Source organism: Peromyscus eremicus, chromosome 1 (genome assembly GCF_949786415.1).
Source record: "Peromyscus eremicus chromosome 1, PerEre_H2_v1, whole genome shotgun sequence".
Lineage (NCBI taxonomy): Eukaryota > Metazoa > Chordata > Mammalia > Rodentia > Cricetidae > Peromyscus > Peromyscus eremicus.
In genome coordinates, this window is record NC_081416.1 from 74,131,905 (window position 1) to 74,203,567 (window position 71,663).

At 47.5% G+C, this 71,663-nt stretch overlaps 1 protein-coding gene and 1 long non-coding RNA gene across 3 annotated transcripts; one reads left to right on the plus strand and one right to left on the minus strand.

Annotated features, from left to right (window-relative positions):
• The first annotated feature begins 297 nt into the window (after window positions 1-297).
• LOC131899273 (uncharacterized) lies at window positions 298-4,110 on the plus strand. Its single transcript, XR_009376075.1, has 2 exons — window positions 298-365; window positions 4,014-4,110. It is a non-coding gene; the product is annotated as an uncharacterized LOC131899273 (long non-coding RNA).
• A 3,504-nt stretch (window positions 4,111-7,614) lies between these two features.
• Bag3 (BAG cochaperone 3) lies at window positions 7,615-31,715 on the minus strand. Of its 2 annotated transcripts, none has more exons than XM_059265993.1 (4): window positions 30,838-31,715; window positions 13,843-14,172; window positions 12,021-12,422; window positions 7,615-8,935 (listed from the first exon to the last, which is right to left on the minus strand). In XM_059265993.1, the coding sequence occupies exons 1-4, from the start codon at window positions 31,021-31,023 to the stop codon at window positions 8,126-8,128; spliced, it is 1,728 nt and encodes a 575-aa protein (XP_059121976.1). In that variant the 5' UTR covers window positions 31,024-31,715; the 3' UTR covers window positions 7,615-8,125. The 2 variants fall into 2 exon arrangements, with proteins under 2 accessions (XP_059121976.1, XP_059121967.1); XM_059265984.1 differs by having other exon boundaries at window positions 7,615-8,938.
• Between the last annotated feature and the right edge of the window lie 39,948 nt (window positions 31,716-71,663).

Consider the following 71,663-nt stretch of genomic DNA (forward strand, 5'->3'; position numbering starts at 1 on the left):
CTGAGATCAAACCCAGCGCTTCTTGCGCTTTGGGCAACCCTTTTAGGCACCGAGCTATATCCTAAGGCCCTGTCTTACCACGTTAGGCACAGCGGCACCCAGCGCTTGATTGAATATGGGCTCCACGGCCTAGCCAAGCAGACACGAAACTCATCCTCACCTGTGGTGGCAGGAAGGGCCCTAGGCAGACGGGGAGGTTAGCAGGGCAGGGAGGGGGGTGAGTCAGAGTCCAGTGGGGCGGAGAGCTAGAGAAGATCTGTGATGACCGCATAGACGCGCCCACGAGGAGAGGTTTCGATGGCGTGGGAGGGGAGAATGAGTGGATTGCAGAGGACCGTGCAGGCCCCGGGAGTCCAGCTGGCCACGTAGGTGGCTCTTTTAAGATATTAGCTAATGAAGGGCAGTAAGCTGAGCATTGAGGAGGATTATTTCTTTGGGGGTTGCACTTCCTGTCAACTAAGGAGAGAGAGAAGGCTGTTGAGAGACAAGGCAAGTGGGGAGAGTGAGAGAAGGATTCGGGGTAGAATTGCTCCTGAGGCTAGAAAAGGAGGTCTTCCTTAGCAATGGGTCTCTAAGGAAAATGCAGCCTCCACGAGGACTGCCAGCTCACCAGGGCAAAACTCTGGTTGAACAGTCAAGGAAATGTTCTAGAAACTTCCAAGGGACACTTTTGCTTTTGCTTGTCTTTTTTGTTTTTGTTTTAAGGTAAGTTCTTCAGTCTGTGACCCTGTCTGCCTTCAAACTCCTGCTTCAGCTGGGATAATAGGCATGAGCTACTGTGACTGGTTTAGACGGTGCTTTCCCAGCCTCTGCACTGCCCTCAGGCCGGCTTCCATTTGCACCTGGAACTCTAGCCCACTGGTTCCAAGCTGCCAGGTCCCAGCACCTGTGGCTGCCTTACCTCCTACTGGGTACAGAGTGGGCACCATGGAGTCCATCTGTCACTCTGTCCCAGGATCCTGTCCTCCTCCCTCTGTTCACCATTCCCCCTGGGGCTGAAACAGCTTTTCTCAGTTGCTGCTGGTTCCTACTGTGCACATGGGCCTTGGAAGTCCCCGAAAATGGGGGCATGCCCAATCACACATATGCACACCTGGAGGAAGTTTTTAGTTTTGTTAAAGTCAACAAAGTTTAACCAGGGAAGCTGTGATCTTCTTTATACTTCCATTGCTATTACTGTTATGTTTATTTTGAATTGTGTATGGAGGGAGGCCCATTTTTTTTCCATGCTCCGGGCTTCCCAGAGCTCAGTGCAACCCGGCTCTCCCACTCTGAATCAGAGCAACTTCAGAGCCAGGAAGATGTGGCAGGAGGCACAGACCCAGCCACAGGCAGAGCAGTGCAGAAAAGGCAAGCCGCTAGGGAGTGTGTACCTGCCCGAGCTTTTGCTATGCTCTCAGAAAGCTCAAAACGTGCTGGAACTCGGGAAGAAAGGTATTTTGCCGTAGTGACTAAGACATGTTCGAGCATTTTCTCACAGGCTCCTTCACATCCCAAAATAAACTGCCGGCCTGGATCTTGGGCGCTGGCATGTGATTACATGTGTATAGTGTTACAGAGTAGCAAGCAAGCAGGTGGGTTACACTCACAGGGGGTGGTAGGGAATGCTCCACCCACAGTGGAGTTCCTGACTAAGCTTCTAGGCTGGGCAAAAGAACAAATGCCATAGGCAAATGCCACAGCAGTAACAAGTGTACCCAATAGGCCAAGGAAAATACTTAAAAAATTATTTGTGTGTGTGTGTGTGTGTGTGTGTGTGTGTGTGTGTGTGCAAGTGCTTGGGACTCAGCTTTCTCCTTACACCGTGTAGGTTCAGGGAATTGAACTCACTCAGATCATCGGGCTTGGTAGAATGCGCCCTTGCTTACTGAACCATCTTGCTGGTCCCAGGTTCCCACCTTTCACAGATAGTAGTGAAAGGTCCAGAGAGAGGAGACACTGGGGATTACAAGAACAAGCTGATAAACCAAATGTGGTAGCCCAAGCCTGTAGACCTAGTTCTTGGAAGGCTACGTCAGAAGGATCACCTTGAGTTTGAGGCCAGCCTGTACTATATAGTGAGACTGAAGGAAGGGGATGAGTGGTCAGATACCTCAGTGGGCATAGATGCTCCAAACCAAGCCTGATGACCCGAGTTCCACCCCTGAAGTCACTAGGTAGAAGGAGAGAATGGACTCCTTCAAGTTGTCCTCTGACCTCTACCTGTGCAGATGTGAATGCACAGGCGCGCACACGCGCACACATGCACACACACACACACACACACACACACACACACACTTTTTTAAAAAAACCACAAACACAAAGAAACACACAAAAGGAAGAGGACAGGATTCACTTCTGAAGAAATATCCACTTTACCTTAGAACCATAAGATCTAAGTAAAAGGGTGTGTGTGTGTGTGTGTGTGTGTGTGTATGTGTGTGTGTGTGTGTGTGTGTGTGTGTGTTATTAGAACTGCCCCTAGGGCCTTGCACATGCTAAGCAGGTGCTCAGGGCCCTGTGGCCATTATGTGCATCTGTGAACTCAGGCTGGAACAACACTTGGAACAAGGACGTGTCGAGATGAACCTGCCTCCCTTTAGGGATTTAGTCCTACAAAGGATATTAGCGAAGATGTCTAAAGAGCTAGAAAACCATCAGGGAATAGCAATTAGGCCAAAGGCCAGGAGAAAGCAGGGGAAAGAACATAAGGTCCGCATGAGGAGGGATTTATAATGACCTGGGCCTCAGGAGGGACAAAAAAGAATATGGGGTACAGGGTAGGCATGGCTGAAGGAGAGGGTGGGAGCCAAGAGGTGGAAAGGAGACAGCAAGGCTTGGGACCGCACTCAGGAGTGCAGGGAGCTCATGTTCAGGCTGCCTGTGGCTTTCAGTGTCCATGCCATCGCTAAAAGATGCTCAAATTAGTACCAGTTACATCCCAGGAAACCCATTATATGTATGTCATAAACGGAAGATGCAGGGGCTGCAGGATGGCTCAGTGGTTAAGGTCACCACATCTGGCAGCTCACAACTGTGTGTGTATGTGGTGAGATGGGTGTGGAGGGCTAAGATTCTTTTGTTGTGGTGGTTTAAATTTTTATTTTATGTATATGGATGTTTGCCTCTCTCTCTCTCTCTCTCTCTCTCTCTCTCTCTCTCTCTCTCTCTGTGTGTGTGTGTGTGTGTGTGTGTGTGTGTGTGTGTGTGTGTGTGTGTAAAACACTTGTGTGCCTGGTGCCCTCAAAGGCCCAAAGAGGGAATTGGATTCCCTGGAACGGAAGTGAGTCATGATGAACGCAGGTACTGTGAATCAAAGCTGGGTTCTCTTGAAGAGCAGCCAGTGCTCTTAATCTCTAAGCCATTTCTCTAGCCCCCAGATAAATATTTAAAAAGAAAATATGTTTACTTCATCTAACCTTCTGAACATCCTGGCCTAACAATGCTATAGAACCTTGCGGGGCTGGCCATTTTCTCCTTGCGATGGTGTGGCTGACAAGCTGTGGCTCACTGCAGCTGCTGAGCATTGCTTCACTGCCACCACCACACACCGATCACTAAGCCAGGAAAGGATCCAAATTCAATATTTGAAGCATAGCTTCTACCCAGTGGGTCCTGCGTTCCTACACTGACTCAGGCCGTGGTGAGCCAGAGACTATCTGCGGTCCGGGTTACTTGCCGCATACAGGAGATAGGGAAAAAAAATCCCATTGGATTTTGAAGGGATATATTGAAAAATCAAACATTCTGAGTTTGGAACAGGTAAGAGATGCTCAAGATTCTGTGGCCCTTTGGTAGTCCTTTGCTACTTGATCACGGAGATGATTAATTTTGTCAACTTCACGGGTTCAGAATCACCATGGAAACATGCCTCTGAGCACCGTGAGAGCTCCTAGAGTATTTGAAGTGGGAAGACCTACTCTGAATCTGGAGGGCAGCATTCCCTGGAATGGGTTCTGGAACTGAAAACACAAACTCAAACTGAGTATTGTCAATTTTTTTTTTTCTGCTTCCTGATTGCGGACACAAAGTGGTCGGCCAGCCACCTCAAGATCCTGCTACCAAGTCTTCTCCACAAAGGACTGTACCCTGCATGTGTGAGCTAAAATAAATCCTTCCTTCATTTGCTGTATCAGGGACCTGGTCAGAGCAGTGAGAAAAGTGACTAATCCGGCCACCGTAGCCCACTGGCCACTAGACCATCAGAGGCGATGGTGTGGATCTCTATATAAAGCCTGCCTGTGCCTGCCTGCGCCTGCCTGCATGGCCGACATTTGTTCCATCAATTGATTGAGGACGTTAATTACAATTAACCTCGTCATCTGCCAGGCACCACTTTAAGTCCTTTGCACGTCTGAATTCATTTCATCATTTCCCTATTTTGTAAATGCGGAACCTGGGGAGGGAAAGGCTCTGTGACTGGTCAGTCACTGTCTCAAGACTTTGTGCTTACAGTAAAGCTCTGATTTGGGCTTGGAGGCACTCAAGCCCGGGTGCTCTTAACTACAACGCTCTCTAACTGGTACCGAGGTCTAGGTTAGATGAGTCAAAGACCCCTGATACCGGATACTCAGCAGTGCTACCTGCCCGCCACCTCCTAAGGGGCAAGACAGCTGTGTTTCCTTGCAGCCAGGAGTATGTTTGGTCTCCTTGCAAGATCCAGGACTAGGTAAACCCTCATCTGGCTTGGATGGGCCAAAGTAGTCTGTCTTAGAGATTGAGACTGACTCACAATGATTCACGGAGATAGATATATATATTAAATCCAAGTCAGTAAAAACTCAAGGGACCTTAATGTCTGGGTGATGTCCTTCTCTGTCCTTAGTTCATTTACAAACATGGGCAGACTAGGAGGACCATGTATGAGACTCCTGGTTTGCTCTCCAGTCCTGGGAAGGGGGAGGGAGGCACCCGGCAGGCTTCTTTCTCTGTTTACATTTGAGTTTCTAGAGTCGCTGGCTGGTACGTTGGCTCGTCCTCCCCAAGTGAGTTCACTCAGGAATGATGTTGGCAGAATCCCATCTGAATGACTTCAGCCTTTCTCAGCAAGCTAAGAGTGGCAAGTACAGCAGTGTGTATTTTTGTGTGGCATCGTCAGGCACCAATATTAAACTCAGGATAGTCATGAGGAGCTCAGCTTGGGGCTCCTAAGTCAGCATACTTGCATGTGTCTCAGGTCCTTCTCCTCCTTTTCATCCTCGTTTGGAAGTGGGGGTGGAGTGGGTGAAGAAAGGAGGCAGGAAATTGAGCACATATCTACACAGAGGTGAGGGTGGAGGTGGCTATGGTCTTTCCCAAACTTTGATTTTACTTTTTTTTTCTTTTGTGATTATAATTACACACATAATTTCTCCCTTCCTTTCCCTACCTCTAAACCTTCCTGCATACCCATTTGCTCTTTCAAATTCATGACCTCTTTTTTCATTGTTATGGCATGCATACATGTATATGCATATACATCTATATTTCTAAATATAACCTGCATAGTCGGTTTAATGTTACGAGATAACCAATCTGTGTGCTCTTCCCTGGGGAGACTATTTCTCCCACTCTCAGCATTCCTTAGCTGTCTGTGTTCTTCGTGTAGGGTGGAGGCCTCAAGGGCTTTTCCCATCCACTTTGTCATGCCTATTAGTGTTGTCCTTGTTCAGCTCATGTTTAGGTAGTCGTGTTGGTGGGACTTTATGGGTTCTGACATTACTAGTGGTATGGTTTGAAAGAAAATGGCCCCCAAACAGAGTAGCACTATTAGGAGGTATGGCCTTGTTGGAGTAGATATCATGGTCTTATTGGAGGAAGTGTGTCACTGTGGAGGCAGGTTTTGAGGTCTCATATATGCTCAAGCCACACCCAGTGAGGCAGACCACTTCCTGTTGCCTGAATAAGATGTAGAACTCTCAGCTACCTCTCCAGCATCATGTCTGCCTGCACACCGCCACGTCCCACCATGATAATGGACTGAACCTCTGAAACTGTAGGCTGTCACCCCAATTAAATGTTTTCCTTATATGAGTTGCCATGGTCATGGTGTCTCTGCACAGCAATAGAAGCCCTAACTAAGACACTGAAACACAATCTCACAGAAAATTCCCTCATCCTCTAGCTCACAACCTTTTTTGTCCCCTTTTATGCATGGTTTTCCTCTTGTTGAACAGGTCTTAAATCCAATTAGAGAGCCATTGGTTACCACCAAGACCTGTGCGCTACTACAGCACCCTTAGGGTTATTGTGCCATGCTGATCACTGATGGGGTTCACAGGCTCCAGAGCCCAGTAGGACGGCTGGTTGCCTCTCCTTTGGAAGCTTGCATGGTACCTTCTGTTTCCATGAAAGCTAGTCCCCTGGGAGGAGCATTCAGCTCAGTCCCAGCTTAGGGGCCCCTGGGCCCTGTTTCTCAAGTGTGTGATGTCTCCTGCAATAAGAACTTACCTTCTACCTCTGGGGGTGGGAGCCAACCAAGAGGAATAGCAACAGGCTATATGTTTTGGGAGTCTCTTGGGTAGCTGAATTCATTTTGAGACAAGGTCTCTCTAGCCTTGGTAGTTAGAACTTGTTATGTAGATCAGAATGGCCCCAAAGTCACAAAGATCCATCTATTTCTGCCTCCTGAATGCTGGGATAGGTATGCACCATCATGCCCACCTAATTTTATTACATTGTGTGTGCATACATGTGTGTCATGGCCTGTGTCCTCTGACCTCAGAGGACAACTTGTAGGAGTCAGTTTTCTCATTTAACATTGGTCCCAGGGATGGAACTCAGGGTGTTAAGACTTGATGGCAGGTGCCTTTATGCACTGAGCCATCTCTATGGCCCCTCCAGAACTTTAAATTCACTGGCACAGAAATAATCTACTCAGTGTCTTCTGAGTACACCTGACCCAGAACCCTAAAGGCATCTAGGAACTCAGTCTGACAGGAGAAACCTAGTCCTATCCAGTTTGATGATTCAGAAGTGTCAAATCAAGATACCTCCATGACTCTCAAGCACATTTCCAATCCCCAGTGACCGGTACTCCACACAACACTTTGTTGACAGTGAGAACTGGCTTTCTTGTGCGCTTGTAAATTATCTCAACCGCATGGTGATGCCTGAGGCCAGGGGAGTTAAACACTGCTGATGTAGCATGTTGACAGCATGATCTGAAGAGGTCTAGCAAGCATATTCCACTACCTAAGCCGACAGCCCTGAGCTCTCCCATGTTTCAGCTAAACCCAAGACTCACTCTCTCAGGAGTCAGGCAAATCCCAGAACTGCCTCAGAAATTCATCTATCATTCGACTAAAGTCAGGAACAATCTTTTTCTGTGTGTTTTCATGTGTGTGTACACACCCCTGTGAAGAGGCCAAAGTCAACATGGGGTGTTGCCCTCAACTGTTCTTACCTCATTAATGAGACAGGGTCTCTCTCTGAGCCTGGAGCTCACTGGTTCAGCAAGGCTGGCTGACTAGTGAGGCCTAGGCATCCTCTTCTCCACCTCCCTAGCACCGGGATGATAGGCCTGTGAGGCTATCTGTGCCCAACTTTTTATATACGGATCCTCGCTTCGCCCACTGAGCTACATGCCCAGTCCTGGAACAATCTCGATGCTATCTGCCACTCTTCAAACTTTTAGAAACCACAAAAACCATCTTGAGAGTTATAGAATCACTTTATTTCCACCCCTCCCCCGAAATGTAACATTAAAGCCATTCTAGCATACAGATAGTCCTAAGGCTCCTTGCACATCTCATTTTAGCTAAAGTTAGATATTTCAGTAATGAGATGAAGATTATCCCATCAAAATGGCAACACGTCTCAAAACCGGGTTTCATATTCCTGTAACTCTCTGCCTATCTCCCCAAACCCCTTTAGTCCAGAGCTACAGAAAGACAGCTCACAGCCATGGCTAACTCACCGTACCCATGCACAGAAAGGCCTCTCACACAAGCAGCGGGGTTAGACTTCGGAAACAGGCAATTTTTTTTTTATTTATACGGATAATACAGAAGAAATCCCCCTTTGTTAGTGCTCTACCTCCACCCCAAGTTACGGCATACCAAGCAGCTATGGATAATAAGAACCAACTGACGGCAAGTCCCGCAGTGCATGCAACTTAAAAGTCTCTACGGCACACTGTCGGTCGCAAGGCTCCACGTAGACACTAGGGTGCCACTGGATTATTGCCAGCCGAGTCTGCTGTGCCGCTGGGATTTGGAGGCGGGGCTGCTTTGGCTTCTAGCTGTTGGCTTTCAGTTTGTGGATCTTCAGGGTTTTTCTTATCCTGGTCAGCTGCCCCGGCACCCATGCCTATGATTTCCTGCAGTGGCTGCTCCGACGCCAAGTTGCTGGGCTGGAGTTCATAGACTTGTACTTGACCTGGGACGTCGATTGCCTTCTGCTCGAGTTTTTCCAAGATGGTCTGAACCTTCCTGACACCATCTCTCCTGGCCTGGCGAACATCAGCTCGCCCTTCAGGGTCTACAGAGTCCAGGGCCAGCAGCTCTTTGGTGAGATACTCTTCGATCATCAGGTACTTTTTATCCGTCTTCTTGCCTTCAAAGTTGTCTACGGCCTGCTCCAGCCCTTGCACCTTCTCCAGGATGGCTTCCACCTTCAGCACACCTGGGTGTTTAGCAGGGGCTTCCGCCGCTTCTCCTGGTTTGGGGGCTGCCGCTTCTGCAGGGGCGGGGCTTGGGGCCGCCTTCTGTTCTGCAGCCACATTCTTGGGGGAGGAAGGGACAGCTGAAGGGGCAGGGCTGGGAGAAGGACAAGGAATTGGGGCCGAGGAGACCTTTACTTCCACCTTCTCAGCAGGAGGTGGCTTCTGGGACACAGGCTTAGAGTCTGCCTCCTTGAGGATGACTTGAATGGGGATGTGTCCAGGCGGGAGATCTGGTCCAGCTGGGCCTGGCTTACTTTCTGTTTTGTTTTCTGGTTGGGTGGCAGGTGGAGGTTCTCGATGGGTCATGGGCTGCTGAGAAAAGAGGGCACAAACTTTTAATAGCTGTCTGAAGCAATAATTGATAGCTAATACCAAACAGTAAGAGAACCGGAGATAACTTTTTTTATTGAGCGTGTGTATGCAGGCTCTTGTGCCATGGTGTGCATGTGGGTGATAGAGGACAACTTGCAGAGTTCTATCCTCCCACCATTCCGTGAGTTCCGGGAACTGAGCTCAGACTGCCCGGCTTGCACAGCATGCTCCTCTCTATCCACTGAGCTTAGAAAATGACTTTCATAAGAAAGATTCTTAAAAATTTTTATTTATGTATATGTGATCTGTATGTATGTCATGTGCCCTTTTTTAAGGTCAGCCAAAAGCCAAATTACAAACTGGGTATTAATCATGTATGTGGCCAAATTATTTGCTAAGCCTCAGTGATCAGCTTATTTCCTAGTTATTTCCTGTAGATGATCTTCTGTAATTCTCAAAAATGAAACAGCATGCCGGCTGCTCATGGGGTTTGCTCAGAAGTACTTTCTGAGTGACTTCAACTCAGGCCGCGGCCAGGGGCACTACCTCAGGTCCAGCCTCTCCTGGCTGTAGCCTCATGAAGTGACCTTTCAAACACCTGTTCCAGACTTATAACAGCCTAGTGGTTTCTGCTCAGACCAGTTGTTTGTTTGTTTATTTGTTTTTGAGAATAAGCAAGATGCTTACAATAGTTAGCCCTGGAGGAATTTGGCCACCCAACACTGATGATACAATACCTATCCTTGTGCCTGGCTGCACAGTTCTTCCAGGGACTGGAGGTCAAGGTCATATTTTTAAAAATGAACTGTGCTCCAACTGGGAACTGAGTAGGGCTCTTCTAGCATCTAAATGAATAGCTGGATTCTAAAATCCTCACATGCTCCAGTTTCATCAACTGGGAAGAAATGCTGCACTATTCTCATTCCAAGTAAAAAAATATGAATTCTACTTTAATGTACAGATAAGTCAAATCCTTGGATGCTCTAAAAATGGTTCGTTGAACAAGCTACAAAAGAGAGGCCACCAAGATCAAGGTCAATAGAGGTCAAACTGGGGTTAAGTGCTCCCTCACCGACTCCGGGAAACATGGGGCAGGCTGGAGGGGAATTCTCACTACACATGGGCCCTCTTTCCTAGGATTGCTAAATCCAGGTATGGATCCTGAGTGGCAGGGCTATCTCATTGGCAAGTTATTTTTCCACCAAATGCCTTTTGCTCAACATCAGCCCTCACCACTTATCAATGCCTCCACACAGCCACCCCGACTCTGGGCTTTAAAAGCAGTGGAAGGCTGTGTAAGGAGAAACACTTAGCAAAGGGAGTCCCGTGCTCTTCAGAAATGTCAAGGTCATGAAAGCATCGAGAGGCTGGGAAACCGTTCCAGAGACTGAAGGGAAGTGACGTCCAAAGGCCGTGTTTTCAATCCTGGATCAGATCCCCAAATGGGAAAGAGCTGGGAAGGAGATTTGAAAAGCAGACAGTACACTGGATAATGCCGCTCAAGAATATTACATTTCTGGAATCTGGCCAATCTACTACGGTTGTGCTTCCTAGGAAAAATGTTTGCTGAAGTATTCAGGAGTCAAGGGGCACGTTATTTGCAAGTACTTCTCGTGCAGTTAAACAGTAGATGATACAGAGAAAGAAGGGACAGAAAATCAGAGCAGCCAGCATTGACAGGGTGTGTGTGTGGGGGGTGGTCCTGGGAGTGAAACTCAGTTGCCAGTGTTTGACTGATATGCAAAAGGCCCTGGGTTTGATACCAGCACCACATGAACCCAACACAGTGGTACACCCTGTAACCCCAGCACTAGAGGAATAGAAAGAGGAGGACCAGAGTTTGGATCCCCAGGGGCCACTGTAACCGCTTAGATGGGTGTGGTGGGCCATCCGTAATCCCAGCACTCAGGAGGCAGAGAAAAGGTATCCCCAAAAGCAAGAGAAGATGGCTAGCTAGATTAGTTGTACTGGCAAGCTCTGCACTGAGTGAGGGATCCTGCCTCAGTATAAAAGGTGGAGAGTGGAAGAGACCCCGTGGCAACCATGGGCCTCCACAAGGGCATGCCTGTACATACACAAATCATGTATCCTGTCCATGCATGCGTGCACACCACACACATGCAGAAACTGCAAAAAGATGATGAGGGGTTTCTGTTTCAGGGACTTAGATAATATTATCACTGTTTGTAGGAGATTGATTTCCTTTTAGAAACTGATAATAATTCAGCTGCTCATGTTGCAGCCGGAGGAGGTCAAGGACACTGAGTGTCCTGCCTCTAAGCCGCAGGCTGTTCAGTTTCAATAACATCTCGCCCCAGCTTCCTGGGAGGATGCGCAGGATTGCACCCATGATCTCCACCGGACCGGGATGGCTTTCCCCTACTGCCTGCCAGTGCATCAGCCAAGGACCACAGCACCCTCCTGTAGAGGGCGGAGAATGTGTCAGACATGGGCCCCTGTTGTCAGGCTCAGAGCTAAGAGGGCCATGTGGTGTGCACAGAATAATCAGGTGCTGGACCCTGAGCGACTCACACAAGACACGGGGAGAAAGGAGTTGGCTTGGGGAACAGACTAGCTAGGCCAACCCCTTGGAGGGAAGGGAGGAGAGGGTCTGCACTGGTGCTTTATGGAACAGATCCAGCCTGAGCAAACTCCCAGAAGGATCAAGAGAATGGCTTGTAGAACAGAGAAAGGGAAACAGCATATCTCTTAAATTGGAGACCACACTGTGGTTGGAGTGTGAGTGGGAGCATGGGGAGCCCAGGAAAGGTGTGGTGAGCGTTAAGGAACATGATCCTAGGAGTCGAGAGTGACAACCTTGAGTGAGAGCATTACCCCTCTGCCCCTAGAGTTGCTGCAATGAGAAGCAATCAGCTGAGCAAAAGCTGTGGAAAGTACCAAAGATTCAACAGTCTCTGTCCTGTGTTTTTTTCCATCAAGGATCGGCAACTTCTAGAATTCTGCTTTTCTCTAGCCATGCCAAGGCCCACTAGGCAGCACCTTGAGGAAGCCCAGGGCACCTGCAGAACCCCTCTGCCTGCTACAGCCATCTGAATTTCTGTCAACCACTGACGCTCTGTACCTGAGGCCTGTCAACCACTGTGTGCACACGGATGGGTGATGGGGAGTGAACTGGTGTGCCGCTTCTGGCTGGAGAGCCTTCCCGGCTGGATGCACCACGGACCTGTGACCTGAATGGGGATGCTGCCCGGAGCGGCCGGGGCTCCCAGTCATCCCCCTGGATCTTGTGGTACACAGGCTGGTGGGTCTGGTATTCACCCTGCTGAGCTGGGTAGTGGGTCTTCTGGGCTTGGTGGAAGGAGGGCTGGGCTGCTGGCCGGGTGATGTTCTGCTCATGTATCACAGGGATGGGTATGTAGCCCCGGGGGAGCTGGTGGCTACCCAGACTGCTCCTGCCGGAGGAGGGCAGGCTGGCCGAGGAGGATGAGGAGGAGCAGTCAGAGGCAGCTGGAGACTGAGACCGCTGCAAGAGAAAAAGGGTGCCATTAATGACCCTGCTGCCCTGGCACTCCCAATACCCATCAGGTATCACAGAACACATTTCCCAAAGCCTTCCTGTGTGAGGATAAGGGCTGTGTGCGTCCCTTTGTGAGGGAGCAAGTGCTCAGTGTGTTTGAGGCCCTGGTTTCCATCTCCAGTAGTACCACCCCACTTAACACATACGGCACTGAGACCAAGAGGGCTGGGAATGCAGCTCCCTGGGAGAGCACTTGCCTAGCACGCACAAGGCTCTCAGGAGCTCTGAAATGAAAAGGCCCGGGTTCAAACGCTTAGAAGCTCAGTTCTCTGAGCCTCACCTGAAATGTGGGAAAAGAATGGCCTGCCTGTGCACCTCACAGGGTTGTTTTCCGGATTAACCGAATGCATCTGTGCACAAGCCTTGGCAGGCAGCAGTGTGCACAGGAAGGGCGTGCTCCACTGTGCTTGCTTGTCGCGTCTCCTCACTGCCTCTCAGCTCTTGTTGGAGAATGCAGTGGAGCACCTGGGAGCTGCCTGTGTCTGCGTGCAGGCCAGATCCCTCTCTCTCCTAATCTACCTTCTAGAAAGTGAAGAAGAAAGCTCTTCAGGTGGCTCACGACTCAAAGCCTTCATTAGCTTAAATCTTCTAAGCCCTCTGACCAATGTGCTGTTTTGACTGACATACAGCTAAAACTTTACAAACGTAGGAACCACATCTCCTAGGAAGGGGAGAGACCTCCAGGATCCCACCTCAACTATGACTTTCCACCCCAGGATGGTGAAGTTGAACAGACGTAGGAGTCGAGGGGCAATCGGGACGGCCGATACAATCAGGAAATGGGGGGCTCATACTCAAGATGAGCTGAAGACAGGAGGACGAAGAGGCCCTAACCGCTTAGGAACCCTACCAGATCTGCGGGCCACAACCCTCAGCTCAGAACCGGATGGGTTGCAGTCTTTCACTATTAACGAACCCCGCCGTGCTGAGCTTCAGGGCTGGAGCCCAAGTCTAAAGCTGTGGCCCTTCTGACTTCAGCTGTGTTTCCTTTAGCGGCACACTCTGAAGACAGAGATGCCGTTCTGATTTCATCCCCAGCAGAGGGCCAAATGGCTGCTGTGTATCTGGAAGGGCTGAACAGAATAACTGAGGGCTCTCTCTGAAACAGAGAGCCCAGTGTGAATAACGAGCGCTGACCTAGGAGGCCAGGCAGCTGCAGCAGCTGGACTACCTCTACCTCGACGCCGTTTGGATCATGCAGTTGCCATCCGGGTGTCAATTCTTTTACTACAAAAATAAGCCTGGCCACCTGAGAAACACAGGTGTAAGATACAGGGAACAAGGAGCCTGCCAGACTGTCTCTGCCGCGGAGAAACACTGATGTGGCGGGCCGGGCCCTGAGCCCAGCGTGAGCCAGGTCTCTTACCTCAGGTCCATGGGCAGCCGGGGGCTGGGCTGCTGCAGCTGTGGGCACCTGTCCACACTGTTTATCTGGCTGGGTGGCTTCTGTCACGCCGCCACGCAAAGGGGACTGGGACCTCTGAGGAGCAGCCGCTGCTGCCTCAGTTCGAAATCGCTGCACCCCGGGCTGGGAGTAGGCATGGGCGAGGTGTGGCTGCCGATTTTCAGAGCCTTCGTGGAGGACAGGAATGGGAATGTAGCCTGGCCGGAGCTGGGGGTATATGGGGTGGCCTTCTCTGGTGGGCAGCAGCCTGGAGCCTTCACGGGAAGGGCCATTGGCAGAGGATGAAGTTTCCTAAAATGAAGGAGAAACAAAGACGGGTTAGAAACAGGGCAGAGACCTGAGAAGGAAAGGTTGTGCAGAACGCTTGTGTGGAGTGACGTGGGCTTCAGAGGCCAGACAGGCTGACTGAGCACAGGGCACAGAGAGCCCACTGGCTCTGCTTTTTCCAGACTCTCAGAGACTGCTTTGGGATCCAACAGTTTAAGATTCAGGGGTGCTGGGAATGGTGGTGCACGCCTTTAATCCCAGGACCTGGGAGGTAGAAGGGCGCAGATCTCTGACTTTGAGGCCATCCTGGTCTACACAGTATGTTCCAGGCTAGCCCAGGTTATATAATAAAACCTGTCGCGGGAGGGAAAAAAGAAAGATGAGGTGCATCTGGAGTTCAAAGTATCACTTTGAAGCACAAGAGGAGTCTCACTCTCCCACAGTGGTGAGACGGGTGTTTTTCTGGGTGACAGTCAGGCAGCAGGGTAGGACAACAGACAGCACTAACTGCCCTTGCAGATCTCCAGAGACTGAAGCCGGGAGGTGATCCCAGGAAGACTCAGCTCCAGTTACCAAACTGCACCAGACTTCTCAGCTTCCAATAGAGCTCTCGCCCACAGTTTGTATTTGATCCAAGCACAGAACATAACTTGAAAATCTTTCTGGAGAAGCATATGTGTGTGTGTGTGTGTGTGTGTGTGTGTGTGTGTGTGTGTGTGTGTGTGTATGTATGTATGTATGTGTGTACACGCACGTGTGTCAGGGGCTAGCTCCTTGGAAACATTTTTTTTTTTTTTTTTTTTTTTTTGGTTTTTCGAGACAAGGTTTTTCTGTGTAGCTTTGCGCCTTTCCTGGAACTCACTTGGTAGCCCAGGCTGGCCTCGAACTCACAGAGATCCGCCTGGCTCTGCCTCCCGAGTGCTGGGATTAAAGGCGTGCGCCACCACCGCCCGGCGGAAACATTTTTAGAACAAGCTGCAAGAGAGGGATACACAGGAACGCAGAAGTGGTACAAGAAGAATACAAAACCAGGGATCAATGTGCCGGTCTCTCAAGGCCAGCTCACCAGAGTCTCGGCCTGGCCAGACTTCAGAGCAAGGCTACTGAACTTTCTCCTCAGCTCAGCTGTGCACCTCCTTATAAAAACCAGTTACTGCAAAAGAACAGCTGAGCCAGGTCAACCAGAGTCCCCTCCCTCCTAGCCCACCCCTGTGGCCGTCTGTCTGATCAGGTTCCCGGCCCTGCCCCTGCCCTCTGTCCTCCCAGGAGATGTCGGGTCGCCCTTGGCTTGTAAGAATCCCGCTAGGTGAGTTTGGTCAGAAGCCCCTTGGCCTGTGAGCAGCTTTCTCCTTGGAGTCATTTTCTAGCCACACGTCCCACCCTGTGCCTTGTCTGTGCTCGGCAGGGCGCTGCGCTCATCTCTCCCCACAGCAGCAGCCTTGGTCCTATCTCAGTGGTCCGTCCCCATGACCTCTTCCTTGCCATGCCTCTAACAAGTTCCACAGAACATTTCCCCCGTCAACACAGTAAACCCTGCTTGGGCCAGGAGCAGTTGGGGGTCCTTCTCATGTCCTCTCACAAAGTTGTCCCTTTAGAGGCCTGGCTATTTTGGGACCCTTGAGAAGGCCAAGTTCCAGATGTACCTCTGGGGAAGATCTTATTTCAGACACCGAGGCCAGCCAGCCACTCGCTGGGCAATGACATCTCTCTCCAATCAGTGGCGGTGCAATTTGGCCTCCGACCGTCTCCTGAGCAGAAGAGTCCTTCCTCAGGAGAGGAGCTGTGCTGTGCCTCCTGCACATATCCAAGTAGGTCGGTATTTAGGAGAGTAAGCCTTCCTCGGCAAAGCAGTGCTCTGAATGGCCAACCCATGCCTAAAGCCGGGAATCTGTGAGCTCAGCGTGGAATTTCTACAGCTGCAGAACTGGGCAAAGGCTAAGCACAGCCCCTCACGATTGATTTGCGTTGTGAGTGAAAAGGCCATTAATTCTGCCATGTTTTGTATTTACATACAGGTCTGGACACCAGGTGGCTGGCCCTGGAATGCGGCCCTTTCAGGGTCATCCACTGCCTCTCTCCTGCTGAGACCTTGCCCCTGGAGGGCCTCCAAAATACAGAAAAGGCAAGGGTGTCACTGTGTCCTTGGGGAGAGGGGCAGACAGGCACTTGGTACTCTCAGATTAGAATACCCACGTGCTCAGGACATCAGCATTATTTTAGCCTGCTTAACTCTCGGGTCACTCAGGAGTTGGGAGTAGATCCAGGCCTCAGAGAACCCAGTTCTGGCCACGAGGCATGCACCATCGGGAGCTGGCAGGAGACGCCAAAGAAGCCTGCTCTAACATGTCTTCCAGGCAATGTGTTCGTTCACTCACTGGGACAGGCACCCTTCTTTGCAGCTGGAATCAGGTTTTGCATCGTCCTGTCACATGTTTGGGGGGACCGCCTGCAACGTATTGTTTCCTCTGGCATGAACAGAGCCTCGGCCACTACCTACTCCTCACAGCCAGGCAGCAGCTAGCCCGAGCTAGCCTCCTCTAAACCTATCAATGAGCATCAAGCCACCATTCAGATGGGCCCCAGGGGTCATCACACCAACAAGATATGACCCTTGCAAATAAGGGGTTTGTAAGACAAGTTAAGGGGCTGGGGATGTAGCACACTTGGTAGAGCGCTGGCCTGGCGTGCAGGAAATCCCAAGGATCATATGAACCAGGTACAGTGGTGCACACCTATAATCCCAGCACTTGAAAGTAGAAGCAGAAGGATCACAAGTTCAAGGTCATCTCCAGCTACATACTGAGTTTGAAGTCAGCCTGGATTCATGTAGACAGGTTAATGCATGAAACAAACAGGAACCACGTTTACCTGAAAAGCGGGGGTGGCTGAGGTATAAATGACATTCCCCACAGTGGAGGCTAGCCTAGCTAGGATCCAAGCTCATTGCCACCATTAGTCAACAGTTCAGTAAGCATGGATAATTCCCTTACCCCTCTAAGCCTTCAATGCTGTTTCTTTAAAACAAAGCAAGTGGCCGGGTGGCGGTGGTGCACACCTTTAATCCCAGCACTCGGAGGCAGAGCCAGGGGGGTCTCTGTGAGTTCGAGGCCAGCCTGGTCTACAGAGCGAGATCCAGGACAGGCATCAAAACTACACAGAGAAACCCTGTCTCGGAAAACCAAAAAAAAAAAAAAAAAAAAAAAAAAACAACAAAAGCAAGCAACAAGCACCTTGCAGAACTACAATGAGACTGTTTGTGACAGGGCCTTACACGTAGCCCAGGCTGGCCTCAAATGTCTGCTTTTGCTTGCGCTACCAGGGCACAGAGATTGCAGGTGTGTTCCAGGCCTCGATTTCTGATTTATTTTTTCAATCTTAAAATCTGTTTTAGTGTTTTCCTTGCATGAATGTGTACCCTGTGTGCACAATACCCTCAGAGGCTGAAGTTACAAACAGCTGTGGACTGCCATGTGGATGCCGGGAATCAATCTCCAGTCCTCTGGAAAAGCATCCAGTGCTCTTGACTGCTGAAACATCTCTCCAGGCCTGATTTGGCTTTTTTGTGTTGTGTTGTGTTGTTTTTAAGGCTGAAAATCACTACATGTCCCAGGTTGGCCTTAAACTCAGATCCGATTGCCTTTGCTGGGACTAAAGGTGTGTACCACCACCACACCTGGCCTTTGAAAAATGTTGACTATGTGGGAGACCAGAAGACAGCATCAGATCCCCTGGAGCTGTAGTTACAGGCGGTTGTAAGCTGGGAACCGAATGTGGGTCCTCTGCAAAAGCAGTAGGTAATCATCTCTGCAGCCCCTTGGGTGAAGTTTTCTAAGCCACACTTAAGAAGGACGTGCAGAAGGCCCAGAAGAAATCAGAGTCCCCCACCTAAAGAGACACAAGAGACTCCAAAACCGAGGGGCCCAAAGTGAAGGACAAGGCCAACTGCTGGTGACAGAAACGACACCTATGAAAGTGGCTTGGAAGGTTCTGGAAGGAATCTTGAGTTAATGAAAACATCTGGGTGGTGTCTATGTATACATACACCCCACCAAAGGCTATAGTTTTCTGCAGCCCCTTACTGATCACCCCTGTCACAGCTCACCCACCCCAACAGCCCTATGCCCCTCCGACAGGCCTGATTGTGGGGCTTCTCCTAGGGCAGCCCTATATCACGGGCACTGAAGACCTTGCCTCTACACAGCTCACCCATGTTTTGAACCTCAACTGGAAAAGCCAAGGGAGAGGAGAAGCCCCATCCAGCTCACACAGGGACCTTGACAGGAGAGGCAACATCTAACCTGTGTCTCTGCAGAAGTGTTAGGTCTGGGCCCAGGGAGGAAGAAACGTGGTAACCATGAACAGATGCTGAACTACGGAAGACGAGATGAGGTAGAGGGTTATCAACAGACGCCGCAACAAGACAGGAGGAGCCAAGAGGAGAGACGAAGGTGTACGGAAAGGAGAAACCGAGGCACCAGACTTACAGGAAGAGGTGAATGAGGAGGGGGCGCAGGGCAGGGATGGGAGGGAGGCGTAGTGGGGAAGAGAAGTGAGCAGGAGGCAGAAGCCCTCCGTAGCCAGAAGGACATGAGGAAAAGCGGGACCCTCCACCAAGACTCTGGTCTTGAGCTTGAGGTCAACTGGAGATGACGCTGCTGGCTGGCACCGGCTGGACGGCAGGTTGGGCAGCCGGGCGGGCCTGGCCCGAGGCTGCTTTTCCTTACAGTCCTGAGTCTCTTGGGTCTGTGTGAATCAGTCGCCCACACATGCCATTGGATAGAACCCCATCATCACTGAGAGCACTGCACCCTAAAGAAGTTTCAGGCTCCCCTCTATTCCTCTGTTGGGTTTTGTTTGGAAAAAAGTATTTTGAAAAACCAGCTGACTTCACAGAATAGGTCAAAACAACAACTACTTCATTGATAATTTCGGCCATAGCAAGGTCCGCACTGGAGTGCCTTGGCCTTGCTGGTGCTCTGGCTCTTCCACTAGAGTCTCAATAGCAAAAGCCTGTTTTCGTTAAGAAAAAAAGCACTGCCTGGAAGGGATGTAGGGTCCATTCTAACCTGTGATGGTCTCGTGACAGCGTGTGTGTGTGTGTGTGCGCGCTTGCGAAAAGAAAATGTGTCATATTTGTGATTCCTCTTGAAGACCGTTTAAACTGTACCTCTTCAGTTCACTCAGAGCTATTCTCAAGTTCAAGCTCACGTCCACAGGTGACTCTGGGTCATACCAGCATCTTTCAGGTAAGACTCCTGAACCTAACCATCCTGACTGCCGTGGGGACCTCAGGAATCCTCTCCATCCTGTATCATCACACATGGGGCTGGTCACAAGCACAGCTACCAAGCAGATGCCTGTGAGTCTTCACCTCTTCCCGGCGGCCTCCCTGCAGCCCAGCTTGTTACCTTTATCTTTGGCGAAAACATCAGGGAGACATACAAACTCTAATTAGGAGATGAGAGCCTCGGGGCTGACTTTCACTTATCTTACTACATTAATTCATAAATGAATGCGCTCATTTTACTCTGCTGTTTGTATATTGCAAACATTATTGCAAATATTAAAATCCTGAGGCTACCTTAGGAGGGCACCAAACGACTCCATGAGATGGCCAGGAAAAAAAAAAAATCAGGAAAAATATTAAATGAGCCTAAACGTGCCCTTTTAGGCAGAAGACATTAATAGAGGAAGCCTGAAGACAGGCTTTGAGCTGGGTGAGTGACGGGCTTGTCCTCAGGTCTGCAAACACTACAGGGACAGATCACTGACAAAAGAGTGCCCCACCATGTGTCACATGAGCAGCCTGCACCCCCTCCTTAGACCCCAATTTTCCTTAGCTATATAAAACTCAGGGGAGGCCCAGAAATATTCTACAAAGTATTGGTTCTCAGACTATAGGGGGCAATGGAGCACCCAGGGAAAAATAAAAATAAAAACAATGGAAGATCTTTGTCCATCTCAAGCAAATCTTATTCAACTTGGATGAGAGGGCCTAGGGGACTGGCGTGAAGAGGGATCTGAGGTACGCACCAGAAATTGCTGGAACTCATCTATGGCCATATCACCACAAGCATGCCTTAATTTGTCAGAAGTCGCTGGAACTCAAAGGACCCCCAAGTTTTATATCGAAAACTAAGACAAGGCTGAACCCCACCCCCACCCTCATATTAGAAGCAGGGTTGGAGCCGGGCGGTGGTGGCGCACGCCTTTAATCCCAGCACTAGGGAGGCAGAGCCAGGCGGATCTCTGTGAGTTCGAGGCCAGCCTGGGCTACCAAGTGAGTTCCAGGAGAGGCACAAAGCTACACAGAGAAACCCTGTCTCGAAAAACCAAAAAAAAAAAAAAAAGAAGCAGGGTTGGGAGAAGCTGTGGGGCACCTTTTAGGTAGGTGCTCCGCACACCATGAGCTGGCGCACCCCGTTCCACAGGACGGAATGGAAAACAGGCCTCGACCCAAGCATAGCTGGTTCCCTACACACTGAGGAGGTGGCGCTCTGAACCCTGGAAACAGCCCCCAATCCTGGCTCTTAATGAAGTGGGCCTGACACCTAAAACCACCGTTCCTTGTTACTATGGCGACGGTAGCAAAGGCAGAGCGATCAGCACTTCCAACTCCAGCCCTGGAAGTTTTAAGTAGAACACCAATTCCATGAACTGGGTTTTTAGGCCAGAAGAGCTTTCACCCAGGTCAGTTGTTGAGTTTTACTAACAACACTTCAAAACTTCTAACACCAGTGAAAAAGACAGAGGTTTGAAGGACGTGGAACTCTTGGTGGAGCCAGGATTTGGGCAGAAATGAAGCGGCTTGGCTCATCTCTATCAGGCGGTTACAGATGACAAAACTTTCACCTCGACAGACACCTGGCCTTCAGTGACCCATCACAGCCTTTTGTCTGGTCCAACAGGCCACATCAACGACTTATTATCGATGTGATACCTAAGCAGCCAGGCATTCCGGAAGCCAAGCTCAAAATTCTCTTACTCCCCTGAGTTGTGACACTGAGTCTCCCTCCACTGCTTCTGGAGGGCTTCTGAGGAGACAAGTTTTGTTCCGGGACTCCTGGTAAGACAAGAGGTCATGGGGCTGAAGAGATGGCAGAGGGATCAGGATTAGGTTCCCAGCACCCATGGCTAGTGACTCACAACAGCCTGTAATTCCAGCTCTAAGGGATCCAAGGGCCTCTCGTGGCCTCCGAAAGTGACTGCACACTCGTGTGCACAAACCTGCACTCACAACACATACACAATTATGAATAAGTCTTTTTTTAAAAAAAAAAAAAAAAAAGATATTAGGTCTGTGTTGACCACAAAACTGCGAGTCACAGGTCATGTATGCGTCACAAGTCAAAGGCTTGCTCTGATAGGCCAGTTATTCAAACAGAAACACTTTTATCAGCCAGGCGTTGCTGGCACACACCTTTAATCCCAGCACTCGGGAGGCAGAGGCAGGGGGATCTCTGTGAGTTGGAGGCCAGCCTGGTCTACAGAGTAGGTTCCAGGACAGCCAGGGCTGTTACGTAGAGAAACCCTGTGAAACAAACAAAAGGAACACTTTATCCCAGGATTAATAGAAGGGACGTCCCTATGTGTTTAGGAGATGAAACCTGGACTGCCAGTCTTTGCCACTGTGCCCAAATGAGCAAGTATGAGTGGGCATGAGCCCTGGCCCATCAGCTGCCACCCTGGACGCCAACCTTTCCCTGCAGCTCATTAGCCTTGGACAGAATCTGCTACAACAGGCCCAGTGTCCCAGCCACTAAAATTCCCTTACTTTCCAGGGGGCTCTAAAGAAGCCCTTTTATCTCCGTCTTAAGAGACTGGTTTGCAAGAAGGCCAAAGTCTACACTGAGAACCAACCCGAAAGTAAACAGGGCCAACTAGTACCCTAAAAACCTAAGCCCTGAACGCTCTTCTCTCAAAGTCAGCTGCTTGGGGGAGGGGCTTACACACAGGAAACCTTACTGCTGGGAAATGGCATGTAAACGCATGAAATGGAGCGACATGCATGGAATGGAGCTGGGCACCCATCCAGAGACTGAGGGGAGGAGAGCCAGGCCAGGGCAGGGTACACAAAGGTTGGCCTGGGAGCAGGGCATCTGCTGCCCTCTCCTCAGCATTCTGACTGCACCCCTCAGAGGAGTCCACACATGGTCTGGGGGCAAGTGCCACCATCCTCAGCTGCTGGTTATTTCCCCTGAGGGAGTGCTGGGACCCACAGTCAGCCTCCAGCCTCCCCACTTTCCCAAGCCCTGGAACCTTCCTCTGGTTTTCCACCTGGCAGATGAAGGAATGGGATGGATCCCAAGTCCCAGGGGAAGCTGGTGTACAGACAGCTACGCGGGAGAAGCCACTCAGGACACACTCAGCTCCTCAGGGAAAAACCAAGTACTTACTTCCTCTCAGGGAAGAAACAAAGGCCACTTGCTGTCATCAATGCAGATGGAAAATTACCCGAATCTCCACTTGGGAAGCAAACTGAATTTTAAAAGATCAGGAGGGGCCCCTCCTGTACCTGGAGCATTTCCACAGCCTTCCTAGGTCTCATTCCAGACTAAAGGTAAACACAATGGTCCTGTCGCAAGGCCTTTCGCCTGACATTACGGCTCTCAGCCACTCATTCCCCGCCATGAACCGGGCTCCTGGTTCCTGTCTGGCACTGTTCTTAGGACTGCAGAGACAACTGAGGGGCAACTTCTTCTCAAGGAATCAGGGCCTATCCCTGGTATAAATCCACAAGCCTTGATGGAGACCCCAGAAGGTCGGAACGCCTTCATCTGACCCCCTACTGTGTTCCAAGTTCCTGTGTACACAACCCTCACAGGGGCACAGGAAGCCCAGGTCAGGGTTCTGAGGGCTGTCTGGACACCAGCCAAGGGAGAATCAGCTAGATCTGGGACAAGCTTAGGACAGACAAGACTTCAGGCCTGTCTGTTGTGTGAAAGACCCATGTGTGGCCAGGCCCGCTAAATGGGGGGGTCAGTTGGACGCCTATCTACAAAGACCTTCCCACTTCGTGGTAAACATCCCTAGGAACAACACATAGGCTTCAGTTCAAGCTTTGAATGAAGGCCCCTCCATGCACTGTCTCCTCTGATTCTCTGAACCCCGTTAAGAGTGGTCCACTTACAGAAGGAACAGGCTAATGGAGGACATGCAGTTTGCTTGAGACCTCCAGAATCCAGATTTGTCTGGCAGTAAGGCTGGGCACATAACTTTTCCCTGCCACTCCTGGATGCTGTGTGTTGACGCTTGTGTGTGATCTCTCCAAGCCCTTCTGTTCCACTCCTCCCGGACTGAGGCTCAGACCCGAAACATTCCGTCCGGGTGCTCTCCAAGTCAGGGAGCACCCGCTCTGTGCTGAGTCATTGGCCCAGTCAAGGCAGGACCAGAAAGCAAAGACTTTTGGCTCCATTCTGAGTCACCCTGACTCTGAGACTTCCCCATCACCAGGCACAGGGGTACTTCGGAGGGAGACAACCCAGCTGCGCCTCACAGATGAGGGGGCTTTGCTTGTGTGCAAACAGCCTGATGAGCTAACCCTGAAGGATGGACCATCCACACCACGCCTTTTCTACACACTCAGCTGCCTTCCAAGTCTCCCACCATCAGGCTTTCCAAAACTATCCATCCCTTATTTATTCATTCAGTGTCCAAGAAAGACATTTCTAAACAACTGAGGAAAAAGGTCTCCACACTTCTACTTTGGAGAATACTGCAGAAGTTCCTCTGAAATAGGAAGAATCGCTTTCCAAGAAAACGCTAAGACATTTTCAGTAGGAAGCCTCAGTTCAAAGGACACAGCCCTGTGCTGGGAACTGGGGAAAACTGATGGGTTTACAGGCTCCCCACCCCCATGCCCATCCCCCACTCGGATGGCAGCCATCGGCGATTCTAGGTGGTTCTGGATGGAGAGTAAAGAACTTGGTATGTACGGTGTCTGCTCTTACTGCCAGCCACAAGAAAAAATAATTAGATTCCTCTGCCAGAACCGCCACCACATCACCACCGCTGTCTGCTCCGGATCTGCAGTGTCTGGCTGCTGTCGGCTCCCGGCCCCTCCCTACAGACCTGAGGAAGATGCTGTGTCACTGGTGGGAACAAAACAGCTCCTCCAGACCTCAGAGGATGGGCTCAGGGAGTCAGCACTGAGCTCTGCACAGAAAAGGCCACCCAGAAAGTGACTAAAGGGACAGGCCTCTGGGGGACATCTGGGAGGCTAAGGACATCACGGTTGTGCTGGGGGGGGGCGGTGCTGAAGGCTTCTTAAGACACACTTTGTGTTTGTACTTCTATGGAGGCGTTGCCCTGTGCCCACAGATTCTGCTAGGCAAGGAGAGGCTGAGATGAAACAGACTGCCTGGAACACTCACCAGGGTTGTGAGCCAAAATGGCAAAGCAAGAGAGCCCACCACTCAGAGATTCAAATCAGAGCAGTGTGGAGTCTATCTAGAGCGGGGCAGCCTGCTCTGGCCTGAGAGAGGTGAGGCAAGTAAATAAATATGCCTGACACTTCTACAGGACCAGGAGCAGGAATGACTAGACAGCCTTTCTATGGAGCCACAGGCTAGGCACATCCCTCTGCGTCATGGAATAGTTTCTACCTCAGCGTCTAGAGCATTTAAAGAGACAAGGTTTTTAAAAGCACACATCCATATCCTACACACATACACACTCTCTGGCTTCCTCCAAAGCTACCAAGGCCACAAAGATATTTTTCATAGAAACAAGTGAGAACTTTGTAACACCGGCTATCACCAAAAAAAAAAAAAAAAAAAAAAAAGTCACATGTGCCCATGGTGAACCAAGTTCAGCTTCTGTATGTGTGTGAACTGAGGCGATCTGGTGCCGGCTAGCAGTCCCTAAGGTCTGAGGCAGCAGTAGATTTATGTGGTGATGCCTCACAGTGCAAAGCAGGGGGAAAGGGACTGGAGAACAGTACAGTGGGGGAGGGGACGAGGATTCTCATCAGTGCCGGTCCCTGGAGAGTCTCCAAGGCTCTTGAGAAGCAAGAGCCTTCCTCGGCTCTCAGCTTTTCTTCATAAGGCCTCTCATATATTTAATATCGAATTAAAACATGAAGGAAAAAAGAACAGGTTTAGATTATGTATGGCTTCCTATTTTGGATGGAAGATACCAGAACAAAAATTTGAATGTCGATAAACAGTAATAAACATGTAGAGTGGTTTATATAAGGAAACCATGTGCCATTCCAGAAGCAGGGGCAGAGCTAATCAAGCCTCACGGGTGGTATGAAGTTTTCTGACTCACCACCAGCCCCGACAGCATCCAACATTTTAAGCTTTCTCAGCCCTGGCTAACGTCAAAGGCTGCCAAAGTTCCCCTGTGTACGCACTCGAACCCTATAAAGGACAAATCTGCTTCACAAAGTGGGGGACGAACTGTGTCCTGGGAGGTGCAGTCAGTTCTTGTGCAAGCCAAAGACACAGGCTGTTCTTCAGAGGGAAAGTGAAGGTCTTGGACGCACACCCTCCTGAGGCACGTGGCCGTGCTCCCGATCCACTCCCACCAAACCACTTTCCAGCCCAGACTGCAGCTCGCTGGAAAGGCGAGGGGGAGAAGAGCCACTCACTTCCTGACTGTGCTAAGAGGTGCAGTGGCCTAGGATCGATGTAGAAAGACAGAATGACCTCATCTTCAGAGAACAGGAGGATCTGCTGAGCCTAAGGCAGCATAAATGGGTCTTTCCACTTCAATCATAAACTCAAAAAACAGGTCCAATTTTCTGTGAAAGAACATTTCTCCCTCTCACAGAACTCAGCACAATCTGCCAAAGTGGAAGTGAGATGCGGGGAGACAGAAAGGAGGCAAAACACTCCAGGCCTGGGGTGGCGGGAAGACGCTCACCCTGCCGCTGTGCACAGGGTACCTAGGCTCCCAAGGCATGCCACCTCCAGAGGTCAGACACCAGGAGATGTTGGCAGGCCAAATGTGAAGCAGGAGGCTCTCCCTGTTCCAAAGGGGGCCAGGGGCCACTGTGGCTCTTAAGACCCTGGTGGCAGACTCAGAATCACCAGAAAGCCCTCTGAACTTACTTCTGGGTGCCATTCTGGGCAATTCAGATTCAACATGGAGTTGGAGGAGAAATGGTCAAGTTATTGCAATGTGCATTCTTTCTAAAGATTTGTTTTTTTTTTTTTTTTAATCTGATTTGTGTCTACATATATGTCTGTGCATCAGATTCCCTGGAACTGGAGTGAGCCACGTGATGTGGGTGCTGGGAAATGAGCCCAGGTCCCTTGCAAGAGCAGCAAGTGCAGTTAACTACTGGACCATCTCTCTAGGCCCTTAGTGTACAGTCGTCCGTCCCCCCCACCTCCCCTCCCCCGGAGCTGAGGAGGGAACCCAGGGCCTTGCGCTTGCAAGCGCTCTACCACTGAGCTAAATCCCCAACCCGAGTGTACAGTCTTAAAATGCTCCCTAGAGGGCATCAAGATGGCTTGGCAGGTAAAGACACCTACCACCAAGCCTGAGGGCCTGAGTTCCATCTCAAGAATCCACATGGTGGACACTTCCACTAAGCTGTCCTCTCAGCTCTACATAGAGGCCACACAGTGTGCACCACACAAGCACAAAATTAAACCGAATTAAAAAACAAAACTCTGGGAGGCAGAGCCAGGTGGATCTCTGTGAGTTCGAGGCCAGCCTGGTCTACAGAGCAAGATCCAGGACAGGCACCAAAACTACACAGAGAAACCCTGTCTTGAAAAACCAATAAAAAATAAAAAAATAAAAAACCCAAAACAAAACAAACAAACAAACAAAAAACAACATAAACTCTAGAGATTGCCAGATTGCTGAGTCCACAGAACCACAGAGGTGAACAGCCCTGCTCCATGAAGGACAGTCTGCCAGGTAAGGGACCAGTACTCTAGAGTACCTGGCCTCAGAGATGCTGAGGAGGGGCTACAAGGGCCCATGTATCTCCAGACCCCAAAGTGAACACCAACCTTTCTACAGAAAAAGGTGTCTTGGCTGGTGCGTGGGCCTCCCTGATGAGTGGAAAACTGCAGAAAAGTAAGATGGAGGAAGTGTAGTTGCTTGGAAAGGAGTTGGCAAGCAGACACATTGCCTCCAGCTGAAAGAGGCCAAGGGGCTTGTTTACTATAAAAACAGGGTGGAAGATTTGCTATAACCACTTCAGAGAAAACAAAAGTCAACCCTGAGAAGACAACATTTAAGACTGAATATAACACAAAGGACTAGCGCTTTTCTTCTTTCCATGAAGGACTCATTTTTACCAGCTTTGACTGTAAACATCCAGATGTTCTTGGTTTCCCAACTTAGGGAAGGGATCTTTATTGACTGATAAGCATCTCCCCCAAGGCGAATATGCTGTGAGGGTCTCTTAGCTCTTTCCCCTTATGCTTCAAGAAACCTATTTCAGGGGCTGGAGAGATGGCTCAGTAGTCAGGAGTGCTTCCTGTTCTCCCAGAGGACCTGGGGTCCATTCCCAACATTCACAAGTTGGCTGACAACCACCCATAACTACAGCTCCAGGGAATCCAACATCCTTTGGGGCTCCGAGGACACGTGTACACACAAGCATACACATATGTAAAAAGAGAAACAAATTTCTAATATAAAATATTAAAGGTTTTCCTGGTTTGTAGCCTGCAGTAAGGTACAACTTGTAAGTCAAACTGCCCCAGTCACATACATCTTCTGGGACCATCTGGGAAGCCCAGACTCAAAGCAAGCACAGCTTGAGGGACTTGGCTCTCAGATAGAAATGCTCATTTCCTCCTTATGCTTTGGTCCCATGCTGGCGAGTCTATCTCAATTAATAAATTTGGTAAGGGAAACCCTTCTCCTGAGTTAATCACAATCCACCATCAAAATCCTGGCTAGCACAGCAGAGTCAGTATGATCCAGGTTCATAAAAGTTCAAGCCACGGGCTGGAGAGGTGGCTCAGTGGTTAAGAGCATGGCGGCTCTTCCTGAAGTCCTGAGTTCAATTCCCAGCAACCACATGACAGCTGTCTGTAACTGTCTGTAACTACAGTTCCAGGGATCCAACACCCTCACACAAACATACATGCAGACAAAACACCAATGCACATTAAATAATTTTTTTAAAAAATTGCTTTAAAAAAAAAAGTTCGCCGGGCGGTGGTGGCGCACGCCTTTAATCCCAGCACTCGGGAGGCAGAGGCAGGCGGATCTCTGTGAGTTCGAGGCCAGCCTGGTCTCCAAAGCGAGTTCCAGGAAAGGCGCAAAGCTACACAGAGAAACCCTGTCTTGAAAAACCAAAAAAAATAAAATAAAATAAAATAAAAAAAAAAGTTCAAGCCACTTCTGATTTCTTACTGGTCAGTCCACTTGGGCCCTCTCTTTGCCATTGGGTGCTAGGTGGGTGACCTTCAGAAACACTGGAATTCTCTGCATTACCTTATACAGTAGGAAGTGGGTCACCACTAAGGACCTTTCCAGTTTAAAATTATAATGGTAAAATTTTCCAGTTCTTTCAAGCCTAAGACATCTGATTTAGTATTTTGCACTTTGTTTGGTAAGAGCAATGTTAACTGTTAATAGTTTTTTTTTACCTTGCACAGTCTAAAGCATCTACCTAGTGGCTACAGCAAGATCCTGACTTGCGAGCTGGGCGGTGGGGCCGCACACCTTAAATCCCAGCACTTGGGAGGCAGAGGCAGGCAGATCGGTCAGTTTGAGGCCAGCTTGGTCTATAAAGGTCTTACAGGACAGCCAGGGCCACACAGAGAAACCTGCCTTGAAAAACCAAAAACAAAACAAAACAAAACAAAATCAAATCCCACTTTCTGAGTACCAGCATGGGCATGCTTAAACTTGACCTTCACTCCCAACGTGGGGTGCCAGCAGGCTGTGATTCTTCTTGTAGTTACAGGAAGGAGGCCTCAAAATACAGCTGTCTACAGCTGTAATACACTGTGGGTCCTCTACTCCCCACGCAGTCTCAAGAAGGCTAGTTTCAAAAGAGAACATTTTACCCAGTGGGACAGACACACACAAAAAAGATACATGCAATTATGCCCACCTAATTACAATCAGGAATAAATATACAACTAATTCCTTGTAAATGTAAACCGCTGCTGAGTATGTGGCTCACTGCTGGATACCAGGGTTGTAGCAATAGCTGTAAGGAAAAAGAGTTTTGTCTGGCATTCTCAAGGACCTGGGTCACCCCACGCATTAAAATGAAAGTAGAATTTTCTAAAATAATAATTTATAAAGCATTTCAAATTTGGTTAGTTTTTGAAAATTCCAAATATCAACTCTTTACTGCTTTTAATTTCTTCAGACAGCAATAAGGTTTTGTCTTTTGGTGTTTTTGTTTTTTTGTGTTTGTTTGTTTGTTTGTTTGTTTGTTTACTTGTTTGTTTGAGGCAAGGTTTCTCTGTAGACCAGGCTGGCTTTAAACTCAGAGTCGCCTGTCTCCGCCTCCCGAGTGCTGAGGTTGAAGGGGTGTACCACTATCTAACCAGACCCAGGTTAGTCTTTAAGTACACTTATTTTACCAAACTTTTCATTTTGAAAAGATCAAATTTACATAAATTATAACTGATCAGTATGCTAAGTATGACTTTTGTTAATTATATATTAAAAGATCCTACCTAAAGTTGTAATTTTAAGCATTCTGTTCAAAATTGTTTCTTTAAAGACAGGGTCTTTTTTGCAGCACAGGCTGGCTTCATTCCAAATTTAATCATTTTTTAAGACAGACTCTGGTTGTTGTAGCCCACGCTGGCCTTGAATTCCAGATCCTCCCGCCTCAGCCTCGAGTGCTGGGATGACAGGCGTGCCCAAGCCTGGCTTCGTTCCAAATCTGTATTTTCACATTTTCTTGCTCTTGATGTTGAAATTACACATGCCTGAATGTTCGTAAATGAAGCATACACCTGCTGTGTTCACAAGACTCCTCAGCTGTTTCTGGTAACAAACTTCGAGTATTTTAATACGACCATAACAAGGAAGAATTACACCATTAAAAATGTATTCGCTTTCTCTCCAGTGTGGGCTAATGGCTAAGAATGTGAGGCAATGTCGGATCTCTAGTTTGGAAACTGTCAGAAAGAGTATCCTTTAAAAAAAAAAAAAAAAAAAAAAAAGACGAGTAACAGCATCAGAGAACCCTCTAACCGAAAGCTGTTTCAATTAGGAATACAAGTTTAATGTTAAATGTAGGGGGGAAATAACTTATTTCCCCGAGCCGACTGAGTCACTGTATGCCTGAGATCCAGCAAAGTCAAGATAAAACTAAGTTCGGAACTTGAAGGTGAAATCCCCAAAGGACTCCACCTCAGCAGCCCTGCAGGCCGGGCCGGGCGCCACCAGCACCGGAGGGAGCCGAGGGTGTCAGCACGCGGAGGACAGAAAGGCGGCGGCCGGGCCAGGCCTGGGCCTCAGCCGCTCATCGGGCCGGTCGCCCCTCCCGGGGACCGCAGCTCCGCCCGCCCGCCCTTCGCAAGAAGCTGTAGAAAACATCCCGATGTCAGCACGAGGGTCGCACCTCGCTGGCTCCCCTCCAAAACCACCCTTCCTGAGGTTTTCCCAGGGCCCGACGCCTGTCCGGGGAGGGTACGGGAAGGGCCTCTCCTGGCGCAGGAGGGCGCAGGGTGGGGTGACTTGCGTAGCCCCGGCCGGACCGGGTCCCTCCACCGTCGAGGTGGGCCCGCCAGCCCCACTCACCTTGGGACCCTCGGGGGGCACGCGCGGGTCGTTCCACGTCGTGGTGCGACTGTTGTGGTCCACGAAGAAGGGCCAGCCGGTCTGCGGGTCGATCTTGATCTCCCAGCCCGGGGGCAGGGGGTCTCGGTCACCGGCTCCGTTGCCGGACGCCATCTGCATCACTGGAGACTGGGTTGCGGCGCTCATGCTGGGTCGGGGTCCGCCCGGGGCGCGGAGCTAGGGCGCGGGTCACGAGGTCGTGGAGTGCGGGCACCTCTGCGTCGCCGACGTGTCCGAGAAGCCGGCCCCGGGCACCTTTATGAATTAAAGGACTGGGTGACGTGGCCGGAGAGGGGTGGAAGTGTCTGGAAATAGCCTCCTAGCTGCCAAAGGGGAAGGAGGAGATAAAGGGAAGGCAGCAACTGGCCGGCTAGAAACTTCTGGTCCCATCCAGAGAACTTGGCGGCCGCCCTGAGTTGGATGTGGAGCTCCGCCCTGAGTCATCGGCTATAATCGCTGCGGGGCGGGACCGTGGGCGGGATCGGAGGTGGGGATTTGTCACCCGCCCCTCCTCCTCGTCTTCTCCTGCGGTCCCTCCCAGCAGCTGTCCCGTGCGCGTCCCGGGGCGTGTGCGTCCCAAGGCCTGTGCGCCTCGCGACGGATGGGCGCGCACCGGTGTCCTTGGGCGCCCAAGGTGGTTTTGACCTCCGAACTCGCAGCCACTCCTTCGCACCGCGCGGGGTGTCCCGGGACTGGCAGTCCGCCGGCCGGGTGCCTGTGGCCCCGCCTCTGTGGAGCGGCTAAATCATCTTGAAGCTCGGAAAGTCCCTCCCGCCCCCATGCCCAAGTACGCTAATACTCAGGGACACTGGCGTCCTGCAGTGACGTTTTAATAACTTTCTCTCAAGGACTTTGGGACTGCTCCCGAGGAGTTCTGGAATGCTGATCTGACGTCACAAAAAACAAAACAAAACAAAAAAAAAGTGCTGTGAAACTCACCTGCCCGCTTCGGAAACCTGAAGAACAAAGGAAAGAAGTGAAGGCCTTATGCTCTTGGTCTTCTCTAATACAGACACTTTCTTACAGTGACTGGCCTTAAAATTTATATTCTCTGGGGTTTGGAGTGGGTTTGTTGTTTGATTTTGTTTCTAATGGTAAAGGTGGACTCTGATTCGGAAAAATAAGGATCAAACCAAACCCTGCAATTCTGTTTATTTAAATGACAAATCAACTCCTAATCCCATTGCCTTCCAAGTGCCCAGGTCACTCCAAAGAGAGAACGTTTATGGGGTCCAGTTCAGGTTCTTAGGCGTGCAGACTCACTCCCTCACATCAGAAACACCTTGAACTAAACTCAGCCCAATTTCCCATCTCAGATTCAGAGAACGTTCTGGATCCTTCAAAGATACCATCTTCTGGCCTCTTCTTCCCCTCAGATTTTTATTCTATTTCAAATGCTAGAGGGTTCTGCCAGACATTTCCAATGAGTGATTTTTACTTCCAGAGACCATCTTACCAGCCTTGAAGTCCCAAAGCCTAAGTGTAAGTACTGACGTGGCTAGGCTTCGGGGACTGACTCTGTCACCAAACACACCCGGGACTAATGTGCAAGCCCAAATGTGGGTGTACTGATTTATCATATGAAAATCACATTGGAAGGTCTAGACTCTAGATTCACTGGCCAGTGTCTGTCTTTTGTTTCTTTATACCTGAACCTACCCAGGACAGGACTCCGTCCAGAGTCCATCTTCTATAAAAGAATAAAGATCAATGTTTATTGAAGACAATGAAAAATAAATTTTTTAAAGACATGGTCTATCTATGTAGCCCAGGCTGTCATTTAACTCAGTATGTAGACCAGTCTGGCCTCCAACTCACAGAGCTCTGCAGGTCTCGGCCTCCCAAGTCCTGGGATTAAAGCTATGCACCACCGTGCCTAGCTATGTCCTTTTTTTTTTTTAAGAAGAAAGATTTATTTATTTTACATGTATGAGTGTTTTGCCTGCCTGTGTGTATGGACACCATGTGTGTACAGTGCCTGCAGAGGCCTGAAGAGGGTGTTGGAGTCTTTGTAACTGTAGCTGCAGTTGTTTCAAGCTTCCTTGTGGGAAATGAACCTGGTCCTCTATGAGACTAGCAAAAGCTCTTAACTCCAGCACCCTCTACCTTGTCCTTGAATTACCCTTTCATCCTCATCATCCAATCAAAACTTCCTAAACATTCCTTGACTCTGTGACTTTGGTCTTTCTTTAGTCCCACCAACCTGTCCAGGTCATCCTACCCTCTCTGTGTCCCCACACAGCCTCTTAATGGGTTTCCCAGCCTCTGATCTTGTCTCTGAGCCTCTGGCCCACATAACAGCCAGAGAGACCTCTTCAAGCATCCAAGCCCACTCTCCTGGGTCTGGTGCACAAAGGACTCTTCCTCACTTTGGCTGGTGCCTACTGCAGCTGGTCCTGCTGAACTGTGTCTTGCACACACTGCTTCCTCCACCAGGATAGTCTTTCTATCCACTCCAACTATCACCCCCTTCACTGGCCTGCCCAACTTGGCTTTTCCCAGTACTGCCTTTGTGACCACTCTCCTTCACCCCTCCCCCAACCCCCTCCAACACGCCTGAGTCGTATGACCACCCACATCCTGTACCACCCTACCGACTGCTTTACATTGTAAATGCTTGTTTGTTTGTTTTACTTATGGGCTGAGTTTTGGAGAGCAGGAGCAGGATCTTGATTACCACTGTGTCCCCATCCCCGGGCACAGTGCGTGGTAAATAATAGTTATTAAGGCAACAAGAGTTGTAATGGCTACCGCTTGTTGGGCAATTACTGCATGTCAGGCCCTATGTTAATGACTTTACGTGGACTACCACATTTGATCTTTGTGGTGGAAGCTGTGATATGGTGCTTAGATCTCCTTCCAGCAGTGAAGGACTGGTTCTACCCTCTGCAGAGAGTGCCGTAAGAGGAGATCAGGACCTGTCCCGAGATAGGACCTCTCTGTGTAGCCCCAGCTGTCCTGCAATGTGATAAGTAGACCAGGATCCTATTTGACCTCAAACCTTCAGAGATCTGACTGTCGCTGCCTCCGAGTGATGGGATTATAGGTGTGCACCGCCACGCCCGGTGAGATAGGAATTCTTTTAAAAACCTTTTGTGGATGAGGAAATAGGCTTAGAGATGTTTAATGACTCACTCACTGTCATGTAGATCAATGTTTGGGGACTAGTCTAAGTGAAGAAAACCGCCTTGTCCAAAGTCAACCTTCCTTCTGAGACAGCCTGATCCACCGAGGGCCGCTCTCCCCAGCCTCCTTAGATCCACCTCCAGGACAGGGCTGATGGGCCACCCCAGCTCCTGCACCCTCTGGGTTTGGCTGCTGTTTTCTTCAGAACTGCACCAGAGCTCAGTCTGCGTCTGTGCTGCTCCTAAGAGGATTCTGGACTGGCTCCCGCTCAATAACCTTCACGTCACAGTCTCCTTCCTAAGGCTCCCGAGCTGGGCCAGACCTGTGACAGAAGCCTTCGACCCCAGCTGCTCAGAAGGCTGAGGCAGGAGGATGAAAACCTCCACGGCCTGCCAGGGTCACGGGGGACACAAACGGCAGCAGTGCTCCCAGTGGCTCCACGGCTAGGCAGCATGCGTGCGATTTCCTTTCCACGAAGGAGGCAGCTTGGGTTTGGAGATGCTTGCACGGAGCTTGGATTGGCGGAGGTGGGGTCTGAGTTTCAGCAATTGACTCATAAGCCCACGCTATTAATCTGGCACTCAGTACATAAAGTAAATGAGTCAATGGTACAGTCCCACTAGTCGCCAAATTACACTAAAAGGCTGTAATTGAGAAGCAAAGCTATGGGTACGTGGTTTTTCTCAATGCCAAGACAATGAGCAGCTACCATGGAAGAGTCTAAATCAGCCTATTAATGACGGGTCCCAGTTGTCCTGATTCATACTTCAGGTCACAGACAAAGGAGTTCAAACCCAACTATGATTTTTTTTTGTTTTGTTTTAAACAAAAATGTCACCCAAAAGATTTCAGTGCCTGGATGATTTAATACATTTCTAGTGGAACATGAGCTGGCATTGAGAACAGCCGGTTCTCTCAGATGTATGCAGAACATTGATCATTTCAGATGGTATTTGTTTGCCTTTGATGCTATCGGAGGAGAGTGCACACAGCCAGGCACACCTTCTCCAGCCACTCCCTCCCAGGGGCCGCTTCCACAGTGAGCAGCCTCGGAGAGGAAGGCAAGGGCATCAGAAGAGTGCCTAGGTGGGAGGCAGGACCTGGGAAAGTGTTGGTGCAGACTCGGGGAGAGGAGAGGTCTGGTCTGGCTGTGCTATGGAGACTCATGATAGGTTCTATAAATACACCCTGGTGGAGGTGGAGGGGGAAATCAATATGGTTTAGCTACTGCATTTCAGACTGTCTCTCTGACATTGCATCTGTTTGTCATTAAAAATTGAAGTCTATGCGTGTTCCAGCACAGCTGTCCTGCACTCTCTGACCTCCTGTGGCAGGTACATCCTGGAACAAACATCTGGCTTTTAATCACAGACCATTCTATTATGCTAGTTCACTCTCTACATTCTTCCCTGAAAAAAAAAAAAATGGCAGGAACCAAGGAACCAAGTGCTGTAACTGTGAATGCTGGGGTTTCTTTTTCGGTTTGTTTGTGTGGGTTTGGTTTGGTTTGGTTTGAGATGGAGTCTCACTTTGTAGCCTTAGCTAACCTAGAGCTCTCTATCTAGACCAGGCTAGGCTCAAACACATAGACATCTGCCTACTTTGGCCTCCTCAGTGCTGGGATTAAAGGTAGTCACCACCATATGGACTATAGATTTATTTTTATGTGAATGTGTGTATGCTATGGTGGAGGCCAGGAAAGGGTAGCCCCCTGGAGCTGGAGCTGCAGGCAGTTATTGTGAGCCAGGAACTGAATTTGGGTCCTATGGAAAAGTACTCTTAACCACTGAGCCCATCTCTCTTGCCTCCATTTATTTTTTGAGAAGGGAAAAAGGAAGAGGGGGGTGAGCAGTCATGTATCTGGGTATTGTCCAGAAGAGGGCACGGCTTGTGGTTTAGAGGGGACAAAATCGGTAGGGAGTCACACAGTGACATGGGGCTGATCTCCAGTCAAGCGGGGGCTGGCAGAAGAGACCTGAGTGAGCCTGTGGGGGCAGGATGGTGGTGTGACTCTGGTGTTGGCAGGGAGGTTAAGGTTTATCTGAAATGTGGTCAGCAGCTCAAGGGCAGGGGAAGACTGCCCAATTGGCTTTAACAGACAGGGCATCATTGCGGATCCAGTGCAACACTGGATGCCTGAACTCTGCTGGTGGAGCTGGAAAGGTGGCCCAGTGGCTAAGTGTGCTTACTGCTCTTCCCGAGGACCTGCGTTTGGTTCCTAGGACCTACACTGAGGTCCCACCGTCTCCTGTGAGTCCAGCTCTAGGGGATCCAATACCCTTTTCTGGTCTCCACAAATGCCCTCACATATGTGGCGCACACATGTGCACACACACACACACACACACACACACACACACACACCTTAAGAAAATAAAAGCTACTGGAGGCTGAGTCAGGAGGATGGAGAGTTCATGTCCACCCTAGGCAATGAGAAAGACCTGGACTTCAAAATATAACCTCCTCCCCTGCTATTGCCTAACTACCTCCCTTAACTACCTCCCCTAACCACCTCCCTTAACTACCTCCCCTCACTACCTCCCTTAACGATCTCCCTTAACTACCTCCTCTAACTACATCCCTTAACTACCTCCCCTCACTACTTCCCTTAACTACATCCCCTAACTACCTCCCTTAACTACCTCCCCTAACTACCTTCCTTAACTACTTCCTCTACCAGGAGCCTGAGCTACAACAAAGCCCAACCTGTTCCCCTCACTCCCATTTCCTAACCTTAAACACATTGTGGAAACACATTAAACACTCACTGTGCTGGTTACTTTTCTCACTGCTGTGACAAATGCCTAACAAAATCACTGAAGGAAGGGCTTGGCTGGCTGACAGTGTGAGGGTGCGGTCTATCACGGGGGGGGGGGGGGGGGGGGGGGTACAGCAGCCAGAGTGAGAGGCGGAGTGGAGTGAGAGGCAGTGGGTCACCCATTCCTCAGCTGGGAAGCAGAGACGCGGAGGCCAGTGTTCGTTCACTTTGTTCCTGGAGTCCAGGACCCCAGCCCACGATGCCGCTCACAGGCAGAGTGGATCTTTCCTTCTTAGTCATTCCTTTTGGGAAACACCCTCCTAGATACACCCAGAGGTGTATTTGAATGGTGACTCTAAATCCAGTGGCGTTGACAATGACCACTAACACTCAAGAGCACTGTGCTAAGATTGTCAGGACCCAACTCATCTATCTGCCCAGCAGCCCTAGGAGGCATGGCTGCTATTAAGCCCACTGGAGGAATGAGGAGCAGTTGTAGAACTACTGTAGCTCACTAGGGGTTAGATTCCTTAAGAGTCAGAATTTGAAAGCAGATCTCTGGGAGTCCATGGCCTGAACAAGCACAGCACGCCCTGATATGCTCATCTCCTTCTCATGTGGTTTGATGGGTTGGAGTCTATCTCCCCACCCAAGTTCATGGTCACCTACAATTAAGGTGGACCAATCCAATGACCGGCATCCTTATAAGAAGAAAGAAAAGTGAACAGAGACAGGCAGACCCAGGGGACGAGCACCACATGATTTCAGCCGACCAGAATGATGCATTGACAAGCCAGAAGCTCCCAGGACAGCTGGTAACCGTCAGTGAGGGCACAGGAAGCAAGCCAGATTCTCACCCAGAACCTTCCAGAGAGAGAGAGACAGGCAGGCAGACAGAAGACAGACAGACAGACAGACAGACAGAGACACAGACATAGAAACAGAAAGACAGAGAGAGAAAAACAAAACAAGTCATGCTGACTCATCAGTCTTAGACTTCTGGCCTCCTGCACTGAGAGGTCTACTGCTTTAAGACCTGAGACGGCGTCAGTCCCTTATGAGGGTGGCCCTAGAAGATGAAGACGGCACCCAGCAGCCACACCATAGGTCTTCATCACCTGACTTCAGAGTGACACTCAGAACCGTCACTGCTGTCACCACAGAGGAGTCCCCTTTCAAGCACAACCACACATTGTTCCTCACCAGGCGCAAAAATCCATTACAGAAGCTTCTGCCCACTGACGTCACAGGCACCCCACTGACACCCCTGGAATTTGAGGGCTCTGGGAATGCAAAGTCAGGTCCTAATGCACAGCAAGTCCCTCACTCACTGAGCCATGTCCCCAGCCACTGTCCTCTCGTCACTGAATCAGATCCCTGTGAAATGTTCTGTACTGGCCATACACATCTCCCTTCCTCATCTCCTAAGAGAAGGCAGACTCTGAGGAGTGACTCTCCTGAATCGCTCTCAATTTAGCTCTTTAAAAATGCAACACATGAATGTGGTTGCGAATGATTTATTCTTTTCTTCCACCTCTTTAGGGACTCAAAGCTTAGGTCTGTTTTCAGGTGTTACCCTGATGAACATAAATGAATGGCCATTTTTATCAGTCTCCCACCGGCCCAGTAAATAGTGATAGAAACATAGGAAGGGAGTGGAAAGCATAAGCTACTCAGCAGACTTTGGGGGCCTGGCTTTGTGCCTCTGAAGAATACGGGATGGTGGGCTGAGCAGCTGACCAATGGTCATTTACTATGGCTGCTGTAATGAAGTATCCCAAGCTGGCAGCTAAGAACCAGAGAAACGCACTGTCTCCCAGCTCTGAAGGCGAGAAGCCCAAGACCAAGAAATTCAAAGCCGGAGGCTGGAGAAATGGCTCAGAGATCAAGAGCACTGGATGCTCTTCAGAGGGCAGGGGTTCGATTTCCAGTACCCACATGAGGACTCACAATCATCTGTAACTCCAGTTCTGGGACTCTTGACACCTTCTTCTGAACTCTGTGGGCGCCAAGCATACATATGGTTCACAAACATATGTGCAGGCCAAACATTCATAAACATAAAATAAGTAAATTTTTAAAAAGAATGTTTAGCTGGGCAGTGGTGGTGTACACCTTTAATCCCAACACTCTTTCAAACTACCACATCGCTCCAAACTCTGCCTTGATTTTTCTTCTTTCTCTTCCTCCTCCTCTGTTGTGGGATATTTATATACTGTGTGAAGATGTATTGCTGTGATTGGTATAATAAAGGTGGAATGGCCAATAGCTAGGCAGGAAGAGGTTAGGAAGGATTTCTGGAGACAGAGAGGACTGTGGGAAGAAGAAAAGCAGAGTCATCAGCCAGATTCAGAAGAAGCAGCATGGGCAGTACAGAGAGATGAGATAATGAGCCACATGACAGAATGTAGATTAAAATAAATGAGTTAATTTAAGTTATAAGAGTTAGTGGGATAAGCCTAAGCTAAGGCCATGCTTTTATAATTAGTAAGTCTCTGTGTTGTTATTTAGGAGCTGGCTGGCAGGACAGAAAAAGACTCGTTACACTTCTTTTCTTCTTTTTCTTTTCTGAGACAGGGTCTCTCTCTCTCTTTCATATATATATATATATATATATATATACATGAATGCATATATACATCTATACATACATATACATGTATAGCTGTATTATATACATACACACATAAAATCTCCCTGACTGTACTGGAACTCACTATGTAGATCAAACTGGCCTTAAACACACAGAGGTCATTCTGCCTCTGTCTCCCAAGTGCTGGGATTAAAGGGGTGTGCCAGCCAAGTCCGTCTCTTTTTTTTTGTGTCAAGGTCCCATTCTATAGTTTCAGCTGACTTTGAACTCATAGCAATCCTTCTACCTCAGCCTCCTAAGTACTTGGTTTGCAGCTACCATACCCAGCTTCCTATGTACACGACACTTTCCTCATGCTACTCTCCCTGTTTGCTTGCCCAAGTTTCACACTAGCTTGTTTTTGAGATAGGATCTTATTTAGCTCAGGCTGACCTTGACCTCACTATGTATTAAAGATAGCCTTGAACTGAACTGGGATTGTGTGCTGGGATTATAGATATTTGTCTTCATGTCCAGCTAAATTTCTTCCTTTTTTTTTTTTTTTTTTTTTTGAGACCCAACCTCCACCAGTGTGTCTTCACTAATTCTGTCTACAATAACCTATGTCCAAATATGGAGGGATGGAGGTTAGGATTTCAACATATGAATTTGGGAGACAGCTCAACCCGTAATAGGCACTTGGTGAAGAGTAAGTCTTCCTTCTTCTGATGTTTCCTAGCATGCCAGCTCCCACTCTAGTAACCACCAACATCCCTAGGTTAGTGGGTATTCTTCCAGGGCCCATCCATTTATCAGCATCAGTTTGTTCTTCCTACTTAACAAATGAAAGCATACCAGTACTCTAGCATCAACCACATACAGGTGTGTGTGTGTGGGGGGTAGGTGGGTGGGTGCGCGCGCATGTACATATATGTACATGCATGTGCCGGCCAGAGGTTGACATCAGGTGTCTGTACTTGCACTTTATTTTTGAGACAAGGTCTCTCACCTATTGGCTGGACTGGGTGCCCAGCAAATCCCGAAGATCCTCCTGTCTCCATCTCTCCAGAACTGAGCTTACAGGCACCACACTGGCACTCCTGGCCTTTTACGATGGGCCTGGGGGTTGGCCTCATGCCTGTGCAGCCATCTCCCCAAGCTCCTCTTCATTTTTCTTTTAGCAATTTCTCTGGGAAACATTCTGTATTGGCTGCACGCACCTCCCTCCCTCCTGCAGGTTCGTGCAGAGTCCTGTTTATTTATTTAACTCTCTGTTCATTTAACTGTGCACCAGTTGGTAGACATTTCAAGTCTTCTGCAATGCACACTCCTATGAGCGGGGTTCTGCATGGAAGTGCAAACCAGATCAACCAATACCTGCAACTACAAGTGTGTTTGTTATTTGGCCGGTGCCTTTTAAAATGTCGGATATTTTGCTAAGTTCGTCTCCAAGAAGGTTAGGGAAGGTCAGCCTTGTGTGGACAGAGCTGAGTGCCTGTATCTCAGGGGTTGGCTGGACATCTTGCTAGCTACACAGTCTGGCTGAGCTGCCACCTTCCCTGGTGCTTCTCATTTGCATTGCCACTCTGCTGAGTGCTTTTGGATGTCTTTTCCTGTTTGCATTCCTCTGCTGTGAACAGTCTGTCCCTATCCTTTGCCCATTTTTCTTTTAGGATTGAGGAGGAATGAAATGGATTTTTGCAGATGCAGAACAGGAAAGAGAATAAGGCCACCAGATAGTGTGGAACACACAAAGATGGGGACTGTCATTGAAAACAGCCCAAGGCATTCCACCTCTGTTCCAGTTGCCTGGGATTTCTTCTCCCGCCTGCCCAATCGACAGTCAGCTCTAGAACAAGGAGGAAAGCCTGGAAATTAAGTTCTGTGCTTAGAATTTCAAATTCAAGCTCGGAATTGAATTGTCTGAGAAACCACTAGGCCCTTTCTCTGAGCCTGGTTTATCTCTAGGGGGTTGATGTCAGCGTGGTGGAGAGAGAAGGAAAATCCACTGGACACATTAAATAGGCTTGGGAGAAAGCTAAAGATGAAAGGAGGTACATATGTCATGAAGGGCAGGTCAGAGACCAGAGCCAAGGATTTCTCCCTGGGCCACAGCATTCCTTTGTGTTTTTCTTCCCTCTTTTCCCCCTAGTCAGGGCTGCGCTAAGTTCAAAACCACAAGGACAGACATTTCTGTCTGAATCTGTTCTTAGGTTGCTCTCAGGATGGGAAAAGCATCAGGGTTATGCTGTTGGCCTCTCTGTTGTACAAAGTGGGATTCAAGTTGATGTCGGTGCCGCCTCCTCCTCTTCTAGTGTTTCCAGGAGATATGTACAGTTGTTTCCTCAATGTTCCAGTCTTCTAGACTCTCTAGGGATTTACCCAATACCTCAACAATCCCCAAGCTAGACCAGGATGCACAGAGGAAGTTCTCTGTCTTTCAAGATGACATACTTGAGCTGGTTAATTTTATACCTCAACTTGGGCATTTGGGCAAATGTTATTTGGGATGATCCTGTGAAGATTGCTTGTTTGGTTGGTTTTTCAAGGAAATTATCACTTAAATCCATAGGCTTTAGGGCTGAGAACGTAGCTCAGTGGTACTTGTCTAGCATGTACAAGGCCCTGGGTTCAGTCCTTAGCACTACTATAAGTCCACAGAAACAGAGCTGTTGTAGAATATTATTTTAAAATGCGTTACATTTGTTTATGCTATGGAACACTTGTTTTAATGATGCAAAGATGTGTTGTATTCTTTTATGTTACATTTGTTTTACTCTGTGAAGCTGTGTTATTTTGCCTGTCTAAAACACTTATTGGTCTAATAAAGAGCTGAATGGCTAATAGCAAGTCAGGAGAAAGAATAGATGGGGCTGGCAGGTAGAGAGAATAAATAGGAAGAGAAATCTGGGAAGAAAAGATCAAGGAGTGAGAAAAGGAGAGGAGGATGCTGGGGGACGGGGGGAGGTAGCCACACAGCCACATAGCCGGACACAAAGTAAGAAGGAAAGAAAAGGTATACAGAAATAGAGAAAGGTGAAATTCCAGAGGCAAAAAGATAAAGGGCATAATTTAAGAAAAGCTGACTAGAAATAAGCCAAGCTAAGGCCAGGCATTTATAAGTAAGAATAAGCCTCCAATCTTTGGATGCTTTCCTAGGTCTTCTCTCTCTCTCTCTCTCTCTCTCTCTCTCTCTCTCTCTCTCTCTCTCTCTCTCTCTCTCTCTCACACACACACACACACACACACACACACACACTGCTTCTCTGGGAAAACTTGACTAATTAGAAACAAGTTGTGTGATCATTAGAGGTTGTAACTGGAGTTTTTACAGGGAAAGCATGGGCTCACACAGCTCCAAAAGAGCGAGGATCTGCTACCCAGCCCAACACACTAATTTGATAGTGAAAAGCCAAGAAAGGATATTGATTCAGAGTGAGTACGTTGGGAAGAGGAAGACAGACGTAAAGTGAGCTGGAGTTCATGCTCTGGGTACTGACATGAAGTTTAGATTTCAATAGAGGAAGAATGGGGGTGGAGGTGGGTGGGGGGAGAGCAATCCTGGCCAGGCTGTGGTCTGGTTGAGCATTGTGTCAGTTCTGCAAAGTGGTCTGAAGAAGTCCTCGTCTCGGTCATCACTTGAGGCACACAGTCTGGTTCTCAGTAGATGGTCACTTCTGCTCCAGGGTGCAGCCTCACCACCGTGGATAAGTGTCCTAGTCTGGGGGATGGGAATATCTTTCCTGTGGAATTTGCTCTTCCTTTAATCTAAGGTGACTGCGGGTGTAGGACAATGACTTATCTTGTGCCTTCAGCCTTGAGGAAGGATAAAATAAGTTAGACCCTCCTTGAGTGATTTACATGCTGATCTGTTAGAGGGACAAACAGGGGACACATAGTAAATGAGTATTTTATGAAAGACATAAAATAGAGAAAGAGACACCAAGTTTTTATCCTGAATTTTATCCTGAATTTAGTTGTGTGGCAGGCCCAAGTGAAGAATCAATTTTTTCTTTTCAAGAACACTTTCTGGGTGCCCGTTTCAAGGCAATAAGCTACCTGACAGTGTCAGGGTGAGGGATGCCAATCGGAGAGATACCTCCAACCAGGGAGGCCTTGAGAAGGAGATGGAAATGAATGGGCACGGTCTGGATCAAGGTCAAGTTTAAGTAGGTTGGGGAAGAAGAAAGGGCCTTCTGAGTGGGAAACACATCCACAGGAGCAAATGTGTAGAGCCAGGTTCAGGAAGGAGGCAGTCAAGGGGCCGCAGATGCCCCTGGCTCTCATGCCTCCCTCCTAGCAGCTGTCATGGCTGCAACTGGACTCCCTCATAGGAGCATGTGTGAAATGCACATCTCCATCATTAGGACGTCAGCAGCACGTGTGAAATGCACATCTCCATCATTAGGACGTCAGCAGCATGTGTGAAATGCACAGCTCCATCATTAGAACGTCAGCAGCATGTGTGAAATGCACAGCTCCATCTTTAGGACATCAGCAGCATGTGTGAAATGCACAGCTCCATCATTAGGACGTCAGCAGCATGTGTGAAATGCACATCTCCATCTTTAGGACATCAGCAGCATGTGTGAAATGCACATCTCCATCTTTAGGACATCAGCAGCATGTGTGAAATGCACAGCTCCATCTTTAGGACATCAGCAGCATGTGTGAAATGCACATCTCCATCATTAGGACGTCAGCAGCATGTGTGAAATGCACATCTCCATCATTAGGACGTCAGCAGCATGTGTGAAATGCACATCTCCATCTTTAGGACATCAGCAGCATGTGTGAAATGCACAGCTCCATCTTTAGGACATCAGCAGCATGTGTGAAATGCACAGCTCCATCTTTAGGACGTCAGCAGCATGTGTGAAATGCACAGCTCCATCTTTAGGACGTCAGCAGCATGTGTGAAATGCACAGCTCCATCTTTAGGACGTCAGCAGCATGTGTGAAATGCACAGCTCCATCTTTAGGACGTCAGCAGCATGTGTGAAATGCACAGCTCCATCTTTAGGACGTCAGCAGCATGTGTGAAATGCACAGCTCCATCTTTAGGACGTCAGCAGCATGTGTGAAATGCACAGCTCCATCTTTAGGACATCAGCAGCATGTGTGAAATGCACAGCTCCATCTTTAGGACGTCAGCAGCATGTGTGAAATGCACAGCTCCATCTTTAGGACATCAGCAGGGGTCCTTTGCATGTGTGTATCCCTGTGGCTAACTTCATTCCATTCTTAGCAGAAACTGATGCTGGATAAGTGTTACGGGATTAGTGAGTTATGATCTGTGGCATGATTAGTCCCTTACCCTGTCCCCAAAGTGTCAGGACTCTGGCGATGATGGTTGTGAGGACCGCTTCGTCCTTCGTACCTCATGTTCCAAAATATACACTTGTAAACAATCCAGACAATACATAAAACTGCAAAACAGATACTGGTGGTTCCATTGCCCAGAGAGGAGAGCTGACAGAAAGAGGAATAATTCATCTTCAGCTGTAAAACAGGATTCTTTATTATTGCCTTGTTATCGGAGCGATGCCCTTGCTCTTGAACCAAGATCCTCACATTCACTGAGCATCCGTGTGCATTAATCAGTGTGAAGGGTCTAAACACAAACAGATAGCAAAGGACCTTGAGGGCGTCTCCTCAGTGATCAGAGAATTTTCTAGAAGCCAAGCTTTTAAGGGCTCTGCTGTTTCTGGGCCACATTTTGGCTATTGGACACATACTCTTGTGTTAAGCTTGAAAACACTTAAAAAAAAAAAAAAAGCTAGTTTCTTCCCCAAATTGTGGTGAAAGCAAACAAAAAAGCTACTCAGAACCCCCTTTTTTTTCTAGAAAAATAGGGTATGACATTTTGAAGAGCTCTTTTTCATGGCTTCATTTAGGTCTGTCTGGAATTTTATCCTTAATGAGATGTTTTGATTTGATATTTGTTTCTGAAGATCACATTCTTCTACTGGGGAGCAGCTATTCACCCCAACAGGTCAGACTGGTTTCGTCTGATCTCTTTTCAGGGATAAAAAAGAAGCATTGTTTTTTGCAAGTAGGAAAGAACTGCAACGGTGTGCACTATTTCCCTTCTTGACGTTTTTTATGTTAATAACAGTAAGTGCATAAACAGTATAGAAAGGCCATCATTATTTGGATATGTATTTTAAATATTTAAGCAACTGTATGAAGGAATTATTTCTGATGTATCTTTTTCTCTTGATTCTTTAGAGTTTAAAATTTTTACTGTATTTTATTTTATGTGCACGTGTATATCTATGGGTGCATGAATGGCATGACAATGTATGTGGACATCGGAAGACAACTTGCAAGACTCAGTTCTCTCCCATCCAGGCGGTGGTGGCGCACGCTTTTAACCCCAGCACTTGGGAGGCAGAGGCAGGCAGATCTCAAGGCTAGCCTGGGCTACAGATTGAGTTCCAAGACAGCCAGAGATACATCCATCTGTTTTTCAAGAAACAAAACAAAAAAAGAGTCAGTTGTCTTTGTCTACTGTGGATCTGGGGGCTGGAACTCGGGTGGCCAGGTTTGGTAGCAGGCACCTTTCTCCACTGAACCATCTCACCACCCCACCTTAAAGTTTGATCTTATTGGATTCACGCCTGGAGTTTACCCTCATTCAAGGAAAACCCATTAAGATTTCCTAAAGCTTTTCTGATTAATTATATTCAAGTCCCTCACATTCTCCATCTGTCTTAGGGTTTCTATTGCTGTGAAGAGAAATCATGACCATGGCAACTCTTATAAAGGAAAACATCTAAGTGGGGATGTCTTACAGTTTCGGAGATTTAGTCCATTATCATCATGGTGCAACATGGTGGCATGCAGGCAGATATGGTGCTGGAAAAGGAGCTGAGAGGTCTACATCTTGATCTGCAGGCAGCAGAAACAACTGTGTGCCACACTGGGCAGTAGCTTGAGCGTAGAAGACCTCAAAGCACACCCTGACAGTGACACACTTCCTCCGACAAGGCCACACCTCCTCCAACAAGGCCACACCTCCTCATAGTGCCACTCCCTATGGGGGCCGTTTTCTTTCAAACCACCACACCATCCCACTGTCTTATTTTTTGACTGCAGGATGCCAAGTCCTACTCACACCAGAGCAGGGGGTGTCTGCCTTGTGTGTAACCCATGTGACAACTATACCCTCTGAAAGAGGCCTGCTGGCCCTAGAGCGGAAGTCCATACACTATCCTGGGCACTGGTCACCAGGCTGGCAAGGGCAACTGATGCATATGGTAGTCAGTGGCAACTTAACTATTTGGTTCAAATGGCAGGCTGGTCAGTGTGATGTGGGAGAAGATGCCAATCATCTGGTTCTTTCTCATTTATATAAAGATCCCTGCCTGTTCGAGATTGCCATCCAAATAGAGCAAAAGAACCCTCAGCCAATTATTATTGGCAGTACACTCTCACTCTGTCCTTCTAAGTCCCTAGGAAAAGGGCATCATTATCATGTTTGACTAATAGAGAACACAGACTCATACAGGTTAAGGAAATCACCCAAGGGACTGGAGAGATGGCTCAGTGGTGAAGAGCACTTACAGAGGACCTAGGTTTGGTTCCTGGCACTCGCATGGTAGCCCACAACCACCCTTAACTCCAGTTCCAGGGGATCTGTTGCCCTCTTCTAGCCTCCATGGTCACCAGGTGCACACAGTATAAAAACATACATGCAAGCAAAACACTCATACACAGAAATAAAAATAATCAATAAACCTTTTTTTTTTTTTTTTTTAAGACAGGGTTTCTATATGTAATCACTCTGGCTGTCCTGAAACTCACTCTGTAGACCAGGCTGGCATCAAACTCACAGAGATCCTCCTGCCTCTACCTCCCAAATGCTGGGATTAAATAAATAAATTTTTAAAAGAAGAAAATTATCTAGTGCCACAACGTTTGCAAGTCGAGAACCTAGAAGGGACAGAAGTAGATGAAGGAATTAAGATAGAACCTAGAGGGGACAGTAGATAAATATAGAGAGAAATCAGGCAAGAAAGGAGCTAGACATGAGGGCAGAATAGAAGCTATGTAGAGAGAGAACTATCACAGAATAAATAAATATATGAACTAAGGAGTTTCGTGTACATAGATTCATTTCTTTTCATCAAAGATTAACTATCAGCTGGTTGTAGATTCTTCCCGGACCCTAAGAGGGGACTATCGAGGGGCTGGACCCCCCTGGTCTCCATAGGGAACAGGAGAGTAAATTCAGGATCTCTCAGAGTGCACAGAGCTGCCTTGCTTCTTGGGATGCCCTTGTCTTAGGGAAGCCCAGCTGGGCTCTTGCACTGTTCTTGATTTCCAAGACTAGTCTCCCTAGGTAGACGCCAGTCTACAAGAGGGCCCTTGTAATCATCACCTCCTGCCATCCACCTTTGCTAATCCCTTTTCACATTGAATAAAGCTGATTTGTGCTGATTTGTGCTATGATGGGGGCTGATGAGACTGCCTGTAATCTCAGCTCTTTTTTTTTTTTAAAGATTTTATTTTTTTTAATTTTATTTATTATGTATACAGTGTTCTGCCTGCACACTAGAAGAGGGCATCAGATCTCACTACAGATGGTTGTGAGCCACTATGTGGTTGCTGGGAATTGAACTCAGGACCTCTGGAAGAGCAGCCAGTGCTCTTAACCTCTAAGCCATTTCTCCAGCCTGTAATCTCAGCTCTTAAGTGGTGGAGGCAGAAGAGGAGCAGTTCAAGGCCAGCCTGGGCTTTTTAGTGGATTTGAAGCCAGCCTGAGCTACAGGCATCTCTGCTTGAAAACAATAAAAGGCTGGCGTGTGTTCCTCCTGGGACATGCAGAAGTGATGGTTGTGACTTCCAAGACAGATCACAGAAGACTGGGCAGGTTCCATCCCTGTCTCTCCATTCCCTGTTTCAAGGGGAAGCCAGCTACTATGTGGTGAAGGCATCCATGCAGTCTGTGTGGAGACTCAGAGGGAAGCTGAGGCCTGTAGGCAACACCAACACCAACTCCCCAAGCACACATGAGCAGCCTTGAAGTGGGTGCAGGGATACATGGTTAAAGCAGGTTTTCAGTGCAAGCATTTGTATGTAATACCAATAATTCCATTTCTTCAGTGAGTATTAAATTCTTACTCTGTGTAAGGGGTTAGAAGACACAAAATGGGAACAGATTGATCTTGCCTTTAGAGAACTGATAATCTTGTGGGAACATTCCAACTTGCATACACACAACTGAGATATTATGGAAAAAAGTCTAAAGCTCCACATCAGGGACTGGGTAAAGGCCTTGTTTCAAGGGTTGTACTGAAATTTTTGAGGGGATAATCTTCCAGCTAGCATGTAGTGTTGCTTAACACAGTTTGTGAGCTTTGGCTTGGCATGGGGTAAATATTTATTAGTGAGTCTCATGTGCTGTGGGATGTTCTGTATGGCAAATGTGTTGCTGATTAGTCAATAAATAAAACACTGATTGGCCGTTGGCTAGGCAGGAAGTGTAGGCGGGACAAGGAGGAGAATAAAGCTGGGAAGTGGAAGGCTGAGTCAGAGAGACACTGCCAGCCACCACCATGACAAACAGCATATGAAGATGCCGGTAAGCCACGAGCCACGTGGCAAGGTATAGATTAATAGAAATGGATTAATTTAACCTGTAAGAACAGTCAGCAAGAAGCCTGCCACGGCCAAACAGTTTGTAACCAATATAAGTCTCTGTGTTTAATTGGTCTGAGTGGCTGTGGGACTGGCGGGTGAGAGAGATTTGTCCTGACTGTAGGCCAGGCAGGAAAACTCTAGCAATACTCATGGTGTTTTTTTGTTTGTTTGTTTGTTTGTTTGTTTGTTTGTTTGTTTGTTTTCGAGACAGGGTTTCTCTGTGAAGCTTTGGAGCCTTTCCTGGAACTCACTCTGTAGCCCAGGCTGGCCTCAAACTTCCAGAGATCCGCCTGCCTCTGCCTCCCGAGTGCTGGGATTAAAGGCGTGCGCCACCAACGCCGCCGCCGCCTCCACCACCACCGCCCAGCTCTCATAGTGTTCTTGTAACAACCTTATGAGAAAAACAGGATGGTTAATGTTTAGGCCCTAAAAACCAGACTCTTGGATTTGGATCCTGACTCCTCGCTTGCTGTATGTGAACTTGGAAGTTACTGAGTTTCTCTAGGACTTAGTTTACTGATATTAAAAGTAGATGACAGTGTCGGGTTACAACACCAAACACTTTCAGAGTCACCATGAGGATGTCATGAGCGATGCATGGACCACACTTGGAATAGGGCTGGACATCTGATAAACAATGAAGTACTTCAACCTATCACAATGACTTCGGCTATGATGGTGTTAACTGTCCACAGAATCTGGAACCACCTGGGAGATGGGCCTCTGGACATGCCTGTGGGAGACTATTTTGATTATGTTAATCAATGTGGGAAGACTCATCTTAGTTTTGAGTGTGACCATTCCCTAGACAGGGGATCCTGGGCTGTATAAAACGGAGAAAAGTGGTGCTGAAGAGATGGTTCATAGATTAAGAGTGGCATTGGGCAGTGGTGGTGTCACACACCTTTAACCCCAGCACTTGGGGAGCAGAGGCAGGTGGATCTCTGTGAATTTGAGGCCAGCCTAGTCTACAGAGTTCTGGGACAGCCAGGGCTACACAGAGAAACTTTGTCTGGAAAAACCAGAAAAAAAAAAATGTTTACTCCCCTTCCAGAGAACACAAGTTAGGTTCCTAGCACACACGCTGAGCAGATCACAACTGTCTATAACCCAGTTACTGGGCATACGACACTGTCTTCTGGTCTTTGAGGGCACCTGCATGCACATGATACACATGAAGCTCATTCAGGTCCACACATATACATATGTACACACACACACACACACACACACACACACACATATATATACATATACACACATACACAAGTACACACATATATACATATACACACATATATACATACACATGTACACACAAATACATATACACACAAACATACACGTGTACACATACACACATAAACGTACACATCTACACATAGGTAATAAATAAGTAAATAGAATACTTAGAATGGAGAAAGTGAGCTGAGCACTAGCGTGCATGAATTTATTACCCTCTTCTGACTACCATCATAATATGACCATCTGCCTCAAGCTCCTGCTGCCTAGATCTCCCTGTGGTGATAGCCTGCTGCCTGGAGCTGTGAACTAAAAGGAAGCCGTTCTTTCTCTCAGATTAATTTTGTCAGAATACTTTATCACCACAAAGAAAGGAAACTAAGAACAGCGATGATCTCCATTTGACGAATAAAGGAAAGAAACGGAAGCTTGAGATGTTCTTTAAGCTACGGCTGGGCTGTTGGGGGCAGGGGAGGAAGGGTGTGCTGGGGATGGAAGCCAGAGCTTTGCACACAGTAGGCACTTTGTGCACACTAGCTCTACCACTGGGCTGCACTCCAGGACCCCATGCTCGTATTTCTAACTGTAACTCTCTAGCATTTCCAAAAAAGGTGGTAAAAGAAGGCAAGACTAAGAGTCAAGACTTTCTTGTCAGGATAAAGAAGAGCCCATCCTCATCCAAAGATGATGATCAGAGCTCTCGAAAACAATTTGTTCTAAACCGTGGCCCACAGGATCCAGGCCATAAACTGCTTTTACTACTTTCCATCTTAGAGGGCTAGTGGCTTCTGGCTGAGAAGGCCCTGGAGAGATGGAGACAGGCCGGCTGCTCCTGCCAGAACTCACGAGGCAGTTTATAGCACAGCTTGGACCCACCAGGGAGAGCAGGATGACTACAACCGTGGTCTCGGCTGATGCAAACTCTATTTGGATACGATCATGTTTTAAAAATAACCTACAATACCATTACACCCCAAGGGTGGGGTTGAATGAATACAAGAATACCATTCCTACAGTTCATTAACTAATTACAGAGCACAGAACCATATCCTCCTGCAAGGCAGGGCTGTGGGGTGACTACAGGGCTGAGCTCAGGAGCCAGTGGGGTGTGCAGTGCTCCAGCTCCAGACACCAGGAGGTGACACTCTTGATGGACAGAGACTCTCCCCTCCCTTGCTGCCTGTACCATGGAGAGGTGCTACAGGGAGCCCAGAAATACTTCCATACAGTGATCACATGACATAAAAAAACAACAAACCATCTTTCCCCGTGCTGCTCTGCGTTTCTATCTTGACGCAGAATCTCAGGGAGCCTAGACAGGATGAGCAGGTCACTCCGTTAGCCTGAATCTCGTATTTCTGTTGTCACGTGAAGGGTTCAGTGCTGCACTGAAGAGATACTTGCTGGGAACAGAAGGGACCAATGCCCAGCTGCCTGGGGAGCATCTGCTGGGGAGGCAATAACTCTCCATACATAGGATTAGAGTGGCCACCCCCACCCACAGGCTGACTGCTCAGCCAGCACCCTAGGATTTTAGAAAGTGTTATGGGAGGCAGGTGGTGGCTGGAGAGATGGCTCAGCAGTTTAGAGCATTTTCGGCTCTTGCAAAGGACACAGATTCAGTTCCCAACACTCACATGGCAGCTTACAATAACTAGTTTCAAAGGAACAGACACCCTCTCTCTGCCTCCACACCAGGCTCATATGAGTTGTATGTACACACACACACATCACACACACACACTCACACACACACACACACACACCATACACACCACACATATACACCACACACATCACCCCCACATATATATACCATACACCATGCACATACACACCACACACATACCATACACATACACCACACACACACACACACACACACACACACGCCACAAACACACACAAGCTGAACTACATTATTTTCCTAATTTACACACTGCCCAGATGTTATGGTTTGACTATGAATCTCCCTCCAAAGGCTCATGTCTCCTACAGTAGGTCCCCAACTGGCAGAACTGTTTAGAGAAGTTCTGGGAGCTTTAGGAGGCAGAGCTGAGCTGGAGGAAGTAGGTCACTGGGCATCTTGTCTCTGGCTCTTTCCCGTTCATCTCTGCTTCCTGACTACTCTGACGTAAAGCTGCTCTCTCCACCAGGCCTTCCCCGCCATGCTAGACTGGACCCTCTGAAACGACAATAATAAACAAATAAATCTTCCCCATTTGAAGTACACAAAAGTAACTAAGACGTTTAGTCTCTTGTCTTCAAGATGATAGATTTCAAGAACCTGAAAGATGGAGTCTCACGAGCCCTCCTAAAATTTGTACAGGATACAAGTTTGTTTTCCAAAATCCCAGCTCTAGCTCAGTTTCAGAACAGCCAGCCCACGGAGGCCAGACAACCAGGTATCTGGGGAAGACCTTGGGCTACAACCAACTCTGGAAGAACTCGGCTGCAGCCCACAGAGTGGGTTTCAGAACAGTCCCCGAGACCAACAGGGAGGTGGCCGCCAAGTTATCAAATAGAGATACTGCTTTATCGAAAGTTCCTCCAGCTGGGTGTGTTGACACACACGTTGAATCCCAGCAGTCTGCAGGCAGGGGCAGATGGATCTCTTTGAGTTCTAGGTCTGCCTGATCTACAAAATGGGTTCTAAGCCAGCCAGGGCTGCATAGTGAGACCCCATCTTAAAAAAAAAAAAAGCTGGGCGGTGGTGGCATACGCCTTTAATCCCAGCACTTGGGAGGCAGAGCCAGACAGATCTCTGTGAGTTCGAGGCCATCCTGGTCTACAGAACAAGATCCAGGACAGGCACCAAAACTACACAGAGAAACCCTGTCTCGAAAAAACCAAAACCAAACAAACAAACAAAAACAAACAAAACCCTACCAATGTGGAAATAACTCAGTGACTGAAGGGAGGAGCTGCTCATGAATTGGGAGCCCATGTTTGGGCTTCCTATGTCATACAATTTGGTTGAGAGATGCTTAATGAGCTGGGGTATAGGTCAGCAGTGGACGGCTTGTCTAGCATGCCTGAGACCCTGGGTTCTGTGCCCAGGACAACAAACAGCAACTATAAGAGAATGTTTAATAGAGGAGGGCTAAAGAAGCTGCTGTACCTGGGTGCGGGTCCAAGCATGGGAACAGTAGAGAATCAGACCTGCACTTCATCAGGTGTCTGTGGGGCACAATTTTATAAAATACCGAATTATTAAAACGGGACAAGACAAGTTTACAGCTGTCGGAGATGTCAAACAAATGTTTGTGGGAGGTCTCACATCACCAGTGTTTAATAATAGGTCTCACCCAGGAGCTGCTAGGTAAAGGTCGCGGTGAGGGCAGTTTGGAAGGCTTCCTGTGCTGTCACCTACAATCAGGAGAACAATCTCAAGTACCTTTTTCCTGGGGGCCTCCTAACTGCCTTGCCTTCTCTCTGCCCTGCTTCTGCTGAGCTCTGCATATGCATCGAGAAACTTGGTGACTACCCTCACTGGAGGCTATGGGGGAGGGGCAGCGGGAGGGCATACGACCTGACCTGGGTATGCCCTCACTGCCACAAAAGAAGTTAAACATTTCCATGTTCCTCTCAATTTTGAAATCCCAGACAAGGGAAAGGTTTAGTTGTTGTTGGGTTTTGGTTTTGTTTTGGGTTTTTTTTTTTTGTTGTTGTTGTTGTTTTGCTTTTTGTTTTGGTTTTTGGAGACAGGGTTTCTGAATAGACCTGACTGTCCTGGAACTCGCTCTGTAGACCAGGATGGCCTTGAACTCACAGAGATCCTCCTGCCTCTACCTCTCAAGGCTGGGATTAAAAGCATGCACCATCACCTCCCAGGTAGTTTGTTTATATGGTTTAAAAACAAGTCTGGGCCGGGTGGTGGTGGCACACGCTTTTAATCCCAGCACTCAGGAGGCAGAGGCAGGTGGATCTTTGTGAGTTCGAGGCCAGCCTGGTCTACAGAGCGAGATCCAGGAAAGGTGCAAAGCTACACAGAGAAACCCTGTCTCGAAAAAAATAAAAATTAAAAAAATAAAAAATAAAACAAACAAACAAAAAAAAAACAAGTCTGGAGAAATCTCTCGGTGGACAGTGTCTGCTTTGGACCCCCAGAACCCCCAGAAAAGCCGGATGCAGTAGTGCTCATTCGTCATCCCAGCCGTGCTATAGGGAGGTGGGAACAGGACTCTCTGGAAGCTCATGGGCCAGCTGGACTGGCAGACAGTGGTGAGCATCAAAAGAGCCTCAAACAAGGTGGACGGCAGAGTGGGCATCTGAGACTGTCTTCTAACTTTTACATTTGTGCCATGGCACACACACAATCATGCACACACATCTGTTGTGGAACATTATTTTAAGATGTGTTACATTCGTTTATGCTGTGGAGCATTTGTTTAATTGTATCTGTGTGTCACGACACGGGTATGTGGGTCCCTCACGTGGATCCACGGAATGATGACTCAGAGGCATCTTAAGAATGAATTTAGCCTTTCATGGCTGCAGGGGGTCCAGCCTCGAAGGACTGAAGCACTTACCCTTTGCCTAGAGCATATTTATTTACTCTTTTTTATAGTTTAGATAGTTAATTTCCGTACCTTCAAAACAATCTAAAAGGAACTCCCAGAGACCAAATGCCAAGTGCAAATTACTTGATTAATCAGGTACCACGGTTTTCAGGGTTTCCTGAACCAAGTTTTGCATAGGCCTTTGTGTCGGAACCTGCTGACAGTCGGCTGGGTAGCCGGGTAGAAGCATGCGGATTGAAGAGACAATGAAGAAGACAGAAAATTTCAGATTCAAACTGGGAAACTGAGTCAGATGTGGGCTCCCACACCTTTGATCCTTGAGGGACTCTCTGATCCTTGACTCTCAAACAAGATTCACATAGGGTGATAAGAGAAACAAAAGGTGTGGTTGAACAAAGGAAGGATTAGGGCTGGGTGCCGCTCTCCAGAACCAGGCCAGGAACTCAGCAGGAATGCACTACAGTTTGATGATGCAAAGATGTGTTGCATTCTTTTATGTTGCATTTGTTTAACTCTGTGAAGCTGTGTTACTTTGCCTGTCTAAAACACCTGATGGTCTAATAAAGAGCTGAATGGTCAATAGCTAAGCAGGAGAGGGATAGGCAGGGCTGCCGGGCAGAGAGGATGAATTGGAGGAGAAATCTAGACTGAGGAAGAAGAGGAAGGAGTGAGAAAAGGAGGAGAGAGGACACCAGGGGCCAGCCACCCAGCCACAGACAGTAACAAAGTAAGAAGAAAGACATATAGACTAGAGAAAGGCAAAATCCTAGAAGCAAAAGGTAGATGGGATAATTTAAGTTGGAAAAGCTGGCTAGAAACAAGCCAAGCTAAAGCTAAGCATTCATAAGTAAGAATAAGTCTCCATATATTGGGAGCTGGGTGGTGGGCCCCCAAAGAGCAAAGAGTTAAAAAAAAATTACACACATCCAAATAAGCAAAACATAAAAATAAAGAAGGTTTTTAAAGATATCTTAAATAGTGTAAGACACCAAAGTTGTTATAATTTGTCTCTTTTATCCTCAGTTTCCTGATCTGTATGTGCAAGGTAATCATAAAATCTCCCTCTTTGGGTTACTGTGGAGATTAATCAGGTGTGTTGTGGTTTGAGGCTCTGAATCAACCCAAGCAGACACAAGAGGTTACCACAAAGCAAGATTTAATGCAGGGAGGCACAAAAGAAGGAGAGAGGTGGGGGGGGGGGGCGCGCTGATCAATCAGAGCCACAAAACAGACTTGAGAGCTGAACTGAGACCTGAATACCAGTTGAAGCAAGGATTTAAGCACAAAAATCACAAACATTTGTTGCCAAGCTACAGTTAAAATTGTCACCAATCAGAAATCAAAGATTAGGGGCTTTTCTTGAGTGTTCCATAATTGTCAACTGACATACAAGGCAAGCGTTTCAGTCCAACCAATCAGATTCATTTGTTCTTTCTGTTGTTGAGAACAGCATCATGTTTCTAGAGAACTAAAGATGCGTAAGGACTATTTCTACGGTTTAAGGAGGAGGTGGGTCAGCCATTGGAAGGTTCCTAGCCTTGTTTCAACCTACAGGTAAAATGGAATCTGAAATTACAAAGGGCAGCACTTGGCTCAAGGTGCTTTTTGGCTATTCCCAACAGGGGCCTAGGAGAAGCTCTTTGTGAGATGGCTGAGAAAAAACAAGCCACCCAGTGTATTCTGTCAACTGCTATTGTAGACCCTCTGTCTCCACAGATGACTTTGAGTCTCTTTGCAATAATAGTCTGTGCTCACAAGAAAATACATGATGTACATACCTGTGATCTCAATAATTCGGAGGTGGAGGAAGGAAGTAGGAGAATCAGAAACTCAAGGTCACATTGGGAGTCCAAAGCCAGCACAGGATTATGTGAAACCCTGTCATGTTCGTCTTTAATCCTAGCACTGGTAGGCAGAGGCAGATGGTTCTCTGAGTTCAAGGCCAACCTGGTCTACAGAGTGAGTTCCAGGACAGCCAGGGTTACACAGAGAAACTGTGTCTTGAAAAACAAAACAAAACAACAACAAAAAAAATGAAGCAAAGCGCGCGCACGTGCGCGCGCGCACACGCGAGCACACACACACACACACACACACACACACAAATGGGCAACGTGAAACAAACCTTTAATCCAAACACTTGGGGTCTGCAGAGACAGGTAGATCTCTGTGAATTTTAGGATAACCTGACCTACATAGCAAGTTCCAGGCTAGCTAGGGCTACATGTTGGTTTTAAGTAAGTGGTGCTGGTTACTGTGCAAGAAAGGTCAGAGGCATGACAAAATCCAGTATCAGAGCTTTATTAGGAAGAAGGGGGAGGGGACAGAAAAGAGCGTGGCCAGGCCTGGGGCAGAGACACCTGTGGAGGAGAGAGAGGGTAGGGAGGAGGAGAGAGCAGAAGAGAGGGGAGGAGTCTGTGTCCGGCATTTTAAGGATTCCCCTCCACATGCGCAGGTGGGCTTACAGAGCTACGCCACCCATGCGCAGATTGTGTGACCTCACTGTGTGCATTTGTGCAATCACACAGCACACTGATGACGCAAGACGTAAGCCCCCCTGCTTAGGTGCTGAACTGTGCACATGTGCAAAGTGCACATAGAGCTGGAGTGGCAGAATCCTAACATTCCATAGTGAGACCTTGTCTCAGAGAGAGAGAGAGAGTCGGGGGGACAGGGAGGAGGAAGGAAACACATCTGTACACATGCACAGAGACGTTATATTTAACACCATATCCTGAGTATGTTTCTATATGAATGAGTACTGACTCACCACACTTTTTTAATGACTGAACAGTATTTTGCTGTCATCAAATTGAGTGTATCATAATTTGTATGACCAAAGCAGGGTATTTAATGTATATAATGACATATTTGTTCAGAGATTTTATTTTTGAGAAGTGCACGCAGACCACCATTTGCATATTTCAAACACACCTTTGACATCCACAAATCCTGTAAGGAATATGGCTGAGAGACCAACTGTGACCTCAGATCAAGAGTCAGAACAGACACCTTATGGGAGAGTTAAAAACAGCCCAAGTTCCTGTACTTAGTCCAGATTAATTTGGAACAGAACAGAGCGTTAAAGAAGGTGTAATAGTTGTCTGTTCAAGCTTTTCACTACAGCGTGAGAGGACTGGTGGTTTTACTATTATATTTTCCATTTGGCTTCCCAGCACCTCAAATTCAATCAATATCCTGCTGTTCAGAGGTATTTCGAAATGTGCCAAGTCTTAATTGAAGTAGAAGTGCCTGGAACCAGGATTAATACCAGGAGCAATAGGGAGTCCAATTTATGGAGGTGAGCGGTCGCTAATTCTGCATTTCGACTTCTCTCGGCTCCTGGAGCCAGTTTACATTCTGACTGTCTGCCCGGATGAGTACAGGTAGACAGGGCCAGACACACAGCTCTGGTGGTTCTGCTGGACTTCAGGTTCTTTGGGAACGTGAGAGTAGAGTTGTGTTACAGGGTCGGGTGTCTAAGTCATGTAGCAGCACCTGGTATGTCTTCCACCAACATGGAGTGTCCAGTGCTCCAGGCATGGTGCTGGGAGGTAGAGAGAAAGTGAACAATAGGATGAGACTAGGTTCCCACTTTCATGGGCTTAGATTCTAGTTGGAGGTATCCACCCAGATAAGTAAATAAATAAGACAAGTAGAGTTTTAAAAATATTTATATTATTTTAAAGTGTGTGTGTGTGTGTGTGTGTGTGTGTGTGTGTGTGTGTGTGTGTCTCCCCAAGGAGGCCAGAGGAGTCAGATACCCTGGAGCTGGAGTTGCAGGTGGTTATGAGCCTCTCAATATGGATGCTGGAAATTAATCTCAGGTTCTCTGCAGGATTGTAACATCCTCTTAACTGCCGGTCTATCTCTTCAGCCCCAACAGAAGGATCTTTTGATTAAACACCACAAAAAACAATCCACAGTGATGGACTAGAGAGTAACTGGGGATCCACTGCATTTCTGTTACTATAACAAGTCTCAGAGACTGGACACTTTATTGAGAAAGGACTTTTATTTACTTTTTTAAAGATTTATTTATTTATTATGTATACAGTGTTGTGCCTGCATGTGTACCTTCACACCAGATCTCATTATAGATGGTTGCGAGCCACCATGTGGTTGCTGGGAATTGAACTCAGGATCTCTGGAAGATCAGCCGCTGCTCTTAACCTCTGAGCCATCTCTCCAGCCTGAAAGGACTTTTATTTAGCTCAGAGTTCTAGAGGGTCAAGAGCATTGCACTGATATCTTCTTGTCTCTAACGAGGAATTTCATGGTGGATGGCATTATGGTTAGAGTATGTGTAAGAGAGAAAGTCAAGTGTTAAAATTGGAAGCAAGAGTCGGGTGGTGGTGGCGCACGCCTTTAATCCCAGCACTCGGGAGGCAGAGGCAGGTGGATCTTTGTGAGTTTGAGGCCAGCCTGGTCTACAGAGCGAGATCCAGAAAAAGGCGCAAAGCTACACAGAGAAACCATGTCTCAAAAAACCAAAAAAAAAAAAAAAATTGGAAGCAAGAAACTGAGGAAGGACCCAGGCCTGTTCTTTTCACAATATCCCAATTTTCAGAAACTAATCCAGTCCCTCCAAGACCTGTGTTAATTCCTTCAGAGGTAGAGCTCCCCAAACCCGATTAAATCAGACTAGGCCCCACTGCTTGCAGTTTCCAGCTCTTTAATATCACCACACTAAGGATCATGCCTCACAATGTACACCTTTAGCAGACACACTCAGACCATTTCCAAACCAATGCATCTACTTTCAGTGGGAGGTATTGTGAGCTATGCTTGACAGATGACAGTGCCCAACTGTGAAAAGAATTCTGCTGCTTGCTGGCACTGGAACATGATCCCCTTATTCAAATACATTCGCATCAGCTTTCTGTTGTTGATGATTTCCTTTACTACATAAGCTTTCCTCTAATTCTTTTGAACAATCTGGAAGCTTAGCTGGATGGAGTCTTACCCTGAGGTCACCACTCCCTTTATTCCATTTTGAATCAGGCTTTTCTTTAAACTATGTATCTCCTTGAGCACTGGACCTAGCTCCAACATTACATTTTCTGGTGCTCCTTTTCTCTTCAAACTGTACATTTTGCATTTTTCCTTTCTCAGCTTGCTCCTTTTCATGACAGATCTGCATAAGACTGGCTACTAATCACTATGTAACACAGTCAATACTAGCTATCTTGAAATCTCCTCTGCCATCACCATTAATCCAAAAGTCTTCAGTTTATCTTCAGGCAGATTTTTAGGGCCAGGGCAAAAAGTAGCCACATTCTTTGCCAAAATATTGAAAGAATGGTCTCTAAGACACACATTAATGTTATTCCCCTCTGAAAGTTCTTGAGCTGGGCCCCTACAGTTTAAATTGCCCTCAGCACTTGTGATGGCTAAAGTTATGTTTTAAGTTTAAATTACTGTGCTTAAAAGATCTATAAAACAAAAATGCCTCTAACCTGTGAACCCCACTTGCCCAAGGACAGGTAACTTCCTGGAATGCTGAGGCTTGTTGTTCATGTAAGATAACAAGCCAAGTGTTTTCACTTCTGTAAGCAAGCTTACAGTTGCCTGTGCCCCAACTGCACAGGATGTGCTTGATCATACATAGACCGGAGGTATGTAGGCAGGAAGTATGTCAGGAGGTATACTTGCCCCTGATTGGATGAAGGCAGGAAGTACATAGCCTTGTGGGTTATGCCTTTATAAGCCCCTGTCTAATATAATTTGGAGCTATACTCTGGGAATCCCAGATATGGACCTAGCCAGTATCCATAGTTTATCCAATATTTAATAAAGCTTGCTTCAAATTTGGCTCAAAAATTATGGTAATGGTCTTATTATTACCTGGTGGTATTAACACACTGTCTTCCATTCTCTTACTAGGTTGGCCCATTGAGTCCCAACTACTTTTCTAGTCCAAAGCCCAAAAGTTTTCCATATTCCTCCAAACAACAGCATGGCCAGGCCAATCACAACAATATCCCAGTCCCTGGTGCCAACTTCTGTCTTAGTTACTGTTCTGTGAAGAGACACCATGACCAAGGAACTCTTACAAAAGAAAACATCTGACTAGAGCCTTGCTTACAGTTTCAGAGGTTTAGTCCATTATCATCATGGGAAAAAGCATGGTGGCAGACAGGTATGGTACTGGAGAAGTAGCTGAGAGCTACATCCTGATCTGCAGGCAGAGAGAGAGAGAGAGAGAGAGAGAGAGAAAGAGAGAGAGAGAGAGAGAGAGAGTGAGAGAGAGAGAGAGAGAGAGAGAAGAGATTCTGGGCTTGGCATGTGTAGGGATAACGCCTGCGCTACCACCACCTATTCACCATGTCCGAGCGAGGGGCTGTGGATTAAAAAATAAGGGACAAGGGCTGGAGAGATGGCTCAGTGGTTAAGAGCACCGACTGCTCTTCCAGAGGTCCTGAGTTCAATTCCCAGCAACCACATGGTGGCTCACAACCATCCGTAATGAGATCTGGTGCCCTCTTCTGGCCTGCAGGGACACATGCAGGCAGAATACTGTATACATAATAAATAAAATAATTTAAAAAAAAAAAAAAAAAAAATAAGGGACAAGAGACAGCGGGTCATTTGCCTCAGCAGAATGCCAAATGCCAAATGCCGTTTATTGAAAGAAGGAGGAAACCCTAAATACAGGCTTACAGCACAATGGTGGATCCCTGGAGGGCAGAAGTTTGCTACTGAATGTTCTACATTCTTGCATCTAAGCTGTTAACGCCCAATATGCAGGATACACAAACAAGGAACTTCCCTAAAGCACTCAGGAGGGTGGATACCGGCAGGGAATTAGCATAGGAAGGACATATGGTCAAGGTCGGCAAGCAGGCAACGGCTTTACTCAATATGGGAGGAGACCAGGGCCCTACAGGCATGGGCTTTTCAATCCTCATGGTGTCTCTTCACAGCAATAGAAACCCTAAATAAAACACTTGGTCATCAGGGGATGGCACTGTCTGAGAGGGGATTAGGAGTGTGGCCTTTTTGGAGAAGGTGTGGCCTTATTGGAGGAAGTGTGTCACTGGGGATGGGCGTTGAGGTTTCAAGGGCCCAAGCCAGGCCCAGCTTCTGTCTTTTTGCTGCCTACGGATCTGGATACAGAACTTTCAGCCCATTCTCCAGCACCATGTCTGCTGCCTGCTGCTATTCTTCCCGCCATGCTGATAATACATTAAACCTCTGAACTGTAAGCCAGCCCCAGTTAAATGCTTTCCTTTATAAGAGTTGCTGTGATCATGGTATCTCTTCACAGCCATGGAACCCTGACTAAGACACCAGGGCTAGTAAGGCTTTGTCTGAAAAAGAAAACATCAATCAATCAATCAATAATCAATAAATGCCTAATCTGCTTCCACTGTCATCTCCGAAGGATTCTGATTTGAAGCCATCTCAAGTCCTGTCAAACCTGCCCCATGTCATCTTCCCTCTGTGAATTCAAGGCTCAAGTAAACCTGTAGGTTGCTGGTGTAGAGGAAGACATTCCCAGAGACTGCAGACCCGGCTCCAGAGAGCAAGTCACTTGTCCTCTCGTTCACTTGTTTGGTAACAAAGACTAGTACCAAATGCACAGCCTTCTTCGTCAATGCTTTGCTCTGAAGAGAATGGAGCTCTGATTTCTGAGCGACAGGAACTGCACATACAGGTCATACCAGGTCCAGGCACCACAGTTTTGTGCCACGGTCTTATCAATTCTGAGAAGCCGAGACAGAAACGCAGCACACTCTCCCTAGCTGGAAATACAAGTCAAACTTAATAAGGGGCACCTTGTGTCTGTGAAGGGTCCTTGGATGTGACCACATCTGCTTTTAAAAGAGTTGCTGTAACCCGAGTGGATTTTAACTTTAGGGTAGGTATGAGAGAAATGTTAAGGTCTACGTCTACTTAGTGGCCTTGGTCAGCAAGGCCCTGGTGCTTGTGAGCAGACTGACACACTTCCTAGCCCTAGACTGAACAGTGTTGATCAGAGGAGCAAGCAGCCGTGGTGATGAGCTTGGACAGATTTTGAGCTGGCTTTGAGGATGCAGGGCACTTGGCACATGAGAAAAGATTCAGCTGTGTCCAGAGCACTGTGACGGCTCAACCCAGATGGAAGGCAAGCCTGCGTTTTCCACAATAGGAGATGGGGTGATGCTGGGGCATGAAAACAAATCAGGAATGCTTGTCTGAGCACCTGAAATGTAAGTAGTGAGGCCAGAGGGTTGTCAGCAAGGTATGATTTTCTCTCTGGCTGCCGTGAAGGGTCTATCTGTCTCTGGTGTCCAGCCATTTCACTATATCCTGTTGAGGTGTGGATTTTCTTCTACCTATCATATCTAGTAGATATTACTATTCCCATTGATTATAGTTGGAATGTGTCTCCCACCAATTCATGCTGAAACCCTAACCGAGAGACCCAAATAAGACTTTCTTCAGAGACAAGCACTTTAAAGTGGAAATGAAGGGAAATAGGTCAGCAGGGCAAGTCCTACCTCAGTATGACCCATGTCCTGTACAAAGGGGAGGTTAGGACCCAGATGTGCAGGAAGATCAGGTGAGGACAGGAGAAGAGAGTCATTGGCAAGCCAAGGACAGGGCAAACAACCTGATCGCAGGCTTTCACAATCCATTACTGTGAAGAGAAGAAACAAACCTTGGTTTTGGTATCTTGCTAGGATAGTAGCAGCAGGTGAAGACACTCATGGCTAAGATTCACGCCTTTTCAGTTCTGTGATGCTCCCAGCCACTCCCCTGGAGCAGCATCGCCTCTAGTTCTCTCTTACTGTTCTCACCGGGACTTCCGTTTGATGTGTTCGAAGTTTTTCATCCAGAGCGGCAACCTCGTTTATATCCCCCTTCTTCCTTGTCATTTTGCATGCTGGGTGATTTCTTTAGCCCTGTCTTCCAGTTTACTCCCTTTCTCAGGATCTTTATCAGTTTTGGCTTTCATGTGTCTGTTACATTTGCTCAAAGAATTCCGTTTTATTCTTTAAAGTTTAATTTCTTTTTCAAATCTAGCCTTTCCTCTCTTGCTCTACCTGACTTCTACACACACACACACACACACACACACACACACACACACACACACACACAATTCATATATATATGTATACATACATATATATAAAAAATATATTTCATACACATACACACAGACACATATTGTCTTAGTTAGGGTTTCTATTGCTGTGAAGAGAACACTGTGACCATGGCAACTCTTATAAAGGAAAACATTTAATTGGGGTGGCTTACAGTTTCAAAGGTTAGTTCATTATCAACATGGCAGAACATGGTGCTGGAGAAGAAACTGAGAATGGAGAAGGAGCTACATCTTGATCTACAGGCAACAGGAAGTGGTCTGAGACACTGGGCATGGCTTGAATATATATGAGAGCTCAAAGCCCACCTCCACAGTGACACACTTCCTCCAACAAGGCCATACCTACTCCAACAAAGCCACACCTCCTAATAATGCCACATCCTATGAACTTGTAGGGGGCCAATTACATTCAAACTACTACATATACATATATGTATATATATATATAAAACAATGATATGTATCATTATATAATATGTGGTACTATATTAAATATTAAATATATATTTATCTATCTATATTTTTTTCAGACAGGGTTTCTCTGTGTTGCCCTGGCTGTCCTGGAACTTGCTCCATAGAACAAGTTGGCCTTGAACTCAGAGATTGTCTGCCTTTGCCTCTTGAGTGCTGAGATTAAAGGCATGTACCATGACTGCCTGGCAATATTTTTAAATTACATTTGTTCATCAGGAGTGGGGCACATGCCACAGTATCCATGTGGAACTCAAAGGAAACTTTTGAGAGTTGCTTCATTTTTTCTACCCTGTAGGTTCCTGGAACCAAACTCAGGTCGTTGGTCTTGGCAGTAAGTGCCTTTCCCTGCTGAGCCATCTGTCTTACTGGCTCTAACTCGCCTGCCCTTCCTTCCTTCCTTCCTTCCTTCCTTCCTTCCTTCCTTCCTTCTTTCCTTCCTTCCTTTTAAAAACATTTATTATTTTATTTTCATGTATGTATATGTGTGTGTGTGTCTGTGTGAGTGTATGTCATGCTTGTGTGGGTACACGTGGAGGTCAGAAGAGCTTATCAGATCCCCTGGAGCTGAAGTTACAGGTGGCTATGAGCAACTAACCTGTGTGCTGGAGACTGAGCCTGGGTCTCAGAAGAGCAGAAAGCACTCTTAACCTTTGAACCATTTCTCCAGCCCTAGCCTTTCATTTCATGATGAAAATCAGACCCCTTATAAGAGATGGTAAATTACCAGGCGAGTCTTCACTACCAATATTAGAAACCAGAAAAGAGAAGCCAATAATTTCAAAATATTGAAAGAAACTAAAGCATGAAGTGAAGTTTAAAAATGTTTTGTAGCCGAGTGGTGGTGGCGCACGCCTTTAATCCCAGAACTCTTGAGGCAGAGGCAGGCAAATCTCTGTGAGTTCGAGGCCAGCTTGGTCTGCAGAGTGAGTTCCAGGACAGGCTCCAAAGCTACACAAAGAAACCCTGTCTCGAAAAAAAAATGTTTTGTAAGCTGGGTGGGTGGTGGTTCACACCTTTAATCCAAGCACTGGGGAGGCAGAGGCAAGCAGATCTCTGTGAGTTCAAGACCATCCTGGTCCACAAAGTGAGTTCCAGGACAGCAAGAGCTAAACAGTGAAACCCTGTCTCAAAAACAACAACAACAACAACAACAACAACAAAAAACAAAAACAAAAAAAACCAAAAAAAAAAAAAAACCCATGTTTTGTAACTGCCTTGTGGTCATTAACTGAGAATAAAAGAGTATTTCCTCAAATCAAATACTAAGGAGGCAGGAGGTTCAATAGAAAAAAAAATGTAACCACTATAGTAATTACTGGTTTAGACCAGACTTATTCATGGATTCTCAAACAATCAGCAAAATAACGTGGGAATAAGGATATTGAGATGGACTCAAATGATTTACCTCACAGATTATTGATTACAAAGGATACAAGATATCTGGCTAAAGGAGGAATCTGGTGGGCCTCCATTTAAGTGACTGACTTACATCGTCCATAATAGCACAACCTAACGGTACTAGCTACTAATGTGATATACTGAGGATATGAGAGTCCCTTTGCTGTGTTCCTGCCCAAAATGGCTAACCTGAACCTAACTATGAAGGCACAAAAGGAAAAATTCAAATCAAAGGCCTGAACTTTACAAACTGCCTGTGCAAAAGGATAAATACAGCCAAGCAGTAATGGAGCACCCCTTTAATCCCAGCACTCAGGAGGCAGGCAGATCTCTGTGAGATTGAGGCCAGCCTGGTCTACAGAGAGTTCCAGGATAGCCAGGGCTACACAGAGAAACCCTGTCTCGAAAAACCAAAACAAACCAAACAAACAAAAGAAGGATAAATGCAAGTGTATTAAAATTGGTATTTCAGCCGGGCGGTGGTGGCGCACGCCTTTAATCCCAGCACTCGGGAGGCAGAGCCAGGCGGATCTCTGTGAGTTCGAGGCCAGCCTGGGCTACCAAGTGAGTTCCAGGAGAGGCGCAAAGCTACACAGAGAAACCCTGTCTCAAAAAAACAAACAAACAAACAAAAATTGGTATTTCAGTTTTTAAAATTTTATATGTATGAGTGCTTTGCTTACATCGCCTGTATGTCTGGGGCCCTTGGAGGCTGGAAGAGGGCATCCAATCCCATGGAACTGGAGTTACAGATACTTGTGAGCCATCATATGTGTGCTGAGAACCCAACCTGGGTCCTCTGCAAAAGCAGCAAGTACTTTTAATGGCTGAGCCATCTCCCCAGACTCAGAATTTCATTATTGTTTTTAGGGACACCATGACCAATGGTCGCCAGATATCCAAGTAACCGGAAATCAGACTTTTGAAACCTATTCAGATGGATTGTATATGAGGAGTATGACCTGCTATGTGTGTGTTGTACATGACTGCAGCCCTCTTTAACATTTGTATTCTCTCTCTCTCTCTATGAGTGTGTGTGTGTGTGTACCTGTGTGTGTGTGCTATATACATGTGTGCACACTTGCATGCATGTGTGCAGGTATGGAAGCCAGAGTTTGACACTGGAACGTCTTCCTGAATCACTTCTCCACCTTATTTTTTGAGACAAAGTCTCTTACTTAATGTGGGGCTTGCTTTTTTGGACCAGCCTGGTTGGCCCGTGAGCCCCTAGGGTCTGCTTGCCTCTGCCTGCCAGCACTGTGGTTACAGACATGTGCTCACTTTTTTATGTGGATGTTTGAGTCCACACTCAGGTCCTCATGCCTGCATAGCAAGGGCTCTACCCACTGCACCACCTCTCTGGCCAGTCTACAGTTTGAATCTTAAGTAAGAGAACTGTGGGTCACCTTTGTGGAAGTTACCTCATCTGTCAAGTCATCCTCACGTAAGTGACCTTTTTCTCCACTGTGATCAATACTCAACAGAAACAAGAAAGGAAGGACATTTTTTGGCTCACAGTTCCAAAGGTTTCAAGAGGCCCATCATGGTGGACAGGGTATAGCGCCATGCAGTCGTTCACACTATGATGGGCAGGAAGTAGAGAAAAGGGACCATACAAGAAGGGGTAAGATACATGCCCCCCCCCCAACATACTAAGAACTACCTCCTCCAACCAGGCTCTAATGCTTCCCAATAATGCAGTCATGTTGTGGACCTCTCCAGGGACCCACACACTCATTGCTCAGAACCCTTTTTATGTAACTGCTTCTGAAAATGTTAACACAGAGACTACTAGAGATGCATTTTACTCATCTAGAGATTTCCCAATCTGCTGAGTCCAGCCTGATCTTCAGACGGTCCTTGGTATGGGGAGTGTGGATTGAGAAATAATAGATATGAAAAATATAGATGTAGGTGAAGAAAAAGATAGAGACACAGGATAACTTCGGGAGGGCTCTGAGTCAATACCACAGTCACCTCAAGTTTATTCCTCATGGGCTTTTTATACACTAGCAAGGGGAGAGGCGAAAGACCTCCCCTTTCAAGGACACAATGGTTCAAGGTACAAAGTACAGACAAGTATAAACACTTCCTTAATTCTCAAAACATCTAGTAGCCACATCTTATGGCAAAACATCCTGTAGGCCTTGAAGTATAAGATACCTGGTAACCATGCCTTTGGCCAAAACATCCTATTATGCAGCCTTGTAGGGCAAAACAAGCTAGGACTCTCTGACCTTGAGTCAAGATGGAATAAGGCCATACTATGGAGTCTCTGCGGACCCCCAAACCAATCTTATCAACTTGATGAGATTAGCCATTGTAACTCTGGTCAAGGCACAAGTGAAAGAAGAAAGCCTGGAGTGACAGAAATCAGGTGTACATCATGTGCATGTAGATGGGAAGTTCCCAAGTATCCATCAGATTTTTCTTTGAAACAGGGTCTCATGTAGTCAAGGCTGGCTTTGAACTTGATATGTATCCCAGGATGACCTTGAACTTCTGATCTTATTCCCACCTCCCAAGTGTTGGGATTTCAGAATTGTACCATCTAGTCTGATGTGGTATTGAGGATCTAATTCAGGATTTTATGCATACTAGGTGTATTAGCTACTTTTCTATTGTTGTGATAAGACATAATAACCAAGGCAACTTATTTTTAAAAAACTGTTTATTTGGGCTTAAGTTTCCAGAGGGTTAAAGTGCATGATGATGGAGCGAGGTAGGATGGCAAAAATAGCTGAGAACTCACGTGTTGAACAGAAACCAAGGAGAGCACTGGGGATGGCAGGAAGCTTTGGAAGTCTCAAAGCCTGCGCCTCATGACACACCTCCTCCAACAAGGCCATACTTCTTTCCCAAACAGTTCAATCAACTGGAGACCAAGTTATTCAAACATCTGAGCCTGTGGGGCCGTTCTCATTCAAACCATCACATTCCACTCCCTGGCTCCCCCATAGGCTTGCGGCCATATCGGAATGCAAAGAGCATTTAGTCCAACTTCAATTGTCGCCACAGTCTTTCAATCTCAATACTGTTAAAATGTCCAAAGTTCACAATCTGTCTTGAGACTCAAGGCAATCTCTAAACTGTAACCCCCTTGTAAAATCAAAATGCAAATTACAGACTTGTAACATCCAATGGAACAGACTATGTATTACCATTTCAAAAGGGAACAATGGAGGCATCGTGAGGAAATACTGGTTCCAAGCAATATGTGTCATTTATTTGTCTGAGTTATTTACTAGGAGTGAGAAAACACGAGGCACAGCGGAACCCATTATAAGAGTTTTTATTAGGGAAAGGAAAGGATGGAGGTGGGTAGACCTACCAAAAAGAAAGGTGGGGGGGGGGAGAAAGAGAGAGAGAGAAGGGAGGAGAGGGAGGTGCACTCTACCTCTGGGGAAAGGGAGAGAGAGTGGGGAGCTGGTAGAACCGGCTTTTACAGGTCACCTCGCGCATGCCTATATGGGTTTATGATGTAGCTACACCGCACATGCACATAGATTAAGTGATCACGCTGCGTGCAGATTACATCACCATGCTGTGCATGGATTACATAGGACATAAGGCCCTGGAGTGACTAAGCATTTTGCCTGACTGCTGACAGCGCATGCGCAGTCATGTGACTCCAGAAGCAGCTAGGAATAATAATATGGAAACCGAGCAGGGTAAACTCCAAATCCTGGAGCTCTATTTCCAGCATTGGAGGGTTTAGATGCCTCTGCCCTCCCAGCTTTGCTGACTGAAGCATCTTTCTCTCTCCTGGGCTGGTTCTACTCCCTGTGTGCAGCTTTCCTTGCCCATTTCCCATGGCCCTGGCTCCTCTAACACCTTGGGTCCCCTATATAATCCAGGCTTCACTTTCACAGCTCTACACAATGGTTTCTCAGGCTTCTTGTCCTCCCAGGACCTTCATGCAGGGACTTCCCTGACAATCAGCAGCTCTCCTTAACCCCCGGAGGAAGATTCCACAGCCCTTTATTAGTGTACCCTTCATGATTAAAGCCAGCGTTACATGAATGAGACTGCCCAGGTTTGACTACCAACTTGGGGTGAGCCCTAGTTCCCTTGAATCCCTTTGATTTGTTCCTTTTTAGGAGAAGAAAATTCCTTAGGCCTTCTCCTTTCACAAGCTGGAATCCTAGCTGGGTGAGGTCTTGCCCTGAGGGTGCCAATCCCTTTCTTTGAATGAGCAGTGAGCACCAGGCCTCCCTCCAGCCTCCTCATCTCTTTCAGCACAAGCCTTGGCTCCAGCATTAGATTTCCTGGCGCTCTTTATCTTTAAACTGCACATTTTGTATTTTTGTGCCACTCACTCTTTTTCAGTGTAGACCTCCATAACACTGATTACTAATAACCACACGGCTGAGTCAATATTAAGCTGTCTTGAAATGTCTGCCAAAGAATTAGTCCATTACTGTTCAATTTAGCCTCAGGCAGGTTCTTAGAAAGAAGGCAGAAAACAGTCAATTTTCTTTGCCAAATATTACCAGGGTAGTCCCTAACCCTGTGGCCAGTATTCTTCCCTTCTGAAACTCCTTGAGCTGGGCCTCCATGTGGGTCTCAACACTATTGTCTTTCAACCAAGTTCCTACTAGGATGGCCCATTGAGTTCTGCTTACAGCATTCAACAGCTTTTCTCTTTTTGTTTGTTTGTTTTTTCAAGACAAGATTTCTCTGTGTAGCCCTGGGTGTCCTAGAACTCACTCTGTAGACCAGGCTGGCCTGGAGCTCAGAGATTTGCCTGCCTCTGCCTCCCGAGTGCTGGGATTAAAGGCGCGAGTCACCAATACCCAACTCAACAACTTTTCTAATCCAAAGTCCCAAAGTCTTCCGCATTCTTGCAGACAATAATATGGTCAGGTTTGTGAGGAACCTCCCTGACTCCATCGTGAGGGCAGAAGCCATTGTGCTGTATTGTTAAAAATAAATTTCCACTTACTATACAAGCAGAGTTTCTAAGTTTCTGTTTCCTGGAACCTGACCTGCCCCAACCCATGACCTTGACTTGTTTTTGAGAATACCCAAACCCTCCCTAATCGCATAGTAACCGTATGGTTATGACTGTTGGTTTTTTGTTGTTATTTTGTTTTGTTTTTGAGATTTTCCTGTAGTTCTTACTGCTCTGTTGTCTCGCTTCTGAAAACCTGCTTTGCAACTACTTGTGATTTGTTCCTTAAAGGAGCCCTAGGAAAGGGGCTCCGGGCTGCTATCTCTTTAGTCTGACGTAGGAGTCATGGCCAGGTATCAGGTGCACCCCAATAAACCAAGCTTTCTTCAAATCTGGCTCAAAAATCGTGGTAGTGGTCCTATTCTCTCCAGTGGGATTAACAGTCTGTCACAGTAATAAACCACTTCCTGGTACCAACTTTTCTATTGCTGTGATAAGACACATTGACCAAGGTAACTTATCAAAAAGCAATTGATTGGGCTTATGTTTCCAGACTCCACGATGATGAAGTGATCAGCATGGTGTCAGCAACAGATGAGATCTCACATCCTGAATAGGAAAGAGAGAGAGTCCTGGAGGTATTGGGAAGCCTCAAAGTTCACTCCAGTGACACATCTCCTCCAACAAGACCAAACCTCCTAATCCTTCCCAAACAGTTCCACTAAGTGGAGACCAAGTATTCAAACATATGTGTCTATGGAGGTCATTCTCATTCAAATCACCACACTAGGCAACACTGTGCTGATTGAGCTATCTTCCAAGGTCTCACAATATAGCCCAGAGTGGTCTTGAACTCTTGATCCTCCTATCACAGCTTGCCAAGTGCTGTTATGCTGGCTTATATTACCACAGCCAGCTTGTTAAATATACTCTTTGTCTTAGTCACTTTTCTATCACTGTGACTAAAACCCCATGGCCAAGGCAGTGTATAGAAGAATTGGGGCTTAGGTTCTAAAGGGATAAGAGTCCATCACCATCATGCTGGGGACATGGCA

Coding starts and splice junctions, on each gene's coding strand:
- Bag3 (XM_059265984.1), bottom strand. CDS start 31,023: ATGAGCGCCGCAACCCAGTCTCCAGTGATGCAGATGGCGTCCGGCAAC. Junction 12,423..13,842: donor CGGCTGCCCATGGACCTGAG/GTAAGAGACCTG, acceptor TTTCTCTTGCAG/CGGTCTCAGTCTCCAGCTGC. Junction 8,939..12,020: donor CAGTGGTTGACAGGCCTCAG/GTACAGAGCGTC, acceptor CTCTTTTCTCAG/CAGCCCATGACCCATCGAGA.